The following is a 72,089-nucleotide window of genomic DNA, read 5'->3' as shown; positions in this document are numbered from 1 at the left end:
ACACTGTTTTCCCCTCCCAATGCTTTTCACGAAACCACCAAAAGTCATGCAAGAGGCTCACGATGTATCAGTCTAGCTCAGAAATTCAGACTTGGAAAAACAGCTTGTAAAACTGCTTCACGCATCATGCTTTACAAAGCTTAACTACTTTACATTTGAAGAGGCATAATTATCTGTGCTAAATATCAGTGGTTAGAAGCCACACTGAAAAAAAAAAAAAAAAAAAAAAGAAAGTGACATTTTGATGGGTTGTTAGTCCAGAGAGGAGATGAATAGCTTTGGTATTTTGACAAATAATGTATAATTAAATACCATAAATTGCACTCTGTAAAGTGACTACGTGAAAATGTGAAAATGGCACTTCTTACCCAACCCATTCCCTGTGTGAATCTAGTCACTGCTGACTTTAATAATCTAAATAATTGTTTAAGATTTTTAACATGTAAAAACTCTGCTAAAACCTCCCAAAGTGGGGAAGATGAGCTGGAGGCTCTTGGAGTCAAAGATCATTGGTAACATTAAATATGCAATGTCTGTCAGCCTCTCTGTACAACCTTTCATCTGCAGGTAGAGTACTCACATCTTCACGTGAAGCCCTGGAGAACAGGATGGAAGCCAATGGCAAAGAGTGTTTGGCCAGTAGCCTTGCCACTGCTGGTGTTAATCAGCAAGCCAGGCAAAACGCAGCTTGGCTAAGATGTGTTGACAGAGCTGACAGTTAGAAATACTCTCTTTTTTTAACTTGTGAAACGGATGTGTTTTACCTGGAATCACTGAGTCACAACAAATATGGAAAACCACTCCCATGCCATTTCCCAGAGCAGAGTGGTCATTTAATAATAGCACGTTTATACAATATTTGTTCCCACAATCCATGCTAGGGCCTCAAAGTGCTTTAAAAACATTAATAAAACTATTCATAATCCTTTCTATTCAAGCAACTTATCTCAACTTTGTTGACTGGAGACTGTTAATAGTTTCTAGCTCTTACATGTAGTACTTCTAAGCTCTGTCTTTCAATGTTCTTTTAAAAAATTATATCATTAAACCCATCTTACAGATGAAGAATAGGACTGTAAAGAACACCAGGGCTCACTAATGGCCATATCATCCATCTATAGCAAAAGTAAATAACCCTCCATATGTCTTGATAACTATACATTAGCATGTGCATCGTGTAAGTTGTTCTCATGACTCATGGATTCTGGATTTCTGGAGCAATGGGAAGAACTGGAGGCTCAAAGGAGGAGAAGAAACCATCCTGTGGTCATGTCAATGATCCTTTTCTAGGTTGCTTCCAAGAACCAGCGCAATGATAGCATCCCAAGCTGGAGTGTCCAGCATGTGCCCACGTGATGGCCATTTATGCAAACTCACAGCACAAGGGAAGCCTGCAGGCATTGCACATTTATACTATAAGCCCTGTGGTGCTGATAAAGCCCTGTAGTGATTTCTTCAGGGCTGATTTCCTTGCAATATATATAAACTCAAAAAAATAATAATTATTATATATATAAACCCAACCATGAAACTATATGGATTGTCTCTTTCTACATGGACATTAGGAGGAAGTTTGCTTGATGAACACAGGGAGCTCCCTCCATCTTCCTACTTTTCTGGCTAATGACTGAATTTCTTATTCTTGAACATGGCCCACAAAGATGGTTTGGGTTTTGCAGCACTCACCAGGAGCCTAAACACAGCCCGAAAAGATGGTAGGCCAGGTGTGAGGACATAGTTCTTGGATTTGGGGATTGTTAGCAGGGGACTTTGGTCAGTGAAACTTTTCCCTCAGGCATTGAGTCAGAGGAAAAGTCCCTCGTCATCAAGTGACACACACTTTATTCCTGGCAAGAGGCAAGAACTGCTGTTGTCTTGGACAACACCATTGCTATTCCAGGCTGCGGGCAATGAGAAGGTTTTTGCACCAATGGCCTTGATTCCTTGTGATGGTCTAGACATCACCTGAAGCATCAGCCAGAGATGGTTCTGTCTTCCCATTTTGAATTGCTCTTGGCCCACGTCTCGCTGCTATGGAAATGCGGCTTGTACAGCAATTTCTCTCAGCACTCAGCTTCCAGTTATTCAGAGACAAAGCTGTCCCATGAGCCCCTGGATTGGAATGGCCAGGGTCTATGTGGTGCTGGGTGCCTTGACTTCTTCTTGGTCCTACCCAGGGTCCATCCAGGCAGTTTCAAGCACTGGCTTCAGTTTTAAGGACTGGAGAAACTCTTAAACTTCCTAATAGCATTCCAGTTGGTTTGCTCTCATGGTGGCCCTTAATCTAGTAGAAAGTCAAAACATGTAGTAGATAAGAAAGTAGTCCTTGATGGTTTTGATAAAGATGATGCCAAACAGAAGCCATTTAGGGTAGCTTAAGTTCCCAGTGGTTCTCTCTTTTTTTTTTTTTTTCAGTTTAAAGGGCATTTCTGTGGCATGTTGCTGAATTAGCCAGCTTTACTTATTAAATAATTTATTTAATAGTGATATGCTGAAGTGGCTTCTCACCAATACTCTTTCTTGCTATACTTTTATCTACATTTCTGCAGATATACTGCAGTGCGTCTTGGAGAAAAGAAACTGTCGTGAAAGTGCATGATTGGTATTCTTGATACTCTTTAATGTGTTTTGACTTCTCTAACAACACTGATGTGTAGGTATGCCTTGATCCTGTTGTGTTGGCACTTCTCCTTCATCAGACAACAAGAGACTGCAAAGCAGACTGTTTTTATTGCTTTCTTTCGTTTTCAGGTTATGTTTTACTGAAATGATTTTCATAAAGGAAGGCTGTATCAGCATCTCTTCCCGTACTGAAGAACCGTGATAAGCAGTCCTCGGCTCCAGGTTTCATCTTGGAGTTTTTCAAATTATGCTGTCTCATCTATTGCTTAACACAGAGCTCAAAGAACAGCCCTTGAATTAATACTTGCAAGAAAGATGTGTTAGTTTGGGGTCTGGGCTATCTTTACAGAATTGTCCTTCCACCATCAAGCCCTGAGTCAACACACTTCACAAATAATTACTAGATTTTGAGTTCACGGTTTATGAAAAATTGTGCACAAATTCTGGTCTCAGAGTTGTGCAGAGAAACTGAGAGGCCTCAGCTTGTGAAGTTCCCATGACACTGTTAATCTCCAACCTTTCTAGAAAAAAAAAATGCAGGAAGAAGGTTTAAATCTAAATATATATCTTGAAGTTATACAGGCATGCTTTTAAAATTATATTACAGTTAAAATTTTGCCTTATTTGTTGCATTTTAAGATCTATACAACAAAAGATCATGGACTTGAACAGTATGCACAGTATGGCATGTAATCTACAGATAAGGTCTTCACGGATTCCTTTATTGCCACCCTCTGAAATATATCAAAGAATAATTGCGCTTGATAAATAAAACACAAGATGGCAGTGCTCAGTTCATTAGCAAACTAAATCAGAGCAACTATTTTCCTGTACAGCGAAAATGAAATAGAGAAGAAAACATTATCAAACACAGCAGCAGTGGGTTCTTAACCCTTTCTGCCTGTCCCACACTAAGACGGTTTCCGCCTGAAGCGTACAAGAATGTGTCACTAAAACCCACAGAGAACACCCACAGCCCTGAAGAACTGCCAAAATCTGCTTTGTTACCCAGAGATACAGAAGTGTTTTGCTTAGCCAGCTAATCTTCAAACAAACGAGAGAAAGTGAAAATGACACCTGAATTTGCCCCAACTTATAATTCGTATATATATATTTCTTGCCTATGATTGAGGCTTATAGCTTCTGAAGTGACACATATCCAAACTGCAACTTTAAATTCTTTTTTCTTTTTCCAGACAAGAGATAAGATAACAAATACATTGGTTTAGCCTTCCGTATGCTTCTCTTTCCGCTTGTCTGGTAATACAGTAAATGTAAGGATTTCCTGCATCATTGCAGTGCAGGATTGTTTTATAGTATTTTTAAAGAGAGACTGTTTTTTTCTTAACAAATTTTCCCTTTGAGTGCACAACATCTCTATTAGAACACCTCCAGCATTTAGTTTGGAAGCAATTCAGAGCATGCCAAGTTAAATATCTAAATACAGACGGTGTGAACTCTCCTCGCGTAGGGCATAATTTCATAGATGCAGCTAACTGCAGAGAAAACAAAACAGCCAAGGCACCTCGCTGCCTGGGACTCAGTAACTGAAGATCAGCTCATGGCTTTGAACCCCATCTTCTTAGGTCCTGCTCCATGGCAGTTCAAGGAGTGTGGAAGCCAGAAACCCTCCTGCGTGTCCTAATTTTGAAAGGAAACGTGCTCACTTTTGCCTGGGTGAAACTGCAACATCCTGTAAAACCGTGTCTTGCTGCCATATCCCATCCCCTGCCCATGGTGCACCTAAGACCCAGTAGGTCAGTCCCTTACTTGTATGGATACCTGTGAGGTTAGTCAGGCAGCTGTTGGCATATGGGTCAGTGTGCAGCCACCTGAAGGAAATGGGACCACGATTTTGAAAAAAAAAGTAAAAGTGCTGTGTATAATGGTTACAGTTATGCAAGGACTTCTGCCAAATGATCTGTGCTACCTGGTCTAGCAACAAATCCCAGCTTTCCATAGGTGGAGGAAGAGGCCTGAAGTGTGCTATTCTTTTTTACTCTACGACAGTCAAGAACTGTAGGCAGACACCCATCTGATACCCTGGGAGCTGGAACAAGATCCAAAATCTTGCATGTTTTGGTGATTGAAATAATCATTTTTTTTTTTTTTTTTTTTTTTTTATGACAGAGAAGGACAAAATGTACATTGAGAATAACAGAAAAATATTTGTTTGTCCTTTCTATTTTTGCTATGCTAACTATATGCTAACTAAAATGGTTAAAATAAAAATACCTCCTGTAACAAAAATATATTGTCTAAAATCCAAAGAAACCCAAACAGATCTTTAATTTGTTCTTAAGTTTTAAGAATGCTCTCCACACATTAAATATAGATATTTCTTGTTTTGTTAATCTGCATTCAGAAATATCATGTTATTTCACTGTACCAAAAAAAAAAAAGAAAAAAAAAAGAAAAAAAAAAAGGAGAGAATTGAGTCACCTGGCATACCTACAGAATATTTGCAAAGTATTAACATATTCTCAGAATGAAAAGACAACTGTTTCAAAGCCAGCACCTGCTGCTTTGAGTTTGGTACTATTGTTTTTGCTAATAGTGCCATTTCTCATGGTTTGCAGAAGCAGAGATCGCCATTTGGGAATGTCTCTAGTTAACAAGAGTACTTGTAATCAATAAGAGCATTTTCCAACAGATTTGTTCTTTGTGGTAAGGTATGTACTTGCACAGAAAAATTACTATGCACGGGACTGAGCTGAATGAGTACAACATAGCTTTCTAACCCTTCAAGCAATAACAGCAAATGACACAGTTAATGCAATTCCTCATTAAGGGAATGCAATGACTGATTAATACTTCACTCATTCATATCTGAGACCAGACATCCACATTCCCACAGGACATCAGAATATTTTTCTTTCATTATTGTCAGAACTGTACAGTCAGAAGCTAATAAGGCTGTCTCCCACAGGCTATGCAGCTACGTTTGCAATGTTTTTACAGAAGCTGCACTACGATGACTCAGTCTGCAGCACTCGTCTGTAGTGTGGGATCGTGCTACTTGCTTTTGCAAGGACACAGCGAGCTGGAGTACTCGCTTACTGTTTACAAACAACCCATCAAATCAATGTTTGTACAAATGGAAGCTGAGTTTGAGGGAGATCACAATGGCAATCACTGCTGTGGGATTGTCATGCAGTAGGACTGCTTGAATGGGCTGCATACAAAGGTGCTGAGCTCGTCTGGAAAATCCATGACCACACGGAGGAAATGAAACCCAGAGAATTATTTGAGGTTCTTACCACTATAGCTGAGCTTGGCATGAAATTAATTGTTTAAAAAAAAAGAAAGAAAGAAAAGGAAAAAAAAGTGCCTTGTTGTAATAATCACTATGCAGGCACAACATTCACTGGATTAGGTCCACAGACAGATAATGCACTTGGAGATAGTGATGCAGGTGTGTGTGCTGCTCAAAGCTTTCTTCTGTAGCCATAGCCCCCACACTGTGGTTCTGTGACAGCTGAAGCTCATGTAAGTTGAGGGTGACGTGGTCCAGCTCTCCTTCCCTCACTCCTGAACATCCTTCCATTTCCTTTGCTGGTAAAAATGAGCGTGAACATGTGGCAAATCAGTTCATGGAGGTGATAATATGCCCATGCAAGACTTTCCCCACCTCTGCCCCTTTAGCACCAGCCCTCCTTGCCCTTGTGGCAGGGCTGTCACGGCTTTAACCTGATCCCAGTTTTAACATTACCATCAGCTCCCAACTCCCCAAACTCAATTGTCTCTGCTCTGTTGAAAGACTTCTACTAAGGCTGAAGCAAATTTGTGGTGATCCTAAAAATATAAGTTGAAAAAGAAGAAAATAAAAATAATTAATGTGAAGATGTGAAACAGGAGTAAGTTTTATGTATAGGGATGGGTTAACTTTCTATATATGGTTGGGCTAACATTTTATATTAAATTAGTTTCTTCTTACTGAACCCATTCTTTTCAAATTATTATTTTCTTTATGGTGGTAGGAAGCCTTTAATTTTCCCACTGATGAAAAAGTCCTAGCTTTTTACAATCAATTCTGTTCTTTCTTTTTTTTTTCTTTTTTTCTTTTTTTTTTTTCTAGACAACACTGCTTAACCTAAACTTAAGGTTAACATCAAAAGCTGTCAAACAGCTTGCTACCTTTGGCCACACTTCATCAGAACTTAATATGGTCTAACTCTAGGCCAAGGAATAGCTCTGGTTCTGGCTTTTGTGGACAAAGTTGGAAAGCAAAAAGAAACAGACATTCAAATACAGTTTTAAATAACTAAGGGGTGGGCAGATATTATGTTGTTGGAGATTGAATATTCTTCATTGCCAGTGAGAAACGGAGAACAAGCACTCTGCCAAGCTGTGTTGACAGGACTGCTGGACCAGAATAACGTTTTTCCTATTGAAGGGATTCATTCTTATCCCTCATTTTGTTACCTGATGACTGCAATCTCAGTCCTAGTTAAAAAAAAAAAACACACACACAACAAACAGACTGTGTCCTTCTGGCTTACGCGTCCCCATTAAGACTGAAGATTGCATGCCTGGGACTTGGCAATAATAGTATCCAGCAAGAGGAGAAGTATTAAATTTATTATGTGTGTCAATAAAGTCAGCAAGCACAACTTGGAACACACACATGGAGCTAAACTGCTGAGTAAGGCAGAGCAACTTTTCCAATTATAACAACACATTAACACACAGGTCAGAGGTTGAAATATTAAAAGGAAGTTAACAGGTCTCTTGAGAAGCACTGGTAATGCACAGCAGCTCTGCATACTTGTAGACAATATAAAAAGCCACAGCATTATCCCTGAAAACCAAACACTTGTGCGCAGAGCTCCATTAGGGAAAGCAGTTCAGCAATGGCAATGTCAGTTCTGCTGGGAGATGCCCTGCCCGGGAGCAGCAGCACTGTGCTACTCTCCAGGACTCAAAGGTGCACTGCAAGGCAAGGAGATTGCAGAAGGCTGCAGCAAAAGCTGTCGGAAGCTGTCAGCTGGAGAAAAAGTTAATGGTGATGGTGCCTTTTACCACAGGCAAAAGACCTTTCTCATGACTGGCTTTTTAAAATTATTATTATTTTTATTATTATTATTACTATAACTGCCTGAAATAGAAACACTTTGGTTTTGATAATATTGCACCCAATTTCAAGCATGCCATACATGTCCAATTAAAGCTAGATTTTTTCTAGAGTGCTCAACTCCCATTAAGTTATTAAAACTGAAAATCTCTTGTGGCTCTTGTCATCCCTCTTCTGACCTAGAGACAGTTGGATGGAATGTCATTGGGAAACACCGTATGTGTCCTTCAAAACCTCTAGCCAAAAGGTTCTTACCAAATCTATTTCCCACTGTGGATGGTTTGGGTTTTGAGGCATAGGAGCAGTCAAAGCACCCCAGGCACTGTGACTGACCTGCTCTCTGGGGATGCACACCCAGCTGAGACCAGATAGCCCACCTATCTCACAGCCCCATGCTATGGATGAGCCCACAGCTCCTCTGCCCTACATTGTTTTATGATTTTGACGTCTGCCTTATGGAATGTTATGTTAATGGACTAAGGTTAGTGTGAAAGTCTGTGGTTGTTACCAGCTTATCTGATCTGCTGTACACAAAGGGGAAGACAGAGTTCAAACTTTCTTTGTTGTGCTCTGACTTTGTTTGAGCAGGAGCTTAAACTCAGTCAGATTGAACATTTACTGAACTTGAGACCACTATTGCACTGGATCTGTGCTTGACCTGCAGTTTGGCACACATGTGAAGTGTCAGTCTCTCTAGCTACTCCCTGTTTTGGGGCAGAAACTAAATCCCCGTTAAGCCATATTTGCTTACTTGGTATTACACTAACTACGTGAAAGCCACTGGAGAAGAGGTTCTAGTCTGTAAACTCCATGGCTTTTGTGGTTTTGTTACAACAATTTTGTGCCCTGAATTTAAATAAATTGGGAAATAGAGACTGCTCCAGAGCCCACCCAAAAGATCGGTGGTCTTTCCAGCTCGCAGATCAGGCAACATGAAGGGAATTCATAGCCTGCTTCTGACCAAAACAGTATGCAACCTAAGCTTCTGCATGCTCCGTGCCAAACAAACAAATGCTGAGTCTAGTGATTTTGACAGTCAATATGCTCCATCATCTATATGGTAAATCAGTAGATGCAATTAGATCAAAGGTTTCCTTTCAGTCCCAAAGCAGAGGATGTTTTACAGTGAAATTATGATAGTTGTTTCTGCTAAGCAGAGTGCTGCCTGCCTCTGTCTGAGATAAAGCTTTGTCTGCTGGAAGGAAAATCTCAGTCACTCTGTGGCTATATCATCCTTACTCTGGGTGAAAGCTGTTTTGATGGGTAACATCTGTTATTTTCATTGAAATCTGAAAGACCTGTCTACATGTTTTGGTGTGTGTGTTGTTCTTTTTTTTTCTTTTCCTTTCTTTCTTTTTTTCTTTTCTTTTTTTCTTCTGTATAGGATGTGAGGGAGGGAAAAATAACTAAATTGACCTTTCAGTTGACTGCGATGCAGTGTAAAAAGGCTCAGAGAAATGAATATCCTTACAATTATGCACAGTAAGGCATTCTTACTCAGTTTTTCTCATGTAAAGAAAACCAAGAAAAACAGAGCTATTATGACTTTACCCACCTACAGACAAAGCCTGAGAAGATCCTATTTCTCAGACCTTTGTCGAATTTTCAGTCTATCTAGTGGGAATTTTTTTCTTCCCCTAAAAGATAAATACATTAAGCAGTCTCAAGGGACAATAGCTTTTCATCTGAGAAAACAAATGTCATCACTCTCTCTCATTCTCCACTCTTCTCTTCCTTTCCCCACTTAAACTTTAGCCCTGTCCCTCTGGCCACGAGAATACGTGTTCTCCTTTGGTGTTCATCTCTCCTCTTCTGGGATCATATACCATTTGGGGACAATATATGCTGAGACAAAAATCACGTTAGGAAAACTGAAGCTACTGAAACCTATCTTTATATTTGATTTTAAGTAAAATAAATTAGAAAATATAAAAAGAGAGATACTTACAGCCATTTAACTAATGAAGAAAGCCACTGATAACAAAGAAAATATTTAAACTGATCACTACAAACTCCTGAATTAGCCAGCAAATTCACGTTTGACCATCAACTCCTTTATAACACCAAATGTAAAGAAAGGAAAAAATGAGGGATTAGATTTCAAAAATAATGTTGAAAATGACAAAAATTCATATTATAAAAGCATATTTCTGCTAACATACCTCATGCAGCAGGTGATCAGTGTCTTCAGCCCCACAGGTGAGCTAGTGCTGGCTTTAAGTACCAGAAACCATCCTACAGTCCTTCACACATATGCATACAGTATGGGGACAGTACCTCTTTTTGATGACCCTTGTTAGGGAAGAATCATCACATTTTGTTTGTTGTTTGTTGTTGTTGGTAGTTGTTTGTTTGTTTGTTTGTTTGTTTTTTGGCCATGAGATCAGCATGTTCTGTTGTGGTGGCTGCTGGCAATCCAAATCCCCACCTATGGGGGGAAAGTGAGCTGGAAAGGGCCAGTACTGATGGATGGGCATCCTGATTCAAGCATGTAGCCCCAGCCTTCCTCATCCTCCAGTGGCGTAGCTGGGAAGTCATTTTATCTCCTGTTTGTGAAGGACTCCTAGGGCTCCTGCAGCCATTTACGGTTCATAACTTGGGGCTCCTGTGCATATGGAGATGATGGAGTAGAGCAGATATTCAGAAATGTTGTCCAGTTTCCTTGGTTCTGTGCACAATATGATATGCCTCCTTCAGCTCACTGCAAGCTGAGAAGCTTACCATCTACAAAAACAACACCGGGGCAACAGCATAGAAGTGTGAAAGTTTCTATTGTAACCAGCTGTGTCACAAAGTGGGGGCAGCAAGTTGTCCTTGACTGCTCTGCTGCTCTAGCCACACATGCATTACGATGGGGATTGCTAACATTCCTGACCCCATGTAGAGCCACACACCAAAACCTTCATCAGGCTGACGGAACAGAGGACAGGAGAAATGAGAAAATGTGCTCTGTGGGCTTGTGTGGGTGCATTTACATTAATGTTTCAGGTTGGATTGAGAGAAGTCTTTCAAAAAGTGGTTCTCCGTGTTGTCCTCACAAACTCTGCTTCGGTTCACTTCACAGAGCAGTTGCAGCTGCAATTCACAAGCTCAGTTCCTTACAGATGAATCTAAACTGAAAGATGGGTGTTAAGATTATATCAGTTTTTCTCCAGCCACTAGTAGGCACGGGATCTGTGGGACTTGACCTCATCTGAACAGAAGTCCTGCAAAATACAAGTAGTGTGAACAATGGATCATCTGTGTGAACATTTCCACTCTGTAGATACATTTCCATTATGCCACAGGTCTTCCAAATGTGCATAGCCTGTGTGACCTTGAGTAACAAAGCTAGCCCTAGCCTTACCTAGCAAGGAATTAGCTATCCCTATTGTCATTTTTGGAGGCGAGAATATTTTGTACTTCTGGAGATCAAATTCTTAAAGACTTCTTAAATTAATTCATCAAAATAAGTCTTTAAGACTGATGATACCTGCCTTAATGTTCATGTATATTGTATAATAACAGTTTAAGACATCTTGTACTTAAGAGAGAGCTTTAAAGCATGTTAAGCAATTCATGTGTTTTGCAGTGACTCTTCAGCACTAATAAATTTTAATCATTATGGATATTAAATAATCTCAGTATGGCAGGCTGGAGAAATGAGCTGACAGGAATATTGTGCAGTTCAACAAAAGCAAATGCTGAGGCTTCTTGTACCTGGAGAGGGGAAATCTCATGTACTAGTAGATGCTGGTAGCCAGATGGCTGGAAGTGACGTTTGCAGAAAAGGTATTGGGGATCATGGTAGACATCGTCCCTGGGGGTGTTCAAGGAAAGGTTGGTCGTGGTGCTTAGGGACATGGTTTAGTGGATCACACTGATGGTAGGGGGGTGGTTGGACAGATAATCTTGGAGGGCTTTTCCAACCTGAATGGTTCTATGGTTCTGTGTTACACTGATGAGCATCTGAGCTGGAAAACGTCATGTGGAACATGTGGAACAAGGTGGATAAGGCTGCAATCCACAAGGTCCTGTAGTTTTGCCACCTAACCTAACCCATAGAAGTGGCCTAAAAGAAAGCTGGAGAGGAATGATGGAACAAGGAATAATGGCTTTGAACAAATGGAGGGGAGGTTTAGATTAGATGTGATGTGAGGAAGAAATTCTTTACTTAGAGCACAAACTGCACATGGGAATTAGGGCTGAAGATGCACCTTGCTCCTGTTCTTTTCCCTAAATTAATTTTAACAACCTAAAAACCAGTTTAAAAAATAAACCCAGGGCACAGGATGGGCGGTGGAGGGCAGTCCTTCTTGAATTGGCTGAGGCTTCAGAGATAGTTTGGCCAGTTCTGCACAATGCTTGATCTTTTGATGCCTTCCCATAAAGCACTTATGTCTCCAAATAAGGCTTGTCAGAAAATAAATAATAAAAAATGGTCTAACAATGAAAATAGTATATGATTCTGGTATTTATAAAAAAGTATTACAATGTATACACAAATATTGTATGTTTTCTAACTTCTTTTGACATCTTTTTATATTCTTAACACATTTATGTGTCTCCTTCCTAGATTTTTAACAAAGGAAATTGAAAGGATGGGAGTTCAAGTGCTCAGCAGCATTGTGCAATGTGAATTTGAGGGACTGGAACATTTTGATTGAGTACATGGGCTTCAGCAACTTGAACTAAGGGAGAAACTGGTTTTGTGGGTAATTTAACATAATTTTAGGGAAAATCCCTTTAAAGACAGATACTGAAACATCTGTAGTGCAAAAAGGTGTCTTGGCTGTCAGCTTCCAATATGTCAATGAGCAAGTCCAAACTAAATGTTTTTGTGTAGATTAATTTTTTAAAAGTCACCATTAAGGTGATGAGTATCCACTCATCAACAGTTTCAACCTGGAGAGGTAAAGAGCTATTGAGTGATAAGAAGCTAAATCAGAATGTTATACCAAAACCTGTTGAGCAAGACTACAGATGGGCAGAACTACCTTCAGTATCCACCTAAGTCAGAAAAGCAAACCAAATATATTTCCAAAATTGGGATTAAACCACAAGAATGTTGCTCTGTGCAAAATCTCAATGAACCAGTTTATTTTTTTTCTCTCTTGAGCTTTCTCACTTCTGCTTTTTTTTTTTCTTTTTCTTTTTTTTTTTTTTTAATTCTTTACAGCTGTCTTACTTAGGTGTAACTCATAAACTACCATAGTTAGTTAGGTGTAACTCATAAACTACCATAGTTTATGAGTTGAAAAGAATGAGATACAGTTGAGAAGGTGTTAATGATGCACAGACCCCTGTTGGAGATACCTAACCTGGCACTGACTCCATATACAGAGCCAGAAAGATGCAGCCTGGGTAGTAGTTTCATGTAGTAATTTTCAGGTCTTTGGCTGTGCTTGCGTGGTCTACTGTAGACAAAACTGGTTTCTTCTTGCTGCCTTATAAGCCAGAAAGGTCTTAGTGTGATTGAGAAGGAAAGCTATGTATGAGGATTTTATCAATCAGATGTCTTCCTGCCACCCCTCTTTGCCCACAGGCTGCTGGTTTGTGCTTGGAAAATAGAAGTTTTCCTCCACGCAATTCCTCCCTGACATCAACTAACATAGAAAGGTTAAACTTGTATTGCAAGACAGGCTGGTTTGTAGGCTCATCAATACCTTGCCAGTTTACCCTGTAAGTAGATGCGCTGTTTCTGTGGTTACCTGCTTCTATCACATTGATTTTGCTTCTGCTAGAATTGGCTAGTAATGAAAATCAGGCTAATATAGTAAAAAGGCTAAGCAACTGATTACAGAACCAGAAATTGAGTTACAAAGAACTAAAACAATAAAACATGATGCCAATGTCTCCACTTGGAGTTGTTCCTCTAAGTTTTTCTTTCAGTGCTGTCATATACTCTCCTGATCAAATGGTTGGGGAACCAACTAAAACATACCCCTTCCCCTCAGCCTCCATTACCCTGACTGAGACCCTTACAAAGCTTTATTTGTGGGCCCTTTTTCTGTCCTACTTGAGAATGCGAAGGCTTTCAACTCAGGAGTACTCAGGAGTCATTCACATTTTCTTCCAGTGAAAATGGTCAGCCAAAGGCCTTTCTTAGATGTTTCCCCAGCTCATCCCTTATGGTGTTGTTCTGTAAGAGAATATACATGTATGCCATCTACTGTTTTACCCTTGCTCTTTTCTCTTTCTCCCATTTTATTTAGAGGGAGACTAAAACTGTAAATCTATTTCTCCATCAGTGAAAATGTGATTATGACATGTTTTCACCTGTTAAGCAATTTGGATTTGGACACCACCTGGTGTTGGGAAAGTAATCTTTCTTAACATATGTGGGCAGATAGATAGATATTGTATACCAGTCATAAAACTTGGTTCTTTTCTATGATACATGCCATCCATTGATTTTTAACATGGAAAAAAATATATATATTTTTTATTATTTTTTATTTTTTGTAAGCAAGCATCTAATCCTTTGTATTCTTATCCAGATTGACTTTTTTTTCTTTTCTTTTCTTTTCTTTTCTTTTCTTTTCTTTTCTTTTCTTTTCTTTTCTTTTCTTTTCTTTTCTTTTCTTTTCTTTTCTTTTCTTTTCTTTTCTTTTCTTTTCTTTTCTTTTTTTAACTGAATTTGGCCTTTAGCTGTACCAGCAATAACAATAACTTCAAGACTAATAAAAAGGTGATATTTATTACTATAAATTATCAATTAAATAACAAATATTGGAAGGTAAATCATGCAACAAAGGTATTTCCTTTTTTAACTTTCAACCGTGGTTGGCTTGAAAAGTTCTAACATGTCTGCTGGGGACTATCAGTTACCTGCACTTTGGTGATTAAAAATAAATCAGAGAATATGAATTGCCCACTCTCTTTTTAAGTTTTATTTTTTTATACTTTGACTGTACTTTGCAGAGGTACTTTCAGGGTAATATCAGCTCTAATCCATTTCTTTCCTCAAAAAGAAAAAAATCAACTGTTAGTGACAACCATACAGGCCATACAATACAACCTCTAAAAAACATATCCAAAACTTAAATTTTAACACAATTTCAGGGTGAACAACAATCGACCTTTGGGAAACTTTTACCAGAATGGAGAGCTACACTTGTTTTGTGATAGCTAACTCCCCAGGTATTGAGGTCTAATACAGAAAATGGTGTATTGCAAGCAAGCGAGAAGAGCAAATGGAAACTGCACAAACCAATTTGCTGTTTTCACTTATGCTTCAGAGCTCTGAATGTCATCTTGGGTGGAAAATGTCTTAGCAGTTTTCTCTAGCCATCTGAAACCATTCTAATATACTGAAAAATGGCAATGACATTTCCCCGAGATATTTTTATGTGCAGTAATTGGTCAAACCTATGTGAGAAGAGAAAAAAAGGGTTGTGATTATAAACAACTGAAACTGTGTCCTCAGTAAAAATTTTCTTTTTTTCCCCAATATATAGTTTTTCTGGAAGAACTCTGAACTTCATAAAAATACTGTATATTTAATTCAACACTGAAGTAATACAATGTCCTCTCCTCTCCTCTCCTCTCCTCTCCTCTCCTCTCCTCTCCTCTCCTCTCCTCTCCTCTCCTCTCCTCTCCTCTCCTCTCCTCTCCTCTCCTCTCCTCTCCTCTCCTCTCCTCTCCTCTCCTCTCCTCTCCTCTCCTCTCCTCTCCTCTCCTCTCCTCTCCTCTCCTCTCCTCTCCTCTCCTCTCCTCTCCTCTCCTCTCCTCTCCTCTCCTCTCCTCTCCTCTCCTCTCCTCTCCTCTCCTCTCCTCTCCTCTCCTCTCCTCTCCTCTCCTCTCCTCTCCTCTCCAAAAATGCATTTGGGCTGGCAGGTAAAGAGTCTAATAACTTTTTAAAAGGATATTTCCTCTCTCCCCACATGGTGGTGACTGAGTTGCAAACAAGCACGTGCACTTCAGGTGAATGGGAAACTTTAGGCACATAGAGAAACTGGGCAATAGCTCCAACCCTGCCCTCGAGTAGCAGTTTCCACATATGTGAGGTTTTATAATATCTTATGGGTGTTGCCTTGTAGGAAGTGTGGAAGAATTCTTTTCCCAGTGCCAGACTGACTAAGGAAAGCTGGTTTGGGGTTTTGGCTTCTGTTGCAGTAGATCAGGAGCACTGATGTGTGTATCAGGACACGCTGTGCCTGTTGGCATAGTTAAACAGGCGACTGGTATCAACACAAGGTACTGCAAGTATTTTTCCAGCTATAGAGAACCATACATGCCCACCAGAATTAAGCTAGATGTAGAGTAGCCCATGTCCTAGAGACACACGTCTCTTACAGCAAGATGACCCCACAGTCCCACCGGCATCAGATACCAGCTAGCTTATTTCTGAAGGCAGAAATGATTTAGGAGGAGACCTTGACCAGCTCTCTAAGAATTAGTGTTATTACTTCCCAGGTGATGCAAGCTAATGCATTTCTTGCTGAATTAACTACAACCCTACTGCCCTTTCCTGTGCATACATTCTAAGAAAATAAAGGAATAATTTCTACTGTTGAAGAGAGTCTTAAAGGATTATCTTCCAATTGATAATTTATTTTGGATCAGGAGCAAGTAGGAGTTAGTATTATTTGTGCATTTCTCACGTAAAACCAGTGACAGGCTTTGGCTTTTCCTGAACAAGCCAGAGGATTTATTACATAGCTAGGAAAGCCAGTGATCTAAAACCAGTGATGCTTCTCATAGACATACAATTTTTCATGTGTGTTTATGAGTTCCACTCTGCTACAGGGAGAAAAAAACAAAAACAAAAAAAACAGGTATGAGAGGAGTGTGATGAGGAAAAGGCTGCTGTGTTTCACTTCAGATGATGAATTAGTGTCTTGATGCTCTATTAATATTTGCATACACATTCTTGATGTATTGCATGGAGCTTATGTATTGTGTTGGCTTAGCTCTCAAAACCTTACGTGGGCTAAGAGCAGACAGTGCTCCTCAGTGTGTATGGGATTTAGCAGCAAAGACCTTCCTTCACTTAATTCCCCAGCTTCTTGGTAGATTTGTGGTGATCTCCTGACTGCCCTCAAGTGACCATGCTTTAATTCTGTGGTCTGTTAAATGAGTACAATGACATTTATGTGCTTTGAAATGTGCTTGGAGGTGCATGGGGGAGAGAGGTACATGAGAAATGGGCACCGACATGCTATTATCTCTCTTAACTTATAATGTCCTGGCACCCTGATGTCTGTAGTGTAAAGTGATTATGGATACAAAGTGAGGTCAACAACCATCCACACCTGTAAAAAACAAAACAAAACAGAGATCAAGCCTTTTTCCTTTGGGGATGTGCCTGATGACTGCTGTTTATTCAGATGATCAGCTTCATAAACAAGATTGGGAGCTCGAGCTGGATGTATCCTCGCCCGCATGTCTACAAGAGAATCACTAAAGTGAGTGTAAGAAAGCACTGGAAACAAGATTCCTGGAAGTAATTCCCAGCTGTCATGTTGAATTATAGAGAGACTTAGAGTTGCTAAGTTTTCCATGTCTCTGCTTAATCCTCTGTAAAGTGAATAAAGTGAAACATACCTCAGAAGGATGTAGTGAGTTACCAAATTGATATTGAGAAAGATTGTTTGTCTCTTCGGAAGAGGTGAGCTGTTTAGTTCAAGGTATTTGTGTTTTGCTGTGATGAAACAGTTTTCTTTCCTGCATAAAACAGGACAAAATCCTGTAATTCAGTGCTTCACTACTGATGACTGATGTAGCTCACTTCAAGTTTGTAATTATAGTCAAGACCCACATCCATTTCTTCATAATATAATAATTGTTTGGAGTTGTGTAATTATGATGTAAGAATAAAATGTTTATACCACTTATTTAATTTCTGTAAAGAGGAATAAGGGAATAGCATGAGACAGTGCTCCAGCTTCAAGTAAGAACCAACAAAAAATAAATGTGTATTTTGCTTTCCTATATGTTACACATTTTCCAGGTTATGTTAGAAATACACATTCATTTTGTATGTAACGTATTTGTTATTTTCTGGTTTTCCTCCAAGATGTTTTACCATTATCCTGCCGGGACTGTATGTTGTCTGACCACTTCCCCATTGCAATTAAGGACTGAAACCACTTGCTTACGCACAACGGAGACCATCATACCTAACCCCAAAGGAGGCCAGAAACTCCTAGCACACTGCATTTCCCAGACCAACCAGGAGGCCCGGGGCACAGAAGGACAGTGTGCTATTTGCAACAAGGGCTGGCAGGCTGACAATCCACATGGGTAGCGCACTTCAAAATAAAGAAAAAAAAGAAAAAAAAATGATGAGGGGGATTTAACGTGTCTCACAGAGAGGTCTTGCCTGAACTTTCATAATAAAAAGAGATTGCTTCAAAATCAGTTGTTAAAAATGCAGTACTGCAGAGCCAGTCTCAAGATATAATGTGTAACTGGAAGCTTTCCTTCAAATCACGGAGTATATATTTAGCAGTGAGAGTGCCGAATCGCAGGTTTGATCTGAACAGACATCAGCGCATGAGGCTCATACACGAGACACAGCCTTCCCTGGGGATTTCATTCTGGCCTTCTTCCCCCTTCCCTGCTTTTCCTCTGTCCTCTCTCTGGAGCCAAATTCATGGAGGAGGAGCAGAAATGATGCCTTGGGGTGCTGGAGGTGGGGTGTGAAAGAGGAGGAGGCAGCCTCTGTCTCTAAATCAAAATATTTCATTGGCCTCAGTGTGTTTTGAATCAGGCTCATCGTACTCAACAACCTTAAAAGCGAACTGCACACAATAAAAGTGAGATTTAGAGTCGTACAATAAGAAAGATGAAAGTGATTATAGACTGGTCTAAAATCATGATGTTGTGCATGTGTTTGGAAGCTGGGGATAGCACTAATCAGTAAGAAATATCAAGCTTTTGAACTCATTATTAGTTTCCCATAAGACAAATCTTGTCATATTACAGACCTGCAGCTGACATGGGTGTGAATCTGGTAACTCACACTGAAAATAATCTCTGCAGCAATTTGTTCCATCTCTTCCTGAAGCATATTGTTTAAGGAGTTGAAAATGAAAATCAGATTGGATCTCCAGACCATAGAAAAACAAACAAATAAACAAAAAAAAGGAGCAGGATCAAATGGTATTGGATATCTGAGTCCACGTGGCAACATCTTGGAAATGCTGCTCTCCAGTTATAGCGTGAGGAGACATTGTTTTCTTAGGATGAGGAAACACTGGGAGAGGAAGAAGCCTATCGAATGACATCCTGGCATAGACACATAGACATGCATACATACATATACCGACCTTATGCGCAGGGAGTGCTCTGTCTACGTGCGTATTTAGTTTGAAAGTGGTACTGTGAGAAAGATCCAATTCAATAGTTAAAAGGAAAGGAGTAACTAGGTTATGTTTTTTTTTTTTTTTTTTTTTTTTTTTCCCTCTCTAAGCTTTTATATTAGTCTGAAGCGAGCCACAGTTTGAAAATAAGAAGCTGTTCGGATTTATTGTGTTCTGGAGCCATTAATTACAGCGTGTCCCATTTCTGTTTATTTGTCTTAGTTCTTGGTGTTGAAAGACTGACCCTCGTGGACATAGAAAAGATCATCTAGCTTCATTTGTCTCACCATCCTCTGTGGCTCAAGTCCTTGCGGTAGGGCACTTCCCCAGACTACAAGACACAGCCAGATGTAGCAACTGGATGTCAGGCTATGACATAGCACGGATTTCAGCTGTCAGCCTTCACACCTCATAAAACAGGGAGCATATTACAGTGTGTGCTAAATTCTAGAGCAAATAGTACCAAACATCTATGCGGATGTGTTGTAGATTTGAATAAGCTGGCAGACGGTGTTTGGAAATATTCTCTAAATTTCCTCTGTCCCTGCCCTGAGACTGTGGTAAGTAGCACAGAGACCAGCTGTCCTGCCTTGTTTTTCTAAGCCATTGACTAAACAGTGAGTTCATGTTCAAGATAACTGTGGGGAACCAGTTCATGAACTTCTTGAACTCTGCTGTCCATAAATGCGGTGATGGGATTGAAAAACTGCCATTTAATTAATGGTAAGCCTTGTAACTAGAAGCAAGCCGTGGAGCGAAGTGTTTTTTTTCATCAAAAGATGTCTGGAGAGCAGAAATAAGTAAAAGAGCTAGTAGGATGGCTAAGCTGTTGCCTTTTTCTCAGGGAAAGGCTTTGTTCTGTAATAGAGGGCATAAAACCACCACCTGCACGCACAGCCCAAGGACTTGCAGAGCATCTCAGCTCCAACACCAACGCATTTGCATGGAGCAGATTTCTGCCCATCCTCCTTCCCAGACTCACTTCCTAATTTGTGAAATGATTAACCTGGAGGTCTTGCCATTGGTGTTGTCTCTCTTAATGCAGCAGTTTGTAACCTCTTTTTTTCTTTGTGGGATTCAGTTCTGTGCCACTTACAGGCAGAATATGGGTTGGTCTCTGTGGGAGGAAAGCTGCAGAGCTGCAATCTTGTGTTGCAGTTTCTGTCTCTAAACCTCTCCATTCATGTTGACAACAATGCTTAGATGCTGAGCCTTTGTCCAGTGCAAACTCTTTCCTACTATACTTGAAAAAATTGCATAAAGCACAGCCTTATTGTGTAGATCCACATACTCTACTCCCATGAGCTACAAGTCATGTAAATCCACTGTGCTTCAAGGTACATTCACCTTGCACAAGCAGAGAAATATCTTAATCTCTCCTCCTTAGTATTTGAGAGTCTTTGACATCCATAAGCAGAAGTCAACACAGCAGAAGAACTGGAAAAGACATCCTGAGATAGACCCCGATATTCTAAGACTGCAGTTTTGAAGTAAAATTCTTAAATAATCCCTTTCACAAATGGATTAAAGAATATCTAGTGAGGTATCTAGAGGGGTTCCCCACCCCCTTTACTCCAACTGGTAGGTTACTCCAGAACATCACTCCTTAAAAGACTTCTTCTGATTTTCTACTTAAATATATTCCTTGCAAGCTGATAGTCATCTATTTATGTTTCCCTTTAGTTTAAATGAACTCTTCTGGCATCCCAAATGTCTTTATGGCCAGCAATTATACCTCTCCAGCCTTGTCTCCAAAAGGCCACGTATACCGTGACCTTACAGACTACTTTTGGACAGAAAGCCCTCCACTCCTCTGATATTCTCTTAGCCTTTCTCTCTTCTGCTTCTAGTTTGAAACTAGATTTCCTGAATGTGGCCACCAGACTGGAACAGGGTGTGAGATCTCACTTGAGCCTTAGCCCTGCCCCTGTGGAAACAGAACTGGAACAAGAGCCTTGCATTTGGAGTCCTACCCAACTTCACTGGCTTGCTGATAATCACCTTTGAGTAACTAAAGCAAATGCAAACATTTCAAACTATAATTAGTAGGAAGTTCCCAGCTAGCAAAGAATTCTTTTCACATCATTGTATTTGAGGCATCAAAGTATTTTACAATATGCAATTAGGATCCATATCTTCAAAAGCGTGACAGAATTAACAGCACTGTCCTTTGTTTCAGTTCTTTTGCTGTGTGATGAAGTGAATAGGGTATAATTTTTGCAGGTGGTTATTGGTGAAGGAACTATCCTATTTTTTCAGGCCCCAAGCTAAACGGTGCTGAAGGAGTTGGCTTCTAGTTCCTTTGCACCTGAGACCATTGCTGACTGTGGGCTCTCTTGCTGCGCTTGTTGAAGAGGTTATACAAGTTTTAGCACCACTGATCTACCAATAACTGATTATTACAATCAGAAGTTAACAAGTGGCACTGTCTGCAAGATCCACTGAGGTGACAAATGAGGGAAAAACGGTGGATGTGTGTTTCAGTAGGTTACTCTGGCCATGGTATAGGCTTTGGTCATCCATGGTGCTTTGTTGCCATGTTGAGCAGTGTGACACCAAACCTCGTGTGATCCTTACCAAGGTACCTAAGGACACTGTCCTGGGTCTGTAGTCCTTGTTCTCCATAACAGGTACCTGGAATGAAACTGTCAGGGACAGGTGCTGAGCAGCAAGTCCCCTCTGTTGTGGGGGAAAACAGAAGAAGAGAGAGAGGGTTTCTTTGACAATTAGGGCAGGTATCTGTAAAGAGAGACACCTCACCCCTGCACCAAATAATGGTGCTTCCTGGATATACATTCAATAGCACATCTCAACTTATATTAAACCCTTCTTCAAACCATGTTGTCTCCTTTTTGTGCTGAGTATTCTACTAAGACCCCCATTTGATGTCCTAATTATTCCAAGCAATGCAGAAGGGCTCGGGTAAATGCCCTTGCTCCCACGTCAGAAGGGCATGATGATCATGCCACTCTCCAGGGAACTGGGACATGCTGCTGTGCCTTTCTTCACAGAGGCAGAATTGCATCCAGATGCTCCTGTCCCATGCTTTAACCACTGAAATATGTGGATAAAGGAGGGAGTGAGAGATGAAGACAGACATTCCAGAAAGACAGATGTTATCTGTGAGGCAGATTATGTTTTGTATAGGAACACTTAGACCCATACACACGCAGACACATGTTCTCTTTATTCCTTTCCCCTTCCCCTTCCAAATCCTTAATACTGCCATGCAAACTGGGACAGCCCATCCCTCAGCCAGCACACAGACATGTGGTTAGAATTTCTTCTTGGGGATCCTGGAATACGTGTGGGCTTGAATCCCGCTGGCAAAAGAGGAATGTGAAGACAAATCTCCCACATCCTGCTCTAGTCCATGACCCAGGAGATAAAACTAAGTGCCTGTGGGAGTGCCTAGCATCTCTTCCCAACCACTGTTCTTTGCCAAGCCCAGTCCAACACTCTGACAGCACCTACTGTCATGGCTGGTGCGTCAGATGGGCAGAAAAAAAAAGTAGTTTGGGAAATCTGATGGGATTAAATGAGAGCACTGTCAAAATTTAAGTGGGAAGAGCAGAGGCAGAGCCTTTTCTCTTCCAAAAGGAGATCATCTTTCTTCCTCCCATGTGCCCTAGGAATGCCATCTCCTCTTTGCACGATCAAGGTTTGTCTACATTGAGTGGACAACTAATTTATTTCAATCAACTTCCTTCCAGATCCCACTTTGCACTTCATACTGGCAATGGTGCATTACTTTTTAAGAAGCAGCCTGCCTATAGTGTTGACCTCTAGTGGTTCAGTCTTGCTCTGGTCCCATGGATTTTCAGCCACTCCTTAACGTTTCCAGGTCTTTCCTGTTCAGTATGGTCTGTAAGGGATCTTTGCTACATCATCTGGTACTCGGTGTCCCCTCTTGTGAGCCACAAGCACTGCTAGGTCTCTGACAGCTTCTGACCCATATACTCTGTTGTAATCACTGCTGTGTTTTGTCTTTTCATTTCTTTTTGTGTCACATCCACTCGCCTGTGCCCCATCCACTACTCAGCTCCCACCGAGGCTCCATCACATGTACACACACCATCATAATCCTCAGGCATCTCCAGGCACAGCCTTAAACACAGAAAATACCACCACTGGCTTAGGAGAGCTCTGAGCCACAAGTTGCTCGAATGTACTGGGAAGTCTAATTACATGCTTGCCCTGTGCTTTTTTTTTTTTTTTTTCCCTGGGCCTAGGCTATTGGCCACTGTTACTTCTGAAATCAGAACATTATTCTCTTCTCCTAGTTGGGTTTACTCACTATTGATTTTGCGGCTATTGGTTTCTTGGGCAGCAAGAGAGCCTGGATATTGAATAAGCATGCAAGTATTCTCCTCACTGTCACCATGGATGGTGAACTGCAGGTGCTAAGGGCATGATTCTGGGTGGGTTTTTTGTTGTTGTTTTTTTTTTTAGCTGGAATTATTTTCCAGCCAGTTCAAGAGTCTCGGTCCCAGAAATTCCAGCACGGTGGCTGGAGCTCCAGTCTCTATCCGATTAACAAAGCTGTCCCAGTGAAGCATGGTCCCCAGGGAACTGTAGTCTGGTTTCCAAAGAGCAGGGCTTGGGCTAGCCACACTGCTTTCCACAGCTGGACATCGCAACTCCTATTCTGCAGCAGCTACCACCCACACAGACAACTGTGAGCTAGATGGATCTCCGTCTGACTCAATATCGCTGCTTTATCCTCCTGTGCGAGAAAAGCCTCCTTCTGCATAAATGCTATCAACAAACGATTTGTTTTCAATTGCATGTATCTTAACTAAAGCTAACTGATTACAGTAATACCAGCAACAGTTTTTTTTTCTTGACATCGAAGCAATTCCAACATTTCTGGGCAGTGCTGGAAGCAGTAGATGCATAGTAGCTGCTCGGAAGATGGCCACAAGAAGTTAAAAGTTATACCGCTCCTAACTGGATTGTTAATTGGAATCATAAAGTTTAGGCAGATGGTCTTAATAAAAACTTAGGGCCACATGTGTTTCATCACAAAGTCATGGAGGAGGAAAGGCTGCTGTGTGGAAGGAGATAGAGAAAGCTTATCTAATTCTGGCAGCATGATTTAATTAAAAATACTATTTCTGCAATGCTTTAATCTATTTATGTTGTTTTATTTGGAAAAATAAAGTCAGAACGCTTAGAATTCATTGTTTGAACCAGGGTGACTTTGTCCAACACTGAACTCTTCTGATCACGGTGCTCCAGTGCATGTGCTCCTGGGATGGGCTGTAACCCCAGGATGGACTTCCACCTGTCTGGTAACTCCATTTCATGAGGCATCACATCCCATACCCAGCTCATGAAGCATCACAGGAGTCTCACAGCTCTGCATATCGCCTGTAACTCAGCCACAGACCTTTTCTAACTGAGGATAATTGGAACTTTGGCTCTATAGAGAGATGTGGTATGACATCCAAGGGTCTCAGAAGGACTCTATTCAGAAATGTGTCAGCATATTTGGCTTAGAGAAATACCCAAAAGGTCCCTTTTCTGCAAAAGGGAACTTGAGGTGATATAATCCCATGTGTTAAGCCTGTACTATGCAGAAACAAATTGTGCAAAGTGACTTTGAGCCTGCAGACCAGAGAAACTGCTCCAAAACCCATGAAAGAACTGAAAATATATTCACCAGTTTCTCTGAGCTTTTCAACAGCCTCTGTGGACTCCAACTACTGACAATCATTGTGTGTTTTTTTTTTTTTGTTTGTTTGTTTTTACCTCATGTAGACAGATGTCAACTATTCTCTTATTGCCCAGTATTTTCCACAACACACTATTGCTGATTTCATTTCTAAAACAATGTAAGAGCGTTCCTCTAAATTTATTTCATGTGATTTTTCCTGAATAGGGAAAACAAGCTATTTCATTGCTACATTAATTTAAGAATTTTTACACAATCATAGGAGACTTTAGTATACTAACTGTTTCTGTTGAGATTTCAAAATCAGCTTCATTGTTATGACCTTGTCAAATCCACTAGACTAGAATGAAGCAAAACAGCACTTCACTGGGAAATTTAAGTGACATTTTAATGTGTTTTTCCACTGTTTTCAGATATAACAATTGTTTCCTGTTATATCAATTGCTGATTCCCAGCCTTTTCTAGAAGACTATTTTAAATATAAGCACAAGTTTTCAGTGAGGCATTCTGTGTTATTGGCCTTATTTTACCAGCCTTCTTCTTACACTTACACCTTTACTTATACTCATCACTGTATAGGATGTAGAGAAGTGAAAATAAAATTGGTAACTTCATTTCGTGACAGTTTCTGAGGTTGTAGAATTTCACTTCCTCCTAACTTGCAGGGAAAACACCTCTCCAGATACTTAAACCTGCATCCAAATATTCAATCCAATACTTAAAGCTGCATCCAAATGTCCATATTCACAGTCATTAGATCATATTTTCAGTATGTTTCCCTTATATCCCCCCCCAAAGCCTTTCCTGTTCCTTGGAAACCTTACTATCCAAAGCATGCTCAAAGCTGATACATCTCAATGAAACATTCATGCCATGTCTGAAACAACTTTTTGTTGATAAAGGATTTTGCCAGCAATATTCCAACCACTGGTAATAGCAGAGAAGGAAGTTATAAACTTCTTTGCACAGAATAAAATCTCGCTGGTGAAAGAATATGGCACCTGTTTAACAATGCCTGCTAAAAAATTATGCAGTTGGAGAGATGCACTTACTGATTTACTGACATGGAATATTTCAGCTGTGGAGTCTCTCTTGAGTTAATAAATGCTGCCTCATTGGAAGCGTAGGTTGGGAAATAATTTTTTAGTGATTCTACTTATTTTGGAGGAGAACAATCTAAAATAAAACAAGGATTTTTGTTGTTGTTGTTTCCAATGTTTTTCTTCAACCTGAGGGCTTGCTGCTCTTTGACATTTTGATTTTTGAAGACTTTTAACTCTGTGATGAGAACCTACTTTCAGCACAGCCTTTTACGTAAACACTTTACTTCCTGTTTTGCTTCAAAGCAAAATGATAAAGAAATCCTAGCAGTTATGCAGTCTTATCATAAGAGGTGCTATGTTTATGATAAATCTCCTGCAACACAAGTGTTTTACAGACAATAGCAGGGGCCAAGAGTTCACATTAGAGAGCTAGGGCTTGGTTCACAGGAACTGTTCCTGATGTCATTAGTCCTTAAAAATGCAAAGAAAGCAAAAAAAAAAAAAAAAAAAAGAAATAGTAAGAGTATATCTTTTATTAGGCCAACAGATACAGCAGATGTTAGTTAAGTATACACAGTTTCAGGTGGATGAACTACTCGTTGGCTTTGAAACAGATAACGTGAGGGTATTTGTAGTAGGTTGCTCTGAACTGCACTTAATTGTGTTAATCATTTGGACATTTAGAGGAAGGAGTGAGCAGAGGGTGATGATCCAGGCTCTGCTAAGATTTCAAGAGGTGACAGAAGCTAAATAATCAGAGGAAATGGTAGGAAATTACCATTAAAGATCACCATGACTTGAGATGCAGAAAAATTTACAGGTCTTTCTTGAATCCATGTCACACGGTATCTGCTGTCTGGTAGAGTTAAAAACTTCAGTTCTCGGTCCCACCTTTGATCTTGCAAGGTCAGACCTGCAAGGTTAGAGAGAGAGCAGTTGTATTAGGAAGATCAGTTCCCAGCTGGTAACCCGGTGTCACTAATTGGGCAGTACACTGCGGTTGTTTGGTTTCACCGACTGAATTCCCAGAGAGCACTGACTGCATCACACAATGACTTTCAGGATGTGCATGTGCAGGACCTATGGATTTTAGTGGTTCCGGCATAGCAGGCATTTATCATGCGGGTTGTGGCAAGATTTGGACCTGATTTTCTGGAGTCATCCGGTTCTAACCAGTGTATGCTGGTCTGCCAGAAATTTTCTTCCAATAATGGTGCTGAGCTCTGCTTGAAGGGAAGGAAGGGTGGTTCTAGGAAAAATCATTTCAAGGTATGATTCTCTTCAAACGTAAGTTGCAGCTTGTTAATATTTTCCATTATTGCACATTGTGGTATGTGATAACCAGTGAGGGATTTCCTCTCTGTATGGTAGTAACCTTCTACAAGGTTTAGGTGGCTTCTTCAAATATGCAGTCCAAGAACAGTGTCACTATTGGATGAACCTCCTCTCTAGCTTTCTGAGGGCACGCTATGAATGTTGTCCTCAGAGCAAATGAGGTGATGTCTGTGGGCTGGTACTATATCACAGTTTTTCTACTGTGTTTTGGGTAGCTGATGGTTTGCGGAAGGAGGTGTGTTGGTCTGTGGATTTTCTGCATATGGTAGTTTGTAGGTTGCTATTTTTTATGTTGACCGTGGTGTCTAGAAAGTTGATGCTGATGTAAGAGTTTTCCAGAGATAGTTTGATGGACAATTCTGGCTGCTGATCTTGTGGTAGAAATCAATGAGGGAATCCAAGTTTTCAGCCCAGATGTCATCTATGTATCCTAGTGTATCCTAGGAACCCATGCTGTTTTGGTGGGATGGCTATTTAAAGTCTTTTTCTTGAGGTGACTCATGAATAGCCTGATATCCTTCTGCTTGGATACAAGCACCTGATTGCTTGTACTTGCATCTGTAGTTTGCTGAGAGTGAAATCATTGTGGATGAGGAAGAAATAGATGAGGTTAATCCCAGAATCATAAAATGGTTGAGGTTGGAAGGGACCTCTGAAGACTGTGTAGTCCAACCCCTTGCCGAGCAGGATCACCTAGAGTACATTGCACAGGATGGCTTTCAAGCAGGTTTTGAATATCTCCAGAGAAGGAGACTCTACGATCACTCTGGGCAACCTGTCCCAGTGCTCTGTCATCCTCACAGTAAAGAAGTGCGCCCTCATATTTGAGCCAGAACCTCCTATGGTTCAGTTTGTGCCCATTGCCTGTCTTTCTATTGCTGGGTACAACTGGAAAGAGACTGGATCCATCCTCTTGACACACTCCCCTCAGATATACACACATTGATGAGGTGTCCCATCAGTCTTCTGTTTTCCAGGCTAAACAGGCCCAGTTCTCTCAGCCTGAATTCATGTGACAGTTAAAAGGCTGGTATCACTTATACAGGTTAACCATAATACTTTCTTGGTGTAGCAGAGTTAGTGATGATAATACAGAAGACAGTGCCAGTAAGAAGATAGCTTATGAGGCACTGATCCAGGAGAAGTGTTTGTGGAGAAAGAAGCTTACATATATAACAACATGTTTAAGGAGGATATCCGCAGATCCTCGTAGCTTTTCAGCAAAAGTCTTCTTAAATTTCCTTCTGTAAGAATCTAGAAGAGCAAGTAAAAGTCTTAAGGTGGTAAAGGATGACAATTCACAGATTTTTCCTTCCTCATTAGGAAGAGTTTTGAGCTCCAAGGTGAAAAGAGCAGAGGCTTTTCTAGAGGCTCTCTCATATGAAAGACTAAAAAATCATCTGTTGATATCTAATTATCTGTTGATAGTTAGATATTATTCTAATTTCTCCTCTATCAATTGTTTAATAACTACTTGGCAACTGGATCTTAAAAAACTATATATAATCTTTAGAGAAAAATAAAAGTTGCATCTTTCTAAAAACATATTTCACTATTATTCCTCTCCTGAAAGTAAAATGTTACTGTAAACCAAGGTAAAATTCATCTACTATGGGCTGTCTAGCTGAGTATGTAAGATTATTTTCAAAGTTATTATGCAAGGGATGGTGGCTAGCATACCTTCCTTTTGTTTTCAGAAAAGTTCTTTGAGACACACGTAGAGAAACATTTCCTCCAATTCTCTACAGACCACAATGCTACCGATATTTCTGAGCATAATTGTAAGCATTTGGAAAGGAGAGGGGCAGCCATTCGAGGTCGAGTATTGCTCCATGACTTCCTGATGGGTGATGTTGAGAAACAGGTGCTGTGAAACCATCATTTCTCAGATGTGTCTCTGTTGGTGAAGTAATTGTTATTGCACTATGTGGCTCCAGTGTTAAATGATGTCAGCTTATTTTGATAGTAATTTGTCGCACAGTGGTTTGGTATATTTCGGACAGTTTTCTTTAATTTCTTGGAGCATGTAATCATGTCTTGTGCAGTCAGCCTCTTTAGGAGGTGAAGTTTCTCAGTTTTTTAGCTTGGGCAGACCTAAACAGGATATTCTGTCATGTCGTAAGCGACAAAAACTAAACTGTGTTTTTACAGTCCCAAGGACTTACATGGATCTGTGTTATTCTCCCATGCTCTTCAAAGGGCGGTCTAGACTTCAACTCAGTTATTTTCATGTCCAGATCATTTCCCCCACTGAATTTTACAGGACTACAGATCTAATACATCTGAACTGCCCTTACAACAAGTACTTCCACAGGATTTAGGAGAACACTTTCCACAGAGTGGACTAGTTAGATGCTGAAGTTGGTCCTACTGATAAGATAGTTACATCTCCAAATGCATAGATAAAGTGATGAGCAAAAGAGTTGAAGGAAAGAAGACTATACGGAGGCAGGAAGGATAAATTTAGGCAAGCTCTAAACAAGCAGGTATATGAAGGGGAGAGTTGATCTGAAGGGGATCTAAATGCTAAAGAAAGTGCCTACAAAAGGCAGCATGACTCAGGCTGAGCCATGGGGAGCACAGGAAGATGCAGTTCCTCATCAAGCCTTCGGAAATGCCTTTGTGGCAGACTGGCTGTGTGGAGGAAGATGGGGATCCCCACATCTCTAGTGGGTCATTGGCAGGCAGCTCAGCTCCCTCTCATTTCTTTACCCCAGTCCTCTGATAACACTTCGCACTGTCTCACCTTGCTTCGGACAGCACAAGCGTGTTCATTTTAACCCAGTCTGAGTAAAGAGGGAGTTTGGACATCCAGTGTGGCTGCCTGCCCTGCGTTCCCCATACCCAACAGGACAGGGACAACCATGAGGGCACCTCCAGGTACAGCCCTGGCAACTGTGAGGGGAGAAACCCCTTTGTGATAGGGGTACACAGCAGGGCTTTGGAGGACTTTATCCTTCTTTACCCCGAGGGGAAGACGAGCAGCTCGGCTCCCTGAGGAGGGCTCTAAGGGCAGGGGAGGGCCCGACCTAAGCCGACCCTCCCGCCGGGGAGGGAAGGGAAGAGCCGCCATAGGAGGGGAGTGGTGGCCATGTGCCTGCGTGTGGCGGTGGCGGCGGGCGGAGGGAGGACGAGTCACAGCTCCCGGGGCTGATTGGCCGCCACACTTTATAAGAGCTGCCCTGCCCGGGGCGCCGGGGGTTATTCTAAGTGTAGCGAAGCCGGGGTTTGGGGGGTGGGGGGAAAAGAGAAGAAAAAAAGAAAAAAGAAGAAGAAGGAGGAAAAAAAAAAAAAAAAAAAAAAGCTCCGTGGAGCCGCTTTGCAGAGCCATGCGGCGAGCCAGCCGAGACTACAGCAAGTACTTGCGGGGCTCCGAGGAGCTGGGCGGCGGCAACGCCCACGACAGCGCCCCGCCGCCGCCGGCCCCGCCGCAGGCGGCCCCGCCGCTGCCGGCACACCCGCACCCGCCGCCCGCCTCCCGCTCGCTGCTGGCCGCCCTCGTCCTGCTGGGGCTGGGGCAGGTGGTGTGCAGCGTGGCCCTCTTCCTCTACTTCCGAGCTCAGGTAAGCGGCTGCCGTGGGGAAAAGGGGGCGCCGAGGCGTTCAGGCTGCGGGAGGGAAGGGGAGCGGGCGTCTTAGGGTGGGAGCCCCCCGCGGCGCTTCGTGTTTGTAGCCTGACACTGCTCGTGGAAGTGCACAAGTGCACGTGTGTTGCTGTGCTAGGGAGCCACTGCAAGCAAAACACCTTATCACAGCATCTATATATTTTAAAAAACGGTGTTCCCACTCCTTTTACCCTCTCCCCTCCTTCAGGACCCTGCCCTGATAGGTTCGTGTCAGCGCTGCGCACGCTCCCCAGAAAGGATAACCAGAGTTTTCGTACCATAAAGACTACTTTTCTTCTGCTTCCTTTATTTAAAAAAAAAAGGCATAGTGTGGGTGTAATTCTGCTTTCGGCAGCTTGGCTGTCTTGCCGGTTTCTAGTTCCTGTAGATTTAGAGCAATGCTGTTGGATGGACTTTACAAACTTGAACTTTTGAGAGGGCTAAAAAATGTGGTATACCTAGGTGTAGGCTTGACTAAAATACTCCCAGAAAACTTCCTAGTGTCTAAATGTCATCTTTGCTATCACTGAGAAATATACTTTCAAAGTAAGTACGTAATTCATAATAATAAGCTATGGTAATCCACCATTGCTCACCAGTTTCTTACTGTGCAAATAACACATGGAAAAAATACATTAGGTCTTGCAGAAGTTAAGTATAATTGCGTTAGAAATAGTTTTATTTATATGGGGCATGTTTTGAATGGATTGCTGTCAAGTTTGTCTTAATCAATCTAAAGTTATCCTTTCAAACTTAATTGTATCAATCTATCTGCTGTCAAATTTAATTGTGTTAATCTATGTGAGGTTATACTTTTTTAATAACAGAACTTAGGTTTTGTGGTTTATTCTGTTAAAGTAATGAGAAGTTATTAGCAGGGGACATGTTGGTTGGTGGACTAACCAAATGTGAATTAGCAAGACTTAACTTTATGGGCTCATATTAAGAAATTACATGATTGAACAGGACTGTTCTACAAGCTCTTCAAAACCCAAAGAGGCTGACTAAACTCTGACTCAGTTTTACCATACACTTCTTATTTTCATTTGCATAAAATCATTTGGGCTAGATCATGACACAATACAAGCTGAGACAATAACCGAGGTTTTGGTTTCTCCTCAGTTTTGTTTGTTTTGTGGCTTGAGCATTTGGAATTTCACAAGACGCAAAACTAAGACTGACACCAGATTTTCATGGATAAACACATGTTTGTGGCCAAGAAATAACGTAGCACAATGCAAATGAGACAAGGAGCTGGTATATTTAAAAAGGAAAAAAAAAAAAGCTAAGAATTGAATGTTACCAATATTGCAGAATGCTGCCATTCTGAACTGCAAAAAGATTAAGGTGTTCTGTGTTTTCTTTTTGGACCCTATATGCAAAGTATTGGATCCAAGAAATTAAACACTAACAACTTGTGTTGCTCCTAAGTGTTTATAATGATTATGCTTCATGAGAAATATTTGCTCGTGGTCAATGGAAATGCAGCGCAAATTTAGGTACTCTGAGTAGATGGAGATGATGGAGTCTCATGCGCAGCACCAAGTGAGAGTGCTACGTATTTTATTTCTCTGTAATTGGGAGATGCTTCAGTATAGTCTTCAAAAGCTTTGCTTTTACTTTTTTCATTCTGGTCCGTTTCCTTCCTGTACTTAGATCAGAAAAGAATATGAATTTGTCTAATGCTGAATGAACTGGAGGGCAGTGGAACAAGCTGGAGGGGCTCAAAGCCAGATGTAGGGGCTGGATGTCAAACTCCTGCAGTTTAACCTTCAGCTTCGAGCTTATCCATTTTTCCTATTTGAAAAAAATGTGTCCAAATGTTAAGTATTCTACCATACTGAAGAGTTCATGTTTAGATAAATGGGGACCTGGAAGACAGATCTTTATTGCCGTTTCATGCATCTGTGGAAGTCTGACTTTTCACTGTAATATTTTTAAACAATGTCCTTTCAGACCTGATCTAGAATCTTGTGAGCATGCTGGAGCAGTGGCTAACAGCAAACCGCTTGCTAGGGGTCACTAGCACTTTCTGGAAGCCCGGAAGAACCCTTTCTTGGTGGTTAGGAAAGATCACAGAGTGTAAAGTGATATTTGATTAAACTTCAAGTTGGCTTAGGTTCGAAAACAAGTATAAATGGTTAACGTTTATTTTATGGAGAAAGTGCAGAATGTGATACTGTAACATTGCAAAATTGAGGCAATACTTAATAAGTAAAGTTCAATGGAATGTACTGTCTTCTAAAATCATGGCAAATCTTATCTTTATAAAATTGGCCCTTAATTCTGTAAATTCATGTGGTGTCACCCATGGTATTGGAGTTCATTTTGCCTGCCCTGAATTACTTGAAGGGAGTCCAGGGATGCAGCTAAAGTGGTTACAGATGATGAAAAACCTTGATAACAACGGGCACTGAAAGACGTGATCTCATTCCAAGGCTGGAGACGGTAGATGTATATGCACAATAGTAACATGTGTAAAGTATAGTAAAACAGTAGCTAGATTTTATCTTTAAATGGGCTCATAGCTCTAGGGTATTTACTTCCTTAATATGTTGTAAAGCTTTCTCCAATATTGTGCGTTGCATCTTGATGATTTTTTTTTCAGGTATTGAATCTTTAAGACTTCATGCTGAAGGTTTTTATTTATTCAAAGGCTAACCTTCCGCTAACCTTCTGTGCCTTGCAAGGTAGCGCTCTGCTCTCTGTAGACCACTCTGGTATTTTGTTTTGGCTCTTCAGAAGCTCTTCTCAGAACACATCCTTGAAAGCTTTTTTGTTCGTCACTTGTTGCCCGCAGTTAGGGTGTCGGTGCTCGGTATTGTCTGTTTGCAGCCATGGCAGCTCAGTACGTATTTTTTTTATAAAATGTCAGTTGCAGGATTTCTGAGAAGGGCTGCTCAGACAGGTGAGCTCATTTCCGTGGTTGAGAAGTAGTGCTGGCAGGGTATTCTTTGAAAACGGTAAGGGCAACCAGGTAGGTTATTAGTCCCAAGATCAGAGCTTCACCTTATCAGACAATAAATCTCTAGAGATTTGTGACCTGTCAGGATGGGTTGTACAGCTTCAATTTAAGTCGCCGGAGCAATCAGTGTTTCCATGAAGTCCTCAATCTTTTAATTGTAGGTGTAGAGATGATGGTTTTCTGTCTTGAGCCTTCAACAGATGAGCTATAATCTGAATAAATGCTTCTGTACAAGCTGCTGCTGTTGTTCTGGCACAGCGTTGTGTGCCATGTTTGGCTCATTGCTGATGGGCGATAGCTGCAAGTCTCTGCTGGGTGTGATTTGTCATGCCCAGGTCCTAGAAAAACGAAAATTTTTCATGATTTTCGTGTTTTAAAACCTAGTTTTGTCTGCTTTTCAGAAGTTGTTTAAATAAATCCCAAACTGGGGTAATAGTTTCTCGCTAGGAGTATTGCTGATAAAAGTGAGTACCTGCTGGCAGTCTTCTGTTCAGTGGTGTGTGGAAGGGAGAGGACTTAGATATCCAGATCCTGTCGAAGGCCCTATTTCCCCCTGGTTCCTGAAAATACCAATGTAAGTGGCTACATCTGGATTAATGGGCACTGTTTTGGGCCCCTCAGTGCCAGAGGCATAATAACAAACTGGAGAGGTTGCAGGCCTCCGTCGATGGAGTTTCCTTCAAGCTTGGCTAGACAAGGCCTCAAGCGATCAGCCCTAAGTTACACATTGGTCTTGCTTCCAGCAAGGGGTTGGACCAGGCATCTTCCAGACCTAGGTCTTTCTCTGTGAACTGCCTCTTAACAGCTGTTGGTAACTACTTGTGTTTCTTTATCTCCTCTTACGGTTGATTCTCTGAGCTCCTGTGCACTGGTGGAATCTGCTGGGATACAGTTTTAGGTTGCAGTTCTGCAGCTGTCAAAGCTAGCGCTGCCTTCCTGCTCCTCCATGCCCTTGTATTAGCTCCGATGCTTGCCTGACACCTGTAGTGAGCTGGCTTCAGGGTGCTAATCCTTCAGGAAAATGCATCAACAAAAATATACCTCAGGGTAGTGCTCCATGGTACTGGTTTAAAAAGGAGGCTGAGTGCCAGGAGTGGGATTTTGTGGTGAAGAAAGGTGAGGGCACAGAGGTTCTGTTTTAGATTAGTTTAAACAGGTAATGGGGCTGCATTTAGAAGTTATTAGTGTAGTTCTTAGTGCTTAATAGAGTTGTAATATCTATAAACAGATTTTCCTTTGGATTCTGCTGTATCAGGCTACTCCAGAAGCTGTTACTGCCTCCAAGCCATCCTGTAACTCATCTCTACCCCTCTGCTCAAAGCTGTGGCGTCTTCTGATCCTCAGGTGAAACTTTTCTGACCTGTTCAGTTCCAAATCTGCAGGGATAACTGAGACAGCTAAACCAGCTCATGGGGGCTGACATTGGTTTGAATAAGTGGGGCAAACAGCTCTCATCTGGAGCCTTCAGTAGGAGGATGCTGATGGAGGAGGCAACGGCTGTCTGCAACAAATGCTTTCCTCCAGTGTGTGCTGTTGGATGCCTGGCTGCCTGCTGTAGGCTTGAGCTTACCTCTATAATCCTAACCTTATGCTTTTAAGTTAGTTTGGTTCTTTTTTGGGGTTAGGGAATTGAATTCATGTTCATGTGAACTGTTGACATAAATTTGATTCAGTCTGGCTGTTGCGTATTTTGCAAAACCTCCTTTGACATTGTTTTGTTCAATGTTATTTACAAGGAAAGTAGCCCCTAGTTTGGTATTATCTGTAATGGATTGACCTTCCCTCACCATGATTATTCATAATATGTTATGTAATTCTCAGGTATAAATCGGTGCTTTGGTGTTTGTTATGGAAAACAGTAGAAGTAAATGTTCATATTAGACCAGCTAACCCAGTTAGAGAACTTAGAGAAAGTTTTGAGTGCACAAACCCTTCTGATGTAAAAGCAGCATAAATACACATTGAGATCAATTGCTGAGAGTCTTAGGCTATATATAAAAGAGAATGGTTAATATCTGTTGAGTGTGAGGTATATGGAGGGGGGTTAAAGAGTGAAATGGTTTGAATAATGTTTGTGCAATTGAATTCTGCCGAGGTATGATCTTGATTCTTGGAATATCCTTCTAAGTCATCTTAGAATTAAGATTGGTAGAATTTAGGAGCATTCTGTGCTTACAACTAAAAATTATATTTGATTCAATAGCAGAGATAAATTGCTAAAAATATCTTGCAGGTATTTTGGATTTACTAGACTTTGTCCAATAAAGAGGAGGTGTTTTATAGTTTTATTGTTTCTTGGTCTTTCTGAATTTGTACGATGTTACCTGGTGACTGTTTCATGCAGCAATACATCTTGCCTGCAACATACTTTGTGATAGCTGTTTTCTGTTGCTTCTGTTTCTCCCCTTGAAAAGGATGTGCTGGATGTTGTACATACATTCCCCAAATTGCTGCTTTTGACGTTTGTGTGTCATCTTGCAATCCGTATTTTTAATAGGTAGGATGCCTGCGTATGTTGCCTGCTAAAATAATTGTGATATTGCATCTAAAAATGCAATTCAGGATTATTGATTTTTACAGTAAAGGTGGGATTAATCTTTAACTAATTTTTAACTTTTGAAAGTCGATACCCAGCCTAAGCTAACAAGGTAGGCAGCTCCAGAAGATACATTTGTTTTCCTATCTTACGTACTTGTTGCCTGAAGTAAATGTTCCTACAAGGAACACTTTCTCTTCATTGCTTAGAATAAAAATTTAGCTAATAAGTTTAGCTAGTTGTCAAACTTTTCCATGGTTGAAAATTTGCCCTGATTTAAATATGTTCTTGTGTGATGAACAGACTCTTAAAACTGTGGCTGTCCTTATATTTTTGTTTCAGATGGACCCCAGTAGAATTTCAAAAGAAGATGCACACTGTGTCAGAATGCTTTTCAGATCTCAAGAAAGTATAGGTTTGCAAGATACACCATTTGAGAATCAAGATGTGAAGTTAATGCCGGAATCATGTAGAAGGATGAAACAGGCTCTCCAAAGAGCTGTGCAGAAGGTAAGTGGCAGTGTTTTCTTTTATCCTTGTAAAACTTTTCCAACATCTTTGTTCAGAGGTAAGTTCTAAAAAGTATTTTTTGATGTTTGGATAATATGGTGATGGATCTGAGATCTCACGGTGTTTGCTTATGAACCTTGGTAGTGGTTAATCAATTCTGCATTCAAATGCATTTTTTAGTTTTGTTAAAGGGAGGCTTGGAAGTCACACAGAAAACCAATCGCAGTTAGTTGATAGGCAGCTCTGACATTTGGGTGGGTGTGATGGCAGTCATCTATCCTAATACTTGTACAGGTTTGCCAACACTTTGGATGTGTAAGGACAGCTCCACTTTTTTTTTCCAAACTGATCTTCCTGACTTTCTGACAGGATTCTTCAAGCCAAGGGCATCGACGAGCAACGTGCTGTCTGAAAGATGGAAGGCACAGTATTTGTTCCCATCTACTCTTGTTTCTTACTCCTTCTGCAGTACAATAGTTTTGATTACCCAGAATGAAGAATAGTACCCTTTTTTTTTGCTCATTTTGCCACAGTGGTGGAAGATCTGCTTTGCCATTATCATAAGTAGGCATTCTTTGCCCAGCACTTGAGAATGACAGCTTTTTTTCCAAACTCAAATAGCAAAAGCAGGCAGCTAAATTAGCCCTAATGAAGAAACCTAGGCAAGCTGAATATAAGTCACAATTATTCCTTAGCAGTTACTGTGTTTGATCTCTCTGCATGTTCGTGATAGTGTTTAGTGCTAATTATGGGCTAATGAAGAAGCTGAATGTGTGCTGTGGTATTCCTGGCTTATAAAGTCCATTATCTCTTCACATCTGTATATGACTGTCAAGTTTTTCATAAAGGATACTCCATTAGATTTGAGCTGAACCCTTTACAGAGTGACTTGTACTTGACTTAACTATACAGTGCATTAATTGTGCTGATCATGTTTGTTTTTAATAGAGTACCCTCGATGACAGATCTTTTTGGGGAACAAGGCTTAAAGCTGGGAGCCTTGTTCCCTTTACTTGCCACCTCCTTAAAAAATCAGGAAAATGGATTAACTCTTTACAACTAGTTCTTGCTTCCAGCATTTTCTTTAGACTATTACTACTTGTGTGTTCTGCGTGCTGCTACTAGAGTGCTCTTTCCTGCAGCACCCTTGAGAGCAAGGAACTTATTACAGTAAGTGAATGGGAAGTTCTGCATTTTGGTTGTTTGCTGCTGGTTACTCAACAAAAGCTTTAACTTCAGTGGAGGCTGCATATTCTGCCATTCAGCACAGAGGTTAAAAGCTGCAAAGGCAGTGGCCAAGATAAGTAGTGAGTAGGATAATTTTTTTTTGGTTGATGACCGTTAGTTTGAGAACAATGATGCTTTCCCTGCCAAAGTAATCAGACTCCAAGAATTTTGAATGCTACAGAATGTATTAAGCAGCAGGGTCAGTGTTCTGGATGCTGTGTCATCATACGTTGATGACTGAAAAATAGGTAAATGTTTGCCTAGGGCTACATTTGCATCTTTTCTATTCCTATCAAGGAAATGAAAGAAACGGTGTTAAGGCAAATTAAGCTCGCCTTAAGCTGTGTAAGCTGAGCCTTTCATTGGTTCTGCTGTACTGAAAGGGAGAGATGCATCTGAATCTTATCTACAATTGGACTAGGCCCTTGTGTGGGAATGCGGTTCATGTGACTGGAAAGATGTTTCCTATTTTCTCCTCTTTATTGAGTTTCCTGAAATGTGTGTGTGTGTGTTTCAAAAGCTGGTATCCATATTTGCAGTGACAGTGCATTAGGTGACTGAAATGGAACACTTTAAAATACAGTTAAGTTCTCATTTTTTTCAGTTGTTTGTCTTAAGCAATTTAAGCTATTCAGGAAATGAAAATAGACAACCTTTTTTTTCGTTAAGTTTTATAGTCTGGTAACAGCTTTTAGCTTGCTGTGTTAGTTCTCATCTGTTTTCTTTGCACACCTGTAGGCTAGTGTTTAAATCTAAGGCTGGGACTGACATTGCAAGTGCTCTTCTGAAAACCAGTGTAGTAGTGCTGTAAGGTCAGGTCTGGAAACATTTGTCTCCTGACTTAAAAATAAAATAATTAAAAGAAAATCTAATGGTGACCTCCTCAACACATTCCAGAATAAAAATACTGCTTAGGGAGCCGCTTACTCAGTAGAAAACACATTTTCAATACTATTGCAAATAAACTTTAAAGCAGACAAATAATACACTTTCCTAGTCTGTCTGTTTGCTTAATTTTTTGCATGTAACCCTAAAAACCCTTTGGCAGCCCAGATGCACTAACCACAGTTCTTATGAAGTCTGTTATGAGTCTGAAGTAGAAAGGACTACAAACATATCTTGGTCAATTCATAAGTATCTTTTCTTGGCAATACTCCCAGCTTCTAGCAGCTTGGGGAGTTCAGGCGTAAACTAGTCTCCTACACGGCAACAACACACTTTGTAGCTAGACCTCCAGGGCAGCACTTATAAAGAGATCTATATACTTAGCAGACATTTTAAGTGCATGTGGTTTATGGACAAAGTGAAGGTTTCACGGGTGACTGTTGTAAGCTGTTAAAATTTCAGTTTCCACAGTACAACTTTACATGCCCCCTTTTTTTTTCTGCAGGCAATAGACTACTCATTTGAATAGAGGTTGCAGTGCTCACATCTCAATCTTCTGAAGAATATTGGTTTTATGCACTTTCTATTTCGCTTCCTTCCTGATCAGCATTCTTCAAACTGCTGAATTTCCGGCAAGATAATCAGATACTACTTCTTGATATCAACTAGCCTTAAAGCACTGAGGTGGTAGTAGTAGAAACATCACTAAGGGAGCTTTAGGGTCACAGCTGAAGCAGTAGGTGAATGTCCTGAGGGTGGGTCTCTTGCCTGGTCTTAAAAGGCTACTTGTAGCTACTCCAAGGAGACAATGAGATTTTGTAGAAACAAAGAGGAGGAAAAAAACATTCACAGATGTTACATGTTCCTATGTAACCTTATTTGTGTGTACTCAACATCTAATATAATGTGAAGGGCAGGACTTGTGTTTTAAGGATGCTGATGACATGCTAATGTAGTAATGGGTGTGGCAGCTTTCTAAAACCCAAAGCCTGCTGTGGATGAGGAAGAGCATTTCCCCACACTCCAGACACTTAAAGCATGGTTTTAGCTTTTAAAATTTGCAAGTTTTGCAGCCTCCCTATGGCCTTTTATTTTTTTGGAGGAAGGAAGATATCTTCATTTTTCTGACTGGCTGCTTGTTTTTTGAACAGTGACTGTATGGAAAAAGTTTGGAATATGGGAAGCAGGCCAGTAGAGTTGACATGGTGTGTAGTGAGCAAATGACACAAAGATGTACAAAAGCAGCTTATTTTAAAACTAACAGTGTGGTGTAATTTTTTTGTGTACAGTTTTTTTTTTTTCTAGAAGTAATAGCTTGGTCGCTCGCTTGGTTCTGTGGCTGAAAAGTCATTGGCAATATTTTGTCAGCAGTTCTCATGCTTTTGTGGCAGTGTCCTAGCGACAGGTTCTGTTGAGCTGTTTCTGCTTTCTTAGCAGTAGTGTGCGTTGTAATTAGGTATGAGGTGTCTAATGATGTTCAGGTGGGTTGTGTATCAGTAAGGTTTATCAGTGTCTTGGACCTGTAGAAACAGATGAAGTGGAAAAAAATCATGAAGAAATGTTTTGGAGTACCAGAGTGCTCCTGTCAAGCCCAGGCTACATCTTGGTGACCAAGGTGCTCCTAGGAAGCAGGGGAGTGGTAGGTTCAAGACCATCAAGACAAGTGGACCAAGGTCTTCCTGGCTAGCTGTTTTGCTCACCCAGTAGTGATGTTGTAGATGAATAGCACCACCATCAGTTAAAAAGAAAGTGGCTCAGAATGCATCTCACGAGTACCACAGCCTTTCTTCATGGAAGATATGCTGAGTCAGGCTGCCAGAGCACAAAAAGCCAGGTACCCAGCTGCTCAAGTCAGAGCATCTTTGGAAATGTACAGAAGCAGAACTCTAGGCTCCTAAGGAAGAAAAAAACTAGGTTATAAGGAGGATAGCAATCGGCTAGTTCAGGGACTTACCAAGCTTTTCTTTTTTTTCAGTACTGTTTTAGATAATAGAAGATTGAAATGTAAATACCTCTTTTTGGATTTGTCCAGTAGCCTCTCCAGGCAAGCATTCCCCAGAAAGAAAGGATCCTAAAGAAGACTCCAAACACAAAAGATTTCAATTAAGAAAGGAAAAAAGAAAAAGGAAGTCTCCCCTTTCTGGGGAAGGGTTTGGGAGCAGCTGTAATGCAGTGATACCTGAGAGTCTAGTCCATCTTCCACTCTCTTTTACCTCTATGCCCTGTTCTCTTCAGATGCTTTTACCACCTTTGGCAATACCAAGTACTTGCAATTTTTCTTCTTAGTACTTCCGATGAAGTTAGAGATCAGGTATGGCTAGAGGCTGATGTGCAGCTCCTAGAACTGAGCTTCATTTTCATGCTGCTAGAACTGATGTTGAAGTAAGAAGATCAGAGAGGGGAAGTGAATGTAAATGGGGGGAGGTGGACACGGGTTTTGCTTCTTTTGAAGTTGCGATTCTTCTGCTTTTCTTCTCGTCTCTACAGCAGAAAGCATCGTAATGATTCATATCTACACAATCAGCATATCTCTGCTGAAGTATTATGCTTTGATAGTCATACTACAACTTCCATGCTGCTGTGGCTTTTCATTTTGGTTTAACATTTAGACACCTACTGAAAGGAGAAAGAGAGAGAAGGTGTTACAGATTTCACTGTGGCTGCAGAATTACATAAAAGCAGGAGCTAAGTGTTTTCAAAGCAGGATTTCAAGTTCTAAAACATTGCAGTGATAGAGAACATGGTGGAGCTTCGCTGATATGGCCAAATCTGAGGTCAGTTTTATATACCTGGCGTTTAATTAGACAACCAGCAGTATGTGAGACGTAAAGAGAAAAAACACAGAATCCCACTTACATTTCAAAGATAACAATATGATTTGCTATATGCAGCGAAATGTTGCCTACTAAACATCTTGATAGTTCCATAGTATGAGATAATCTCAGTAGGAAGGAGAGTATCATCCTTGTCTTTTAGCAAGCAGATGAGGAGAGTCATGGTGGGAAACAGGGAACAGAACTGAGGAATGAACCTAATTCTGTCAAGACTGTCCAGTCTTGTAAAAAGATGTTGAAGATGTTGCTTAGACTTTTGAAAACTGCTGTTTATACATCTTCATAAGAGGAAAACAGGAGAGGATTGTTTAAAAGCAAAGCTTTGTGGTAACTGATATTTGCACTGATCTTGGTTTCTAATTTATCTGCAGTTTTGGGGAATCTATACTTCCAAACTCTGGCACCTGCTTAATTTGGACCAGTACAGATGTGGAAAATGCTTAATCCTTCAGTGCCTACACACCTTGATATGAGTAAGGCTTGGTTGCAAAGCCTTACAGTCTTGCAACCTCTCCTGTTAGTGGTAAAGCATGAGAGGTGGAGGTTTTAATTTATCTCATCATAAAGGAAATGCGGGGCTTAGTTTTCCACAGTTCGTGTGATTACATACTGGTCTCTGTGTAGAACTGCCTCCTTCGTTACCTTTTGACCCCAAGTCAATTCATAAACTTCATGGTTTTATGTGGTGCGTTTTTAGCAGTCATTGTTCCATTATACTTAGAAACGTTCCAAGTGCAATAAGTAGAAATGGCTGTAAATGCCTGTAATCACTACTCCGATGAGCAGTGCAGTGATCACATGCTAGCATTCATATCCTCCTTTATCAGAAGTATTGGACAGAGGAAGTAATTTGATTATGGTATTTAAACTGTGCGTTCACGTTATACATCCCGTAAATATCAGGATATGTATTCCAGGCCTCTGGCTATACTGTAGGTATACAGTATACCCCCATGTATACAGAGAAGATACTGTGTTGTAATTGTGCCAATGATCTGTGATACACAAGCAAGCAAGGCAACATCAAAGCAATGTCTTTTTTTTTCATTTTAGGAAGTCCAGCGTATCCTGGGAAGAGAAACACCAAGACCAGAAAAAGGTAGATGCTGATTTATGAATAAGAAATATTTTAGTTCTATTAAGCTTGTTTTGTTTTTTTTTCTGAGATAATGGATTTCTTTTATCTTCAGCTGCAATGGAGGCATTAGGAATGGACCTATACAAGAGAAATAAGCCTGAGAAGCTGCCTTTTGCCCATCTCATTATCGATGATAAGAATATTCCATCAGGTAAGTTCAGTTTTAAGTGGATACTTCTAATGCTACTATGAATGTGCTCAACTCATTACTTAAGCTGTACATGTTACTTTTCTGCTTTATATAACCAAACCAAAAGGGAATTCTCTGAGGCCTGAAATTTGAGATTTTGCCAGCCTGCTCTGTTTAGAGAAAAAAGCCATCTGCACATGAGGGGTTAGCTTCTTGCCAGGAGGGTAGTATTCTTTCCCCCTCCAAGTGCAGTGTCATAGTCCAAATGTTCAGCTTCATAAAAAGAGAACTTTAAGCAACTTGTAAAATGGCAATCAGAACTTCTACAAGCTTTCTTACTAGTTCAGATGCCTTCTGACAACCTTCTCTTCAAGTCAGATTGTGTCTTTTGACATAGCTCAGCAGTAGAGAATGCACTATCAGTAAACTTGTCTTAGCATTTTGTCTTTGGAAGATTGAATTAATTTGCTAGCTGTATACATGATAATTTGCATCTACAGAATTGGAGTCTGCCACACTTCGAGAAATTCACCCATGGGACTTTTTTTTTTTTTGCTGTCTATCTAGATGTTACTCTGTAAAGTGTATTTTTACTAGGACTAATACTTGATACTTTTTACTGATGTACATCGCTGTATTAACTCTAGGGAGTGAATTAGCACATTTGTGAGTAATGGCAACAGAAACATTGGTCTTTTTTTTTATCAGCACAATCTGTAGGAGCTTTCAGAAATACAGTCCCTGTAGCAACAAACTTTTGTTTCTCCTTTGAGGAGATCAACCTCTTCCAACACAATGAGTTGGGCTTATTGCCTCTGATCTGGCACATGGCTTATGCTTTCTTCAGAAGAGCATTACTGGAACATCAGTCATGAGGACAGCTTCTGCTGTTTGTATGGGCGCTGTGGCAGTAAGGGACTGCATCCTTTTGGACAGCTGGAACCCTGAACCTACTGATAGTGAGGTGCTTTGCTATCTTATCACTGGTGTGAGGTGCTACTCACTTGACTGGGTGGCATAGAGATTAACAACAGACATAAAGGATGAAGAATTTGCCCGTAGATCACCAGGAGTTGCTTTTCATTCTGTTTCTGACTGCAAATTTCTGGTTTCTTCCAATGTTTCTTTGCTCTACATGTCTGAAATCCTTCTAAATAGCTCTATGCCATCCATGAGTCTGGACAGATTGGTTCTTAGTATTTTAATTCCCTACTGTCATCACTCTGACCCAAAATAAGCAATGTCAAGGAGAAAAAAAATCAGTCTATCATTATCAAACAGGATTTTATTTTGTTCAAGTAATTTGCAAGGAAATGCCCGTCGTGAATAGGCATTGAACACTGCCCTTTCACCTGGTTCACAATAATACCATGCCTCAGATGGACTTCTGCAGTTGTGGAGTGACAGGGGGAAAAATAACTCTTCCTACATCTTGGCGTCCCACCCATCATTTAGCTGCAGAAGCCATAGTGGTTTAAATTAGTTGCATTAGGTTAAAGCTGGATGCTTGCTGTTTGCTTTTTACCAGAGCTCACTTTAAACACTACCTAGGTTTTAAATGAAAACAGTGAATTTTGGTTTATAAATTGATTGTATAAATTAGTCACAGTTTAAAGGAGAAGAGCACAAACAGAAATAAATGCAAATGTTAAATATGTCATTTGGGATGTGAATTGGTACCTTTAGCTAGTACCTAAAGAAACACTGGTATTTTTGAGCTATTTACAGCTACAGGTTCAGCTTAGCTGCCCTCTGCCTCCAGAAGTGTTTTTTCAGAGCAGCCAGAGCTTTGGCCCTTTCTTCAGGCTTTATTTATACCTGAAAGCTACTATAGTGCAAATAAGTAATAAATACTGTTTTACTTCATCCCTCCATCTTCTTTCCTACTAATTCTGTTGGAACTCAGTTGCGTTAGTCTTAGTTCATGCCTGCAAACATTTAAAACGTTGTTTTGATTTGTCTTGAGTTACCAGAAAGACTGAGAATTATCTCTGTTTTTTAATGCTTGTTACCATGTTTGGAAGATTACCTTAGTCATTATCTCTGACTTCTTCCTTCTGCCAACACGGTTTACTTTGTGTTGTTTCTTCCAGGGCTCCATTATAAATTTTGTATGAAAAGATGCTGTATTACAGCACTTCTGACTGTCCTGTAACTTGGATTATGTTTTGGAGTTTCCTATATGGACAGCTGAGTTGGTGCTTTTATGCTCCATTTTTTTCCTCTGCCTGTGTTTCTGCGTATTGATCACTTGGGTGTTTTACCACCTGCAGTACTGACATCCTGCTTACTCCTTCCATTAAGGGTTGCATAACATTACTTCCACCACTGTGCATTTGTGCTGTGCTACTGGCTCTGACATGCATCTTCTAAATCTCTGAATTGTGGAAAAATGTCCATCTGCCTTGGTTATTGCAGTTACAGCATTATAATCTAAGTTGAAAGGCACTTCCAGAGGTCGTTAGGTTAATCCCTTGCTCAAAACAGGTCTAATTAGACCTTTGGATAGGATTGTTCTCCATCAGCTCTTGGCTTGTCCCACTACCTGACCGTTGAGTGATACATACTGCTCCTAACACCAAACAATGTGAACAAGCATCACCCATAGCTGCTCTCAGTAGCAGAATTACAAGTCATGGTGGCACCTATTTTCCATCTTCCCTTTCAGCAAAGAATTCTGTGTTTTCATTGAGGGTTTCTTCAGAATTGCTTCTTGATTTTTGAGGCTGGCAACTAAAAAATTTACTTGCCAGGTAAAAAAAAAAAAATAAAAAAATCTGCTTAGTAATTTGCAACTTTCTGATGGGCTGCCAGTCAGTCACAGTATGCCAGCAAGCCTTTCTGCTTGGTCATACGTATACATTTCTGCCTAATATTTCTGTGCCTCTGTCCTTTGTCAGTTCAAGCAGAGATATTGGCTCTAATTTCTCACCTACCCTCCTTATTTTGAAGGTAGCACAGCTTCCCAGGGTGGTGTTTCAGGTGGATTTAACACTGTACAAGAAATGCTACAAGTTCTTCAGCTATTCTTCAGCTTCAGGGATGTGCTCTGGTATTTTAGCATTTCCTTGCAGATGAGTTATTCCAGGATAAGAAACTTAAGACCTTAGTGTGGCTACCAATTTGTTGATAGTTTTCAGAGTTTTTTTTTTTTTTTTTTTTTTTTTTTTTTTTTTTTTTGGAGGTACTGCACAGAAGGCTTCTCTGTACAAGTTTTCTTGGGTAATTTATACTTGGCTACAATGAAGCCATAAGGGAACAGATGCTTAATTAGGTCTGCTTTTGATAGCCTGTGCTTTGCTTGAGTCTCTGTGGAAGTTTTTTTGTGTCTTCTGGACTACCGGTAGAGTATTCTTCTCACATGCAAAAGTTGCCCTTTGCAGCTAGGGAAGACTCATAGCTCTCAAATTCCCCTGTTGCTACTTACCTTCCCTCACTTCAACACAAACAAATCCAGGAGGCAGCTTTAGTCAAATGTATCTGGGGTTGTTCCCCAGCATGTTTGTGAGCACCGGGGGTGGTGGGAGTAGATTGCTTTGGTTTGTGGGGGGAGGATAAGGCACTGAGTATTCCAGGCAGGCCTGCAGATGCACTGGGAGTCCAAGGCCCTCAGGTGCCTGTGCAGGTGCCTCAGAGGGAGAGAACAGAGCTGGGTTTGTGTGGGAGTTGCTGGTGGTTAGGAGAACAAGTTGGCCAACTTTCATCTCTTGTGCTATGCCCTGTGTATCGTGCTGAATAAATGGTAGGTTGTAGTGGCTCTTCTGTGCCATGGAGCATCTCGAGAAGGGCAGGGACCTGTGTGGCTTCTCAGGAGGGTGCTGTTTCCTCTGCCCATGGGTCTTGGCTGGTTCTTCTGTGACTGTTATCTGAAGCATAGATAATTTATGTAGTACCAAAGATACAGAATTGTATTGACTTTTTTCTTCCTTTTTTTTTGGTGTTCTCATTTGAGAACATGCTTATCTTTGTACTGCTGCGGTCACAAGAGCATAAACTACATAAAGGTTTCATAAACTTTCTATTTGAGGAAATATCAGTTAGATCTGTTCAGATGCTGCTTAATTATTCCTTGCAAACCCAGGTTAACTCGTAACAAGATTTGCTCTTTTTTTTTTTTTCCCATTAGCAATTTTTCATTTCAAATTCTCTCAATTGTCTGTTACCTGAATAAAGTTTTAGGTGGAATGCAATTTCTTTATAGAGCTTGTTGTGTGATTGAGTGCCATCAAACTATTTATTGGCCAAGCAAGTGCTTTGTACCATGTTCCAGCAGACATTCTGTGGGAGGGCAGCACATGATGAAAAAGGAAATTTCTTGTTTTTTTTATCATAACTGTCTAATATTCTGAAGCATTAAACTTCAGTTTAGCCTACATGAAGGTACTTGCTATTGATTTTAAAAATCTGGGTATTGCTTTTTAAATGTTGTGTTTTGTGAAATGCTTATAAATGAAGTAACTATTTTTTTTTTTTTCCTCCCCTCTCTTCAGGAACTCGTAAAGTGAACCTTACATCCTGGCATCATGACAAAGGCCAGGCAAACTTATCAAATATGACGTTTAATGATGGGAAACTAATTGTTAATCAAGACGGATTTTACTACCTTTATGCCAACATCTGTTTTAGACATCATGAGACTTCAGGCAACCTGACGAAAAGAGGGCTTCAGCTGATGGTGTATATGACTAAGACAAACCTTAAAATAAGGCGCTCTGATGTGTTGATGAAGGGAGGAAGCACCAAGTACTGGTCAGGGAATTCAGAATTCCATTTTTATTCTGTAAATGTAGGAGGGTTCTTTAAATTAAAATCTGGTGAAATGATAAGTATCCAGGTATCAAACCCATTGCTACTGGATTCATCACAAGAAGCAACTTACTTTGGGGCATTTAAAGTAAGGGATTTAGACTGAATATTTAGCATGCTTAAACTGGGGGGAGGATGGGGGGGTAGAGGTCCAGAAACAACTTGAAGGCAGAACTGAAAATTTTTTGCATCCCGGTTGCATCTGTATAAGGCATATAGCTCTAAAGACATGTTCTGCCCTGTGCTGACTCTGGCAAGAGTTCCATAAATGCATCAAGGATAAAATCGTGTAGTTCTGATTCAGTCTTACACCAGTTTTACTTCGTATGTCTCCACTGGCTTCAGTACAGTCATTATGACTTCTACATTGGTACAGTTGAAATCAGAGCAATTGGTATTACTGAATTATTTCCACATCCTGACCTGACTGCTTGGCACAAACATAGGGCAGGACAGAATTTGGCTCACAGATTGCATTTGGGGCTTAATCATGCTTGGGGCTGAGCATTCTGACCCTGAGACAGCAAAGATTGTGAATGTATAACTAATTCCATTGCATTTGATGTGGCTTTTCACATGCTTAGTTAAGCATGTTCATACTTTGCTGTGTTAGGGTTGGAAGGCTCAAACCACGGCAGAAATGAATTGTGGAACACCTAAACAGTTCAAATCACATTTTTACCTGATTAAAAAGGGCTATTTCTAGGAAGAAGGGAGATCTGGCCTTACAGTTCTAAAAGGTTAATTACAGGTCGTCATTATTGTTGCACAGCTAATTGCAAATATAGATTGCCAAAATACGGTGTGCCTTTAAAGTATTACATTGTGCCAGAACCTGCAAAGACATTTTTTTTTAGACAAAAAGTATGTATTTTTATATTCTGTAATATCTAAAGTTATATTTTAGGTGTAATGTTTTGTGTAAAAAAATGTAAATTATATTGTCCTATAGTATTTGATACAAAATATTTAAAATTCTCTTGCTGTTTGTATATTTAATGTTTTAAACTGTTTTTAATGTACAGACATGTTAAACTAGTGCACTTTTTAATCCCAATGGGAAAAATTGCAGCTAAAAGAGGTTGTTTGCAATTAGCAAATGTAATATATACCTTTGTACTTTTTTAACTTAATAGATTTCTGTTAAACTTGTCAGTATTACTTGGGGGGAGGAGGGAAACTCACACCAAAGTCATGAATAATTACACCAGAATGCTGGTCACTGGGTGCCTTTCAAACCTGGAGGGTAATTAACATTACAAAGCTGGTATTACCTGAAGGGGGGAAAAGAAAAAAACAACGTAAGACACAGAAACATATTGGGGTATTTATAGTTATTGAACAGGCATATTTTCCTACAATGAATTCCACAAGTTGTAAATTCTGCAATTGAGCAATGACTCTTTTAGCCTAGTTTCCTGAGAAAACGAAGCTTTTGTCATTGCGTTGCCTGTCCTGTTCTCCCCTTCTAGCTTCTAAAACTCTGCACCTTCCTGCCAGATCTGGCAGGTGAATGGCAGTGTCGAGAGGGATTCTTACAGGTTTTATGAGAACTGACAGCTGAGAAGGACTCAGCCAATTTTTCATTATTCGTCAGTGGCTGGCCACTGTTCATATTAGCCAACAAATTACTATGGGGAAGCTCCTAGTTAGCCGCTACATGTGTTGTCTCTTGCATAGTTGCTTGGCCAAAAAGGTAGGTGGAAGGAATCTGAGGGTGGGTATGGGGAACGTGGGAGGGAGCTGCAAATATTGTAGGTGATGTTTAGAGCACATCTGGGCAAGGAACAACTTTGGGGTGGGGATCACGGAGACTATAGGAATGTTTGGGTGCTCTAAGGATGATGCGGAGAAAATGTCTTTAATGCAGTAGGAATCAGAAGGCAGAATGCTCAAATGTGTAAGAAATGAAGCTTCATACAAATCCTCAGGCTTTTTTTTATAATAAACTGAGTTGAATTCAAGCAGTTATTTTATACTGTATAATAAACATTTCTTTTTAATGTTAATATTGTTTTCTTACAAAATATATTTCTAAGAAAAAATATCTTTGTGGTTTCTTTATTTTCCTGTGTCCCTGTATTTCTTCTGCTGCTTCAAACACTGTTTGTATTTCAGAGTATGCAGGGTGGGTATGTTATAGCTCAAGAAAACTGAGGCACAAATCAACAGTCATGAGAATGGCACTGAATTTTAAGGAGTCTTGATTTGGCTCCAAACTTTTGCATGTGCATCCACCACTTTCAAGTAGGGTAATTAATATCAGGTCTTGGAAATTTAGCTGGAAGTGGGGATCTCCGTTTTGTTTCACATGGAATAGTTTTCAGTTCAAAAACAGAAATTACTGAGCAATTACTGGGTTTCTTCTTTCACCATTTCAGGATCTGGGTCTATTCTTTCAACATTTCAAGAACTAGGTGTTGTACTACAAAAATACAATACTTAAAGGGGTCTAATAAAAGGATGGAGAAGGACTCAGGTAGATAATGATAGGACAAGGGGCAATGGTTTTAAACTAAAAGAGGGTAGATTTAGACTAGACCCTAGGAGGAAATTCTTTGTGGTAAGGGTGGTGAGGCACTGGCACAGGTTGCCCAGAGAAGCTGTGGATTTCCCGTCCCTGGAGGTGTTCAAGGCCAGGGTGGCCTGATGTAGTGGGTGGCATCTTTGTCTATATCAGGTGGATTGGAGTTAGATAATACAGTCCCTTCCACCTCCAGACGTTCTACGAGTCTTGTATTTTTTTTTTCTGGACTGGACAGATGCCCATTGATGAGCTGAGAGAAAAATATCCACTGTGCATGTCTCTTCCGTTACCTGGGGGTGAAGTCTCCATCTCTGTCTCCCTAGAGGGTATTTCAAATGTTTTGAAAGTTGAGTTAATGTTTATCAAATGTTCTGACTACTTACAGTATTACACAAAGGAGGGGAACCACCAAGACTAAATGTCATCTGAATGACACTGTCTGTGGGCTGTGTCTGCTCTAGATGAGTTCATGGTAGCTGCGGTGTGTCTCGAGCCCCTGTGGGTTCACTTGTAGGTTACCCTGTGCATCCTACATCACCAGAGGTTAGAAGAAAGCTTCTGAGGCTCGGCTCTGTAGCGTATCTGTCCCCATTACAAATGCAGCAGGCACTTGAATTTTACAGTGCAATAATTGGCTTTAAATTTCCCTTGTACGATGACTTTGGGACCTAAATCATTTATATATTTATTTATTTATGGACTAAGCATCCTCTGGGTGCAAAGTGACAAGCTATGTCATGCACCGGGGGGAGGGATGTGATGAAGTAGTCCTCATTGGGCTACTCTGGGGTTTATAATTAGGGGTCTTGCTCTGGCTGTGCTCTCTACAAAGCAGTAAGAAAATACAGAGGTCCTGCTCTGCCTTGTCTTGCTCGGTCCTTCTGCCTTCTCACTGCTACGTGCATTTAAATGGAAGCAGGAAATTCTATGTACTGCTATTAGGACAGCTTGATTCAGCTTTTTATACCAGAGCAGCCCTGGTTTGGAAAGCCTCAGTAGGGTCACTTAAGGCAGCCTGGGCATTTATGCTGAGATGATAAGTAAAGCCACCTGCTCTGACCGTCCTAAAACCAAGTCTTCTCTAGAAGTGTCAGTTCTTTTGTCTGCTTCATTTATAATAATTGCTTCATCAGGATGCAGTTAATGAACAGAGTAGACTAATAAATCAATTAAGAGAGCTAACTTGAGGGTAATGGTTTCTTGGCTAGGAAAGGTAAATGTGAGTTTAGTTTATAATCTTCAAAAGATAATTTTGGTTTGTGAATAAAGGATGATTATTTGTTGAAATCAGACGTTAGAAAAATCTGACTTAGGAATAGTTTGTTTGGAATTTTGTGTATTTGCATGCATGTAAGCATTTGTATATTTTTACTACGTTCTTGCTTAAAAAGTAGATTTTCATACATGGGGTTACAATTGCATATTTTGGCACCTGGGTACTCCTCCCCCCCGCCTTCCCAAGCTCTCTCCAGCCAGTGAGTGTTTCTTTTTCTGTCTATCCCACTTCCTTTTCTCCGGCTCCTTCCAGCTGCCAGTGTCTCCTGCTCACCCCACTCTCACAGACTTGCAGCTCTTTTTTCCTGGTGGTAGCAACAGCCGTGGGTCAGAGCCAGACATCCTCCTTTCTCACCCACTTTCAGGTAGCTTTGCCTTCGGATAGCAGACAAGAATGATGTTTGTCAACAGGGGTTTTGAGGCATTAATGCAAAGGCTGAGCTGCAGAGGAGCAAAGGAAAGTAGCTGGGGAATAGGGAGCCAACAGATTGGACACAGATCAGTCCATACTGCACTCGGTTTGATGTATCAGCTTTGGAGGGCTCCAAACAATTACCACTTGCTTATACTTTTGCCATTACAAAATTTAGTCTCCAGCAAAACTTCACAAACGTGACCACATGCAGCGTTTTGCTGCAGTGATTCAAGAAAATTCGGGTCTTGATCAGAAAGTGTTCTCACACATCCACAGGCGCATGCAGATGATTTCTTGTTCTTTCTCCCTATCGCTATCAGTTTCTTGTCCAATATTTCCTGGTTGCTGGTATCTGGGGTCTCAGCCTGTGGACTTTGCTGACTGTTTTTGTATTTTTTTTTTGTTTTAAAACTTACTGGGATCTGATTCTGTAAAGCCTGTACCTTTGCTTAATGTAGTCATTCATGACTAGCTCCAAAGCACAGCTTGGTCATGAAAAGCTCAGAAATCTATGTCAGCTTGAGGTTGTTTGAATCAGATTTCACAAGTTTCCAGGCAACTTGGGATGTTACTTTTTTTTTCTTTTTTCTTTTCTATTTTTATTCTTTTTTTCCTTTCTATGTTTTGTTGTTGTTGTTATTGTTGTTTTTTTTTTTTTTTTTTTTTTTTTTTCTTTCTTCCTCCACCTTCAGCTTTAATTGTGGATGTGCTGGTGTTTCCTGATGTGTTTCCAAGGAAGTATTCGGGCTGGGGTGGAGGTGAGGGGCTGAATATCCTTGATTTACTGCTCTCTGTTTGCAATCCATTTTATAAAGCACAGGCAGGGCATATTTGCACACCATTTGTTCAGCATTTGAGCCATGTGCTCTCTACCGTCTGCGCTCTCATGAGACACATTGCTTTTCCCCAGACTGCGCATCGCCGAACTCCAATCCATTTATGTTTGGCTACGACAGAAGACAAGCACGAACTCCAATTACTTTCCGCTCCTTACATGCTGCAAGTCACAAAATGATGGATTCCTTTCATTTTTCTAACCTTCTGGTTCTCAATTCGTTTGCCACGTGAGAGGTCCCTGGTTGCTCATTGAGCAGAGGATGCCAGAATCCTCTTTTGGCAGCTGAGCTCACATTTTAGGTGCTCTCACATATTTATTGTTGCTGCCTCATCCTGTAGGTACCAAGCTCCCTTAGCCCCTAAGTCTGTACTACCGGGTGTGAGTAAGGCTGCCTGGGGTGCAGCCTGGGGGACACCTGCTCCATAAGGGGAGGATTCACACACATAGCATCTCCTTCCCCTATCACCCTTCCACCAAATGATGGATTTTGGAACCCTAGAAAACCAAACAGGGCCTGCATAGAAGGTAATTGTTTGGGAAGTTCAGATATTCTTGTCTTCACAATGTTTTAACCTCATGTCCTATCAGTTTGAAAGATTTTAACTTAATCTTTAATATTAATTGGACTGGTTGAATGCAATGCTTGGAATGATATTTATTTATTATTTTTATTTTATTTTATTTTATTTTATTTTATTTTATTTTATTTTATTTTATTTTATTTTATTTTATTTATTTTATTTTATTTTATTTTATTTTATTTTATTTTATTTTATTTTATTTTAATTTTTAACTGTGTCACAAAAAATGCTAGACCTACGCCCCAGAATGTCAGTTTTCCACGGACACAGATATAATCACTCCAGATGTTGGCTCTAGTCTCTAGTGATACCAGTTATCAGCCATTTGTAAATTGTCTTTTTTTTTTTTTTTTTTTTTTTTTTTTGTATAAGCTCTTAAATAATCTGCTTTCTGGATTATACAGAAGTTTGACCAGCTCCCTGGTTGCCTGTAGCATTTTGCAACACCAGTGTCACTAAATTTCTCTGCTGTGAAGTATCCCATGCAGGAATACAACTTAAAACAAGGTCCTTCTGGTTTAATGCTTTATCATCCATCAGGGCTCCAAATCTTTGCTGCAGAAAAACAACTGAAATTGGATAGTTAGGTTATTTCTGTCCTGCTAACTGGAAGAGGGCTGGAGTTAGGAGGCACTGAGTGGCAAACAGCCTTGTGGCTTAAGCCTGCCTCTCTCTGAAGCAGAAGATACTACCACATCTTTTCTAGACCCTATAAGATACCCTATCAGGTTCCCTTTTTTCTGTTTCTGAGTTGAAACTACTTGAAATAACACGAGGGCAGTGATGCAGCCCACTAAATTATGTTTTTATTACATGAAATTGAGAGTACGTGCTGCGTGCCCTGAGGCTTGATGGTGAGAGCTCCTCCCAGCAGGTGAAAACAAAGCTGGAGAGAGAGCTAAAGCAAACCTGGGTGGGCAACAGAGGTCCAGGCCTGAGCTTCTGCCTTCTTCTCTCATTCATCACTCTCGATAGAGAGTGGTAAATTTGGGAGTAATCTGGCAGCAGAACACCTTTTAAATTTGTTTTCTAAACCCTGAAACAGCTGTTTGATTTACCATCTATTGTCACCTATAAATGCATTTTTGAATTACTACTTATCTAAATTACTTATCTAAATTTTCTCTTTCAACTCTAACACTTCTATCACAACACTATGAATAAGAAAAGGTCACATTATTTAAACCTAATTAGCCTTATTATAAATATAAAAAGTAATACACTAAATTAGTATTTAATGTCTTGGATTGCACTCCAGTGTTTCCTGCCTGTGGTAGTAGCACTTTATTCTGTTTCTGCTTTGCTATCTTGTTATTTTTATTTTTCCAGTTTGGTTGAAATTTACATTAAAAAAAAAATATTTTTTATTATTATTATTTTTTTTTTCAAATATAAAATCCAAGTAGAAATGCTTCCATGATTTATTTGAAAACAACCAAACAAATTTCCTCAAGTTTGCTCTTGTTCTTTGGAATATGCCATCTGTACATTTGCAGAATTTTGCTGATGTGTGAGGTTGTGAAACAAAGCAGCTCAATAAAAAAGATAATTGAGAACTCTATTGGCCCAGCTGTGCTGTGAGACTTGCTGAATGCGAAAATTTTCCCCCAAATACATAAATTGCTTGTTACAATTCATTCAGTTTTATTAATCTCGGTTAATATTGTACTGGTAAGAAAGGGCCTAGCTTCTCACTTTGAAATCAGAGGACATTTTCCTGCTGACAGCAAGAAGATTAGTATTATAAATAGTTTTTTATAAGACAATTTCTTTTTAAGCCTTTTTTAGGAGGTGGCTATTCCAGCGTATACTGGTGTTTGTCACTGTGAACTGTAAACTTCTTTTACACAAACCAACGATGCAAGTGATGTTTCTTCTACTAAAGGTTTGCTAGCTGTATCTATTTCAAGTACAGTATATATGGTCTACGTGTAATTGGGAATAATATTGCCCTGTAGTGTTTGCTCAGTGGTGACATATTTTGTCTTTGTTCCTCTTGGGAGATCTGTTACAAAGAAAGTTTGTAATTCTTTTTGGTATTTCTGTGCCTATGTTAAAAGGATGGATCCAAGTGACTTCGGCAGTATCAATGATAAATGGATAGGTGATGCTATAATTGCTTACTGAATGTCCCAAATGATGTGTCTCTTCTCAGCATCACTGACTGGCAGCCAGGACCAGGCCAGGACCAGGAGCACATGGTTGCTCCATCCTAACTTAGAGGGACCAGAGATGTGGCATACCTGACTTTCCAGTGGCTTTCATGTTGCGTTACCATATGTGCTTGCAAAATCTTTGTAAAATATGACCCAAGCAGAAATTCTGTTTTAGGGGTATGGGGGCTTTTTTGTTTTATTTTTGTTGGTTTTACCCAGGTATCAATGACACTTGTGAAAACGAAAGGCGGAGAGCAGAGGAGGCTCCAGTCGGCATCTGCTGCCCTCCGCTTGCAAGCCAAATGCCCAAGAACACAGATGGCCTTTATGACTGTTATGGGCTGGAGACACATTCAATGAGAAGTAATTTAAGTTCTTACAGAGAAGGAAAAAAAAAAAAAAAGAAAAAGTATATGAATGTGGGTTTGCTCCCAACACGAGACAGTCTGAATCAACAATGGGAACGGGCCAGTTACCAAAGAGTCTGCTGGAGCAAGTTCCCGCTGCCAGGGCAGGATCTCCTCTCCCTCTTGGCCATTAGAGGGAGGAAAAAATAACAGACTCTAAGAGCCACTAAAATAAGGACCAACACCAAGAATGTACCATGGGTTTAATACCAGCTCCTCCCCTCAAAGTAATTATAGCTGATGTTGCCCAATGGTTACCGATGAACTATCTTTCATCGTGGTCTTTTGTTTGGAGTCAGTAGTTTGGATTGAACATCAAGCCTAGCACATGCCAGCCGGAGTCTCACAGAGAGTAAAATAGGACTGAAGGTGATAGTGAGCATTGTGCTGCTTCAACCCATGGTAACAGGCAGCCGGGTTTGGGCTCCACCAAAGCCCTTCCTACGTGTTTGTTTCACATAACATAACCTTTACCCAAAAGTTCACCACAGCACTAATTTTAAAGTGAGAAAAGGCTATGCTGAACGAAATTCTGGTACTTCACATATTATCTTGACTCCCGCGTACTCGGAAATGTGGTACTTGCTAAAAATGTATCGGTAAACTCAGAAGTTTTCTTTGCACTTCTTCATGTGACCTAGATTTAGGTGGTGCAAGTAACCCTTGCAACAGCCTGTTCACCTAACCTGTTCCTACTTGTGTGCAAAGGAGATGATGTATAGCCGTCACCATGAATCCCCCCAGCAGTCACATTTGTAGGTCAATTATTTTTTTTATGTTAGGAGGAAAATTAACTCGGCATTTGCCTCTGAAGGCTCAAGTTCTGCACAACTTCTATACTTCAGTGAAGCATACTTGGTGTGTCTTCTGCCATAGAAGTGAGCCATTCATTAGTTGCCTGGCTCCAAAGCCACGGACGTGATCACGTACACCTTTCCACACAGAGAAACCTCAGTTTTATTTGTTTCCTTGCTTAAGCAACACAAACCTTTCCTCTCCAATATTATTTCTTTACTTGTTCATCAGTTTGGGTGTGACGACAAACAGTGCTCTCTGCTATTTGCACTGTTTAAGGCACAACCTTATTTAATGCAGTGAAATGTTTGGAAAGTTAGTAGATGATCCCATGGAGATCTCTTCAAATGGTCATTGCTACAGGACGTATTCATTAAGGTTTTGGTGCTTTTGCTAGCATTGGCACGTACTTCACTGGAATCAAAGCATTTGAGAGAAAAACTATATCCAGAAAACCCAGCAGAACTTTACTGTGCAGAAGGACCTACAGTCACGGTCTGTCTTTGCTTTTAGGGATTAAATTTTTCTGATTTTGCCCATGGTCAGAACTGAACCCACCTGAGAAAATCCTGCTGAATCTGAGTAGAGACATGGAAAGAAAGTATGCTGGTGCTCTGTGCTCCAGAGGCTATAAACCTGCTGTAATTACTGTAATACCAAATGCACGCACAAGTCCAGGCTCTTTCTAACACATTGCATTTACTCAATGCTTAGGGGTGCCATGAAGTAGGAGAACAGACAATCAAGGACCATTTTCCCCTGTAAATGTCCACTGTTTGCATGAGAAGGAAAAAAAAAAGGCAGCTGTGATCTCCCCATCTTCCTTTCGACCACCGTTTGCAGGGCTTTACAGAAGAGCCCTCAGGCCTTTTGCAGTCACTGGGGCTAGGCTGCCAAGTATTGCTGAGGACTTGAATCTAGGAGATCGAGTGCTCCTAAAGATTATTTATTTATTTATTTATTTAGTCCTGAGATTTCTAAATTAGGCAATACTGTTAACTTTTCACGGGCCAGACAAAAAGGAATAATGACCCAAAGTGACAGTTCATCTCACTTTTCATGAAGAGATTTCCAAATTTTACAATGCTGCGCTGAGCACAATGGGTGCAGGCTACCTGTAAAACTAGGTCACATCTTCAAGCTCTAGCTTAAACTAGGTCATACTTTCTGACTGGTGAAGAGGGGGAGTATGAGTTTCAAAAGCTGGTAAATTATCATTTCCTGGAAAAGCCCCAACATGATTAAGTGCTATCCAAAAAATCAACTGAACCAGCTTGACACATAAGAGGAAGTTCACAAAACATTACTTTATCTTCCTCTGCCTCATGAAAATGGAAATGTATTTCCCTTTCAAAATAATTGATGGTGCAGACATTGATGCTGCTTGTGGCTTAAGCTGCTACTGAGTCATTTAAAGTTTTGTGAGCAGGAACATTCGAAATGGACTTTTCTGGGTCCATTCCTATAAATTGCGTAAATAAGGGGGAGGTTTCCTCTGCAATCTTGGAAGTCACTTGGGTTTTCAGGGGTCAGAGAAGAAATTTGCAACATCATTTTCTGAAATTATCAACAAGTCATCTTAGTGCAAATAACCCTCTCAATACCAACCAAAGTAGGTAGCTCTTTAAAACTGTACATCAAAAACTAGAATAGTCAGTAGATTCTTTGGACTTACAAATGGGAAAATGAGCCTGAGATGCCCACCACATCCATGGAATCAACTGACCAAAACTAACTCTTCTGACACTATGACTCCTCTATGCTGATTCCTGTGAGCACAGATTTCTGTGCAAGAAAGGGTTGTTATCTGCAGGTTCTCCTTAATATTCCCATTGTGTCCTGCCTCGATGTCATAGCAAACAATAACTGAGACATTAATTCCTTAGTGTCATAAATAATACACCTGGCCAAACGTATCTGAATACAGAATATCAATGGCAATGAATAATCTGGCTGAGATTTTTGAAGCTGAGCTCGAGGGTTTAGCTGTTAATTTTGCTGAGAGCTGAACACTCAGAATTCCTTCACTGTCTCAGAAAAACCCAGACTAAACTTTTCTGCACCAAATCTGCCTGCCTGCTCTGTGAAAAGGGAGGCATCGTGAGTGCTGTCTGTAAGGGAGGACAAACAGCACTGGGATGGCTGATGGGGAGGGAGAAGAGAGGGACAAGTTTTCCTAAAGAGATACCTTCCCTCTTGCCCTGGGCTGCTGCGGGGGAACCCTCTTTTGACTTGAAATCCCCTCTGACTGGCATGCCAACAGACCGCCTGCCTCTGTTCAGGGTCCTGGTCAACCTTGTGGTGGGCAGGCTTGAGAAAGCACACCAGGGACTTCAGCTGCCTTAATTTTCTTTCTCTGCACTGACAGCCTCTTTGCTTACATCCTGCTCCTTGTGACATCTCTGCTGCCCCATCGCTTCACCTCTGCTCAGCTCAGGCCCTCGTCCCCTCTGTTCTCTGGCCCTTTCCCACAAGGTTCTTAGCTCGCCTGTCCCACAGCAACCCCTGTCCCACCCTGCAGAAGCCATGTGCCCATTTGGCATTGACACGGTCTTTGCCTCAATGACTTGTTTTGCATCTCCCACGTGTCCTACTTGCCCCCACTAACATTCATTTCGGGTGCAGGTTCTGAACACCTCCAAGATCCCCGCATGTTTCCTACTGGTCTCCTCCCCACCCCAAAGCACACAATATTACACAAAATTGCTGTGCTATAAAGGGCCCAGATTTAGGGACTTTTCCTTGATTAGTGCATTGGTAGCTGCTTCTCATCAAGCAAGGGGTAGATTATGAGATATTTGCAGTATCTGAGCTGGCTGCAGTTGCTGAACCAAAGGAAGTACCTGCATTAACCAGGACCTATGCTGCTTATCTCGCTCTGAGCCAACATAAACAGGGCTAAACTGCACTAGAAGTCGGCCATTGGCAGGCTGGAGCTGTTTAACACAGCAAGGCAGCTGCACTACCCGGAATTTCCTCTTCTTTTGAAATACATAATAAAAATCTGAAGCAGGAAACGGGTTATCTGGTAAAATTTCAAATGGTGCTGTTATCTGGTATAACCTCAGAGCATGCTACAATTCATCATCCGCCTTCCAGTCCTTAAATCAGCTCAACTGTGATGAACTGTTGTACATTTTAATTCTCCTAGTAGATATCCACGTCATTATCTGTGCGTTATTTCTCCAAAATGCCACTTTCGGCTTTCAGCTAAGAAGTGAAAACCACAGGTATTAATGTAAATTAAGGAGTAGGTTTATGATGAAATATACATATATATATATGTCTTCCTTTACACATTTTCCAGATATATACTCACAAAAGAAAGATTTCATTTCTGAACTAAATGTTCCTTCTGGTTCCCTGGAACCGCAACAGTACAAAGGGTCAAAGAAGGTTCTTGAGCTGTCCGATAAAAGACATCTCTTAATAAATGCTTAAACACTATAGATGTCAGAAAAATGCTACCATTAACTGGTTAGAAAAAATGGACTTCCATCAGCAGGGAAAAACAGTCCTTGGCCTTTCAAGTGTCTGCCTCATGAGGCGTAGATTTCTGAAACTTTGTTTGAATCCTGTGTAAAGGCATAAACAAGACCAAAAGAGGTAAGATGAGATGTGGATGAGACTGAAGAGTCCCTGGGCTGTCCCTAGAAAATGAGGTGCAATTTAACACATATCAGAGTGAAGAGTGTTGTGAGATGTCAGCTTCGTACTGAAACAACCTCAGCTTCAGTCATCTAAATGAGGCTTGAAAATCTAAGTATCCATCCAGTCTCTTCAAATGGTCAATAGAGACAGCAGATGCCTTAGGTGGGACAAAACCCACTGTAAAAGAGGAGGTGGGAAATGTGGAAAGAAACTCCCTGTATTGTGGTGCTGCAGCTGCTTCCTACTCTGCACCAGGCATAGCTCTCAGCAGGATGGGCAGGAATCCATCTGTGGGCTTGGCCTCATACTTGCCCCTAGACCCCTTTTATGTAGCAATGTAGATATGCTTGATGAACTCGGTAGAAGCAACATCTGGTCATTTTGGCCTGGGGAGTGGTGGTTCCTTAGAAGAAAAGCTTCTGCATTAAAACAAAACAAAACAACAACAAAATAAAATAAAACAAACAACAAAACACAGAACGCACACACAAAACATGCTAAGTAGTGGTGAAAACTGCAAAAGTGATGTCAAGAACGAAAGCAACCTCAGTAGCAATGTTTATGGCTGGTCACCTGAAGGCTTTTGGTGGGAGTACCAGGTGAAATTGGTAGGTGGTTCCCATTGGGCTTGGCTGTAGGACGGTGTGAGGGTTTGGTCCCCACAGCTCCAGCAGCAGCAGCCAGGGTTGTCCACCTTCTCCTCCAATCCTGCTCTTTGGAGATGCACTGAGCAGGATCCAGCAAGGCTGAGGAGCTCCCCCTTTCCTGCTGGACACTCATAACCAAGGGAGACAAGCAGGCTGAAAGCCAAAGAGGCTGCACGTGGCCTTTAGCTTCCCTGTTGGCAGGCTTTTGGTGGATTTGACTTTTTGCCACTATGAAGCACAGCTGAAAGAGCTTTCCAAGTCAGCAGCTGGGCTGCTGTCTGCTCAATTTGCTTGACAGAAAATCAAAAGGATTTTGAGCAAAATTGAAAATTTTCTTGTAGAAAATTGCCTTTTTGTGATAACAGAGTTGTTTTCCCACTAAAATAATTCCAGCTATCTTTGTGTTATTGGTGCAAGGTTGACATAATCAACTGAAAAAACAACTCCATTTGGGCTGAATCTCTCAAAGATGTAGAAGTCTGGAGAATTGTGACTGTCCAAACTGTTTTGCTCCAGTTTGCCTTTCACATCCCTCACCATTTCCAATTGTACTTCCCTCCAGCATGCTCTGGCAATGTCTTTATACACCTTTCTGTCTCTGCTCCCTTCTTCAATATATACCCATTTGGCATTTCAGTCAGGCTTTCACTATTCAACTGGACAGGCTTCCTACTCCTACTCCTACTCCTACTCCTACTCCTACTCCTACTCCTACTCCTACTCCTACTCCTACTCCTTCTCCTACTCCTACTCCTACTCCTACTCCTACTCCTACTCCTACTCCTACTCCTACTCCTACTCCTACTCCTACTCCTCCTACCTATGCCATGTGCACTCCCTTGCACGTGGGGATGGCAATTCTTGCACAATGAGGTGGTTGCTCAACCTTCTCTCGTGGAAAGCCTCCCATGGGATCCTGACTTCCACTGCCTTGAAAATGTTGAAGTTCACTCTTCTGAAATTCAGGTGTAGTTCCTTTCCTCACTTCCCTCAGGATCTTAAGATCTACCATATCATGGTCACCAAGGCTGCCACTGGCTATCACATACATCCTTGATCAGTTCTTCATTACCTGGGGGTAGCTGAACTGGCAGAGCACCTCCCTAGTTGGCCTGTCCAGCAACTGTATAAAAAATTGTCCTCAACACACCCCAGAAATCTTTTGGCTTGCCTGAGCAAGAACACCATGGAAGAGCACCTAGTGGTGCTCTTAGAATAGCTCCATGCTGCTCTCCCAGCAGAGGATGGAGTAGGTAAAAACCTTGAGAACATGGGTCTGAGATCAGGGATGTCACCTACTCCCTTCTCTTGTGCAACCCCCCTGCAGATCCTGTGCCTTCAGCATAACAACAATATAGAAGAGAACAACTTGAGAATACATCTGAACAATACAATGTCAAACAATGTCTTGTCACCAGAAAGCAAATGGATACAGCCTCTAGTATTGAGGGCCAATTCAACTAAAAGACTCTGCACACAGAAACAATGCATGTAAGACGTGAAGAGTCTGCAGATGAAAAAAAGATAATGATTTATTCTTGAGTGTACACTTCAGTTCTAATGAGATTTTGATTCCACTGACTATGACCTCGAGCCAGGTTGGCAAACACACAGAACCTGAATTTAATCAAGCCTTTCACTGTTTGCAAAGCAGCAAACGATATGCTTGGTAAGCAGAGTAGGCATATCTGTATGCTGATCTCTCCTCAATGTGCAGCATGTGCCACACACAACTGGCCTGCGGCTACTTCTGCCAAAGTCTCCTGAATAAATGAACAGAGCATACCAATTTACAGAAATAAAGACAGCACATCAGACTTAAAATTTCTCTGTGTTCTTGGGGAAACATTAACAAATTCAGCGTTGAGGGACTGAAAGAAGAAAAATACGGAGCAGAACAGTGTTAGATGGAGAAAGCTGAGGTGTTCTCCACAACTTAAAGCGATGCATCACTCAGATCATAGCTCTGATAAAGAATTGCAGCATGAATCTGGTCAAAACCAGAGGTATCCTTGTTAGTTTTGGATACCTATCCAATTTATGGCTTTATAGTATAATTCTCCTTTTCTCCCAAATATTTATTTCTATATTGGTCTTCCTGAGAGAGATGTACCTTTATCTGGAAGTGTAACAGAGTTACAACCACCTTTCCATCACAGAGCTGTACAAGAAAAAGATAGAAGAGGGAGTGCAGAGACAACAGATGAAGAGCAACATAGTATGGTGTACAGCTGAAGGTCAGAGATAGCCCAACCCTGACTGATTTCTCAGGATTTAGGAGTCTAAACATCTTTCAAAATCTGTGCCACAAAATAATTTATTTTGTTTTTCTCTGCTTTGTTTGCCTGACTATATTTCTACCTGTACATCACTGTAGGGTTTAGTGTCATATCTCCTGGCAGTGACACAAGGGAGGGCCAAGGCTCTCTCTGCCTCCTGATCTTCATACTGTACTCAGGTTATGCAGAATCACTGAATATTAAGTCTTTGAAAGGTTACATTATTTAGGACTAAGCACAACGTTGATCAAAGCTGAAGTAGAGAGGGATGTACACACTACCTAAGTCAGGTACAAATTACTGTTTTGCTTTTGCATGGAAGCAGATCTGTTGGTGCCTTATCTTCTTAAACAGACTCTTCCTGGCCAGTTTGCTACCAGATGCTTCAAGAACTGCTTAGTCCCTTGTTACAGTCCACTGTAACTGTCCACTGTCAACTGCCAAGGGGACAGTTACCCACCCAGCTTTGGTTGGCAAACCTGTCCCAGAGGTTAACAGTGTGATATTACGTGTAATACATCTGGAATTCATGCTGCTAAAACAGAGCTGCTCTTCTGTCCACACAGCTATGAAAACACTTGATTATTCTCATATTCTGTGGGTTCAAAACACAAAAAATATCAAGGGATACTCATCACCTACTTCTTCACAGGACTTACATGCAACCAGGGAGGTGCCACAGGCAGCCTCAGGAACAGGCATCACTCTGCACCCCATGCTACAGGAGCCCAGGATGCCACAGTGGAAAACTGGCCTTCTGCAGAGCCCTGGATGGACACATTCAGGATTTGAGGCCCTGCGACTACCTCTTAAGAGACAGTGAAGTTAATATCCTAAAGTCACTTGTCACACAGTTAAGCGTGTATGTGCATTCGTATATAGCATTCACACATTACACGTTTCTGGAATTTAATAAATGTGGAGTTTAAGCGGTGCCCAAAAGATGGCACTGTTTATTTGTGCTTTTTTCATTCTTAATTGCATACCCTCTTCTAGGCTGGCATATTGGCTGACAAAATTAAGACAGGACTTATGTACCATATAGAGAAAAGAGGCACAAATCAAACCATTGCTGCAGTGTGGCCTTTTCTATAACCTTTAACATGCAATATTTTAGTGGAAATGAGCATATTGACACTGCTTAATATTATAACTGCAATGTAGTTGCCCTTTTATTTCCATCCCTTTTATTTTCACCTTAGAAGATTCAATCACATACATTTCATTTACTATCTGGTCAAGGAAGAACGTGCTTAAATTCCTTAAAATCAGAAGGAATTATTGACAAGAGATGAATCAGAACCAGGGTTCTGGCTTGAGGGTCCCTGAGAGTTAGCACAAACATCCCTGCTTGTGCACTAATATGAGATGCTGAAAAAAAAAGAAAATACTCCAAATAGCATGACAGCCAAATTGCAATGAATCAGTTGCCCACATTTCTGTTTGAACAGCCAAATCCCAAGTCCTACTTAACAGCTTGCTGCAGCCACAGAACAAGTGAGAATGTGGAAATAGAGTTTACCTTGCAGCAATGAATTTAATGAAAGGTTTGCTGGTAACCATAGCAAATGACAACATTAATCCTCATATCAGCTGTCAGGTTTCTACAGGCCTTTAAAACGGGAAGGTGTGCCAGACAAGCAATAATAATGACAACAATAACAACAACAACAACAACAATGACCATAATGTCTTATTTTATTAAATTAAAGCTCTTCGCAGTCTGAACACAGGAATTGCTTCACCCACCAGTGACATCCAGCCATTTCCAAGACAACAAAATTCAGGTATAAGAGTACGTCACAGATGGCTATGGTGGCTTTTGACACCACATTTTTCCCTTCTAGCTCTACACGAGCTTACTTCTGGCTGCTGCATGGACTTGGAGGGTACTAGTCAGTGGGGTTCTGATGGGAAAGACAAAATCCATTGCTGCTATCCCTTGCCAGAGCCTTCCCCAGCGATGGGACCTCCAGATGTGGATCTGAAAGTAAGCTCTAACGCTCAGGACTAAGCCACCACGGTGTTTAAAATATATTACCTATGGAAGCAGTGTGTGATCACAGGGCTGGGTTGTGCCTTGAAGATCCCTTTGTGGGGATGGGTCTTGTTTTTCAGCATGTGGTGCCCATTAGGCTGTGCGTGGAAGTGGAGAGAATGAAGAAGCCAACCAGCCAGGCATGCAACGGAGAGAGGTGATTCTTAAAATACTGCTTTCTCCCGACTGTGCGTACCCATTAGCAGCTGTGAGAGAAGGAAAAGAGGATTACAATTTGCCTGATAAACTTGCTTCTAGATCTAATTCACCAGGAATAAGTGCAAGGCTGTCCTTCCCAGGGAAGGGTCCTCACCACCTGGCAAAGGATGGGAGACAACCACCCTGATGAAAAGCAGAGTGATTATAGAATCATTAAGGTTGGAAAAGACCTCCAAGATCATCTGGTTCAACCATCCCTCTCCAATCAATGTCACCCAATACACCATGTCCCTAAACACCATGTCCAACCTTTCCTTGAACACCCCCAGGGATTGTGATGCCACCACCTCCCTGGGCAACCCGTCACAGTGCCTGACTGCTCTGCAGAAATATCTGGGAAGAAATGTCTCCTATACACTCAAGTCCCAGGCTTTTAGCTCCCATCTTTAGTGACCTGTGAACATGCTTTGGCAGCACATAGCTCAGTGAGCCCCAAAACACCAAATTTTGTGCTCACAATACTGACAGTTGTTTCTGAGAATTTAGTCCAACATGGAGTTAAAGCAATAAGTGGCCTATTGGTTGTTCCTTATGCAATTTATTCTTGCTCTTAGATGCTCGTTTACTGTTGTTTTTTTTTGGTGGTGGAGTAGGATTTGTTTGTTAAAATGACAGTTTCAAGAATCAGATGGGTATCTGGAAATGAAATCTTTTTTTTTTTTTTTTTTTTTTTTTGGCTCTGTACATTTTCATTGGCAATAATAAAGCATCAGAAATCAAAATTTAGCTGGCAATTTTGATGATGCTGCAAGAAGTAGATATAACTTGCTGTTCAGCTATATTGGCTCTGCAGTGCTGAAAGCAGTAAACATTTGATTGTGTCAGTAAACCGAGCTGATAGATCTTGGAAGATACATACGGGCAAATTTTCAAAGTAATACACGGAGCCGGAGCCACAAGAATCAGTACTAACGGGAAGTGAAAGATGGTACTGAAAACTTCAGCCACAGAGAGCAGATCTGTGCAAGTGTGTGGTAGCATTTTAAAATCACCCGTATCACCACAGTTTAAGAAGCTGGGTTTCTTGGAATTATTTTTGTTTAAGGGGTAACGTAGCTAGGTTGCTGTGAGCAGGATGTGCAGAGTTGGTGGCTGCTCTGGCACTGCTCCCATCCCCACACCTGCAAAGAGGGTAAATCTCCCTCCCGAGGGGCAGCAAACATGGGGGCTCAATGTAAGGAAAACCATTGGGGGTTGCTTATTTTGGAGCTATGTACCTGAACAGGCAGCCAGGCTCACTGGTGATGAGTAGCAGCTGAGGGAAAACAAGAAGCAAGCCCTAGGAGCTGGCATCTGCCTGCTCCCAACCCTGCAGCAGGGCACCCTCTGCCCTCCCAGCTGCCACCTTCTCTTCTCCAAGGCTCAATTGCTGCCACACGGCCTTTAACAGGGCAGGAGAAAGGGGGTGAACATTGCTGGGGAGAAGTTTCTGACCTTGCTGTTGCACAACAAGCACTTTGATTCCTGTTTAAACACCCCCAGCTGAGGAGCGCTCTTGCTTGACAGACTAAATTACATTTAAACACAAAATCTCAGCTTGGTCTCTTTTCCTCACTCAGCTGATAAAGGCACAGAGTGCAAATAGCTTGATATATATTGGCTGAATCTATGCTAAAATCTTGTCTGAGACATTGCCAAACCAGAGAGGAGCGTTGGCTTGCCCTGGGATAGGTTTGGTACATAGGCTGGACAGGGGAGCATGGCCAGCGGATGAAGTTGAGGCAGGGCTGGTGTGTGGTTTGCCACATGCAGTCAATTTTTACTGGTCATTGCCTTCTTTTAGAGTATGTGCTTCAGTGACTCACCTTGTAAATCAGCTGTGGTCCTAAATTGCTTTCTGATGAAATCCAACTCTTTTTTTTTTTTTTTTCAGGTTACCACACCACAGAGGCACATAGGGTACCCTCTGTTAAATCTATGCTGCACTTGCAGACAAGTCTTCTCTGTTTCTTTTTTTCATGGCTATTTTTTTCTTTCTTTTCTGTTGATAGCAGATACTGAAAGGATTCAGTGTTTCGTGCTACATCTACCCCCTCAAAGTAAATAGTGGTACTCAGTGCTGCTGAGCTCGAGCCAGATAGCATAACCATTTCCTCCTGCAACCATTCTTTCTCAGCCAAGGGAAGAGCAAGACATAAGACCTGCATCAAGACTTCCACTAGTGTCCTAGTAGCTGTCTGGTGGTAAAAAATTGCAGAGCTCCCTCCTTAGGCCCCAGCCCTGCTAGGGAAATTAATCTCATGAAAATGCATCCAATTTTCACACACCAGGGCATCAGACATCTGAAAATTGCTGCTAAATCTGGATTACAAAGAAAAAAGAAAAAAAAGAGGCATTAGACTGTTCTCTCTCACTCTTAGCTATTTAACTAATATTTAACACTTTAATCCTCCTGAATAATTTTTTCTCTTTTTGCTATAATCCCTTAATATAGTCTGTAGTGTTTATAATCATTCTCCTTTCTCACAATTTTAGGTTCCCAATTTAAGCTGCTCTCTCTACCTTAATTACTTGGCTAACTGTAATCTGTCAGAAATCACAGACGCACGAGAGGGCAAGCCCTTATGATGAGGCTGTCTTCTTGCCAAAGAAAAGCTGCTCACTGCAGTCTATTTTGTTAAGTTTTATTCAGCAGTTGCCTAAAGTCAGGAAGCTCCTACCATTTCCTTTGAGATACTAAGCTGCAACAGAATAGAAGTCAGTGGTAGGAAAATTCTCTCTGAAAATTTGCAAGATTGGTGTAGTGTACCTTCAGTGCCTTTAATTATTAGCAGGTAGTCCCAGCTGTGTGTCTCAGCTGCTTAATCTGAGAGCCTTCCCCAACACCAGTAAAACTCTTGTGTTCATACTGTCTCGTCTCTCAGCCGAGCAGCTGAGACAACAAATCAGCCCAGGAACAGATCATCATCCTTTTGCAAACATGGAAAAGTGACAGCAGCCAGCAGAATGGTGGTGACGCTGCTGATCGGATCTGCTGGCTCAGTCCATCATAGCTGGGGCTGGTCCTCCTAGGTGATGTAGTCCCTGATTTGTGAGAGCTTTGGTGAATACTCAGTGGCATAAGGAGCAAGAACCCTGCTGTGTGCCAGCATGAGACACTGTCTTCAACATCTGCAGGGTGAGCATTGGTTGTTTTGTTTACTGGCTTCCTTTAAATGATGCTTTGGTCTTCATGGGATGCAGCTGTGCCTGTCATTGCAAAGTCCTGGGCAGGAGCAGGCAGCACGTTTCTGTAAAAATGGAACAGAAATGAGCCTAATAAGCACAAAATACCTCCTGGAGCAAATAGCTCACAGAAGTTTCCATTCCAGAATAATATTTAGAAGTAACTGGAGATCATTTCCTATAATGTTCATCACCTTTTCTGGCGCTCAGAATGACTCAGAACCAGCTGCAAGATTTCTGTAGTCCTGGAAACACTTGAAAACGTGTGCTTTGCAACAGCAGCCACTACGCAGTTACAGAATGACTTGTATCGTCTCAACATATCTTTCTGTGATCCAGCCTTTATGGCTCAGAACGTATTTGCTACCAAGGACTTGGAGTTTGACCATCCAGCCTGTGTAGAGCTCCTGTTCTTGTGCTTTTAATATAGTCTCTAACACTCATGTTCAGATCTGAAAAGGCTCTAAAGTACCTCAGATGCTACCTAGGTGGAACAAAGGCACAAGGAATGTACTCAACCCCTCCACGGAATTAAGTGTCTGCATTTTTGCCTGGCCATAAAAGTCCTGCTAAAGTTCATTTTCAGGGCTGCTACCATCTCAGATCAGTGTAAGATTAGTCTGATGTCCCTGTGGGATCCATCGGGCATCTCTCTACCTAAAACCCTAAGCAGTCAGGTTTAGTGGGTTTGTCCTTAGTACGCCTAATTAATGCTGGGCATGAATTCATGGGGCACTGGTCTCAGTTTGAAGCAAAGTAAAACCACTGCTAAATTTTCATTTATTGAACTCGCAGGATGCTGAGCCATCAAAGCTGATTTTGTTCATAAGAAAGAGAAGAAGACACCCACTTTCTGTAAAATAGTTGGTGGCTAGAATATTCACCAAGGTGGTAAAACCAAGTTTCTAGAGTTGATGGTTGAAAAGGGGGTATACTTTCTTCTCCCACAATCCAGGGTACTATGGGAGGTTCTTTGTCATGAGGATGAAAGAGGATGAAGAGGATGAAGAGGATGAAAACTGGATCATTTTACAGCTGAAACAAAAAGGTTTGTGGGACTGGAGGGAACCTTTGAACCTTTGCAAAATCATCTTATGATAAGGGCATTCAATAGCAAGTGTTTCTTTCCCTGTTCCCACAATGGTTTATTATCTTTAAGACTTTCTAACATAAAATTAACGCCCGGGAACATGGGTGTTCCCTTAGCAAGAGAACTCCATCAGCCTTAGGCTTCGGAGTAATTTTCACTCCTTGAATCTGCCATTCTTGACAGGGTGGTGGTAGAGCTTCAAGAAACGAAGAGCAATGCTGTCAGCGTGGTGGGTATGGGCTCTCCCTGCAGCCTGTGTGAACTCCTGTCAGATGCAATTCCTTGGTCTGTAATCCTCTCAGTGCAGTGTGTGATGCTCCAGGCACATCTTTCGTGTGCGGTGAAGTGCAGCACAGAGGCACAGAGACGTGGCTGACAGAGCAATAGCTGGTGCCAGCCCAGTGCTATGCCTGGCTGAGAAGGAGCATGGATGCACGTTAATGCACCAGGTAATACCCCAGCTAACTGGGGCCCTGCAGCAGCTCGACACTGCACCATTAATGGCTGCTTTAAGTTTGTATCATCCACATAGCTATTTAGGAGTCAGCTATTGCATGGTATACCCTCCTCTGATATCTTTGGTAGATGCATTGCTTCCTTTTGGCCCTGATTCTACTCATTTGTAGATGCCTTAATTCCTATGAACTCCAGAGAGAACAGAAAAACCCCACACTTCATTAGCCAATGTTTGTACAATGCCTTGAAAATGTAAAATACTGCACAAATGATGAGTGCTATTTACTTCAGAGCTAATTTGTTAACCTTTCCTTCATTTGGGGACCCTTTGTTTTTAGCTGTTCATTTGCTTAATTGCCTATCAAGCTTCCAATGAAAAATGCCTATAAACACATTAATTGTACCATGACCCAGGAAGAAAATATTGCAGATAACATTACTCACCCACCCGTCACAAAGCCATGTTCTGTATCCCTCTCTCCACCTAGCCACCTCTGTCCTCACTTCTCCCCTCCATCTCCCATGCGTAAAACTGATACAACCACTGAAATCCCAGATTTACAGTGAGCCTAATAATACTTTCTCCTCTCATGAGTTAATCTTCTACCTACTCATTACTTGGCTGCTTGGTGCTTTTTATAATTATCTCTGTAACACTCTTGAAAATGCTTTTGCCTCATTTAGAGCGTGCTGTAAATGATACAATTTTGATAAATTAAGCAATGATCAGAAAAGATTTTCAATATTCTGTAGTTTTCCATTAAGTTACAGTTATAGTGACACAATTTGCTCTGCTACACTTCACACTGAGTTAGCCTTGTTTTCATTAAAAACATAATTATTTAGAGATTTATAACTCATCCATAGAAATTTGCTTTGAGTGAAGCTTGACAATGCTTTTAGCTCTGAAGTAACCTTTTTAAGAAAGAAGATTAATTTGTTTTGTTTTGTGATTTTTAAAGTAAATTCCACCTGTTTCAAGCTTTTTGTGTTCCTACAACTCAAAATAGCCTCAATTTAAGAAATATGCTATTAGTTATGATAACAGTAATTGCTATTATTACAACTTCTACTTATTTATATATAGAAAATAGCATTAAGGGGTGCAGTCAAGAATAAAACTGAGATATTTACTCAGAAGGGTGTACAACCCCCCACATTCAGTAGGCAAATAAGATTAATTGTTCTTGCTGCACAATGCTTCACTATGAAATATTGCAAGAAGCATAGAATCATAGAATTATGGAATGATAGAATCATCTAGGTTGGAAAATACCAACAAGATCATTAAGTCCAACCATCAATCTGACCTACCAAACCCCATCACCAAACCATGTCCCTTAGTGTCATATCCACACGTCTTTTAAATACCTCCAGGGATGGGGACTCTACCACTTCCCTGAGCAGCCTGTTCCAATGCTGACACATTATGAAAGCCAAGACCATAAATGCCAGTCCTGGACATGCAGGGTGTGAGTATATTTGGGTATCATGAATGGAATTATCAGTAGTCTCTTCTGTCTGGTGCTTTGTTGAGTCTCTGGTTCAAAGGGATTTATAGACTCCCTTAAGGTATGGCCTCATGGTGCTCCTGCAGGTCCAGTGACGCATCGTAGATCCTACTAGGCTCAGATAATTTTAAGATGATGATACCAAACGTTAAAACCCTTACAGGACAATGCACTGACATTGCAAAATCTTCTGACTGCTCCCAAATCTCTTAGGAGAACTTGTTCAAAATCAGGGGATCTGAGTGGGAGCCAGCTTAGGAAAGTCAAAGTTTTCATTCTGGTCTCTTTCCTTGCCTCATCTATTTTGCCCCAAAGTAATGTTCCAGTGTTTCCTATTAGTTTGTTGACTGCAGTTTCAGCTCCTG

The 72,089-nt window shown here is 40.9% G+C and overlaps 1 protein-coding gene across 1 annotated transcript; it reads left to right on the top strand.

Annotated features, from left to right (window-relative positions):
* The first annotated feature begins 30,240 nt into the window (after positions 1–30,240).
* Positions 30,241–48,957, top strand: TNFSF11 (TNF superfamily member 11). Its single transcript, XM_068675386.1, has 5 exons — positions 30,241–30,602; positions 36,487–36,654; positions 42,654–42,699; positions 42,791–42,889; positions 47,359–48,957. The coding sequence occupies exons 1-5, from the start codon at positions 30,369–30,371 to the stop codon at positions 47,778–47,780; spliced, it is 969 nt and encodes a 322-aa protein (XP_068531487.1). The 5' UTR covers positions 30,241–30,368; the 3' UTR covers positions 47,781–48,957.
* The last annotated feature ends 23,132 nt before the right edge of the window (positions 48,958–72,089 follow it).

This window comes from Anas acuta, chromosome 1 (assembly GCF_963932015.1).
Source record: "Anas acuta chromosome 1, bAnaAcu1.1, whole genome shotgun sequence".
Taxonomy (NCBI): Eukaryota; Metazoa; Chordata; class Aves; order Anseriformes; family Anatidae; genus Anas; species Anas acuta.
This window is presented reverse-complemented; position numbering and strand designations above follow the sequence as displayed.

What these genes read in the sequence shown, in the direction of transcription:
- TNFSF11 (XM_068675386.1), top strand. Translation starts at nt 30,369, where the DNA reads ATGCGGCGAGCCAGCCGAGACTACAGCAAGTACTTGCGGGGCTCCGAG. An exon ending in TCCTCTACTTCCGAGCTCAG is followed by an intron (nt 30,603 to 36,486) that starts GTAAGCGGCTGC and finishes TTTTTGTTTCAG; the next exon opens with ATGGACCCCAGTAGAATTTC. An exon ending in TGATAAGAATATTCCATCAG is followed by an intron (nt 42,890 to 47,358) that starts GTAAGTTCAGTT and finishes CCCTCTCTTCAG; the next exon opens with GAACTCGTAAAGTGAACCTT.